General features: G+C 37.4%; 3 protein-coding genes and 2 long non-coding RNA genes across 5 annotated transcripts in view; 3 read left to right on the forward strand and 2 right to left on the reverse strand.

Annotated features, from left to right (window-relative positions):
- Nucleotides 1–10,142: 10,142 nt before the first annotated feature.
- LOC140933297 (prostasin-like) lies at nucleotides 10,143–18,041 on the forward strand. Its single transcript, XM_073382831.1, has 6 exons — nucleotides 10,143–10,650; nucleotides 13,458–13,595; nucleotides 14,097–14,359; nucleotides 16,035–16,182; nucleotides 16,835–17,054; nucleotides 17,301–18,041. The coding sequence occupies exons 1-6, from the start codon at nucleotides 10,584–10,586 to the stop codon at nucleotides 17,872–17,874; spliced, it is 1,410 nt and encodes a 469-aa protein (XP_073238932.1). The 5' UTR covers nucleotides 10,143–10,583; the 3' UTR covers nucleotides 17,875–18,041.
- A 4,868-nt stretch (nucleotides 18,042–22,909) lies between these two features.
- On the forward strand, nucleotides 22,910–27,030 carry LOC140933298 (uncharacterized). The gene is made up of 3 exons (XR_012165035.1): nucleotides 22,910–22,996; nucleotides 26,028–26,165; nucleotides 26,527–27,030. It is a non-coding gene; the product is annotated as an uncharacterized lncRNA (long non-coding RNA).
- Nucleotides 27,031–28,046: 1,016 nt separating this feature from the next.
- Nucleotides 28,047–30,215, forward strand: LOC140934529 (chymotrypsinogen A-like). Its single transcript, XM_073384137.1, has 4 exons — nucleotides 28,047–28,124; nucleotides 28,284–28,431; nucleotides 29,092–29,323; nucleotides 29,570–30,215. Exons 1-4 carry the CDS (start codon nucleotides 28,047–28,049, stop codon nucleotides 30,141–30,143), a joined length of 1,032 nt encoding a protein of 343 aa, XP_073240238.1. The 3' UTR covers nucleotides 30,144–30,215.
- Nucleotides 30,216–44,728: 14,513 nt separating this feature from the next.
- Nucleotides 44,729–48,151, reverse strand: LOC140933299 (homeobox protein MSX-1-like). The gene is made up of 2 exons (XM_073382832.1): nucleotides 47,101–48,151; nucleotides 44,729–46,886 (listed from the first exon to the last, which is right to left on the reverse strand). The coding sequence occupies exons 1-2, from the start codon at nucleotides 47,393–47,395 to the stop codon at nucleotides 46,423–46,425; spliced, it is 759 nt and encodes a 252-aa protein (XP_073238933.1). The 5' UTR covers nucleotides 47,396–48,151; the 3' UTR covers nucleotides 44,729–46,422.
- Nucleotides 48,152–55,160: 7,009 nt separating this feature from the next.
- LOC140933302 (uncharacterized) overlaps nucleotides 55,161–72,089 on the reverse strand; it is a 58,992-nt gene continuing 42,063 nt past the window's right edge. The window contains exons 2-3 of the long non-coding RNA XR_012165036.1: nucleotides 64,092–64,167; nucleotides 55,161–55,314 (exon numbers count right to left, since the gene is read on the reverse strand). This is a non-coding gene — a long non-coding RNA (uncharacterized lncRNA). The remainder of the gene's footprint in view (nucleotides 55,315–64,091; nucleotides 64,168–72,089) is intronic.

Raw genomic sequence — 72,089 nt, forward strand, 5'->3', positions numbered from 1 at the left:
TCGAGAACATCACCGAACATTATTTTAATGTATTTTAAAGTCTAAGACAAAGTATTGAAAAATTTCATAGTTTTGAGCAAAATGATGAGTTAACCCCCTTGGAAAATCTTCATTTTGGTGACTGTATAACAGGCATGCTTTTATAGTCTAGAAAGGCTTGTTTTCTATCGCGAACATTAAGAAACATTTTTTCATTCACACTTAACACGAAGTATGAAACATTTTCAAATTTCTTAACTCCTTTGGAAAATCCCCAATTTATTGACTATATAACATGCATGTCTTTATAGTCTAGGAAGGATTGTTTTCTGTCGAGGATATCACCAAACATTATTTCTTTGCATTTTAAAGTCTAAAACGAAGCATGAAAAAAATTCACATTTTTGGCGAACGTCGTGGGTTAACCCCTTTGGAAAATCTCCAATTTAGTGTCTATATAACATTCTTTTTGAATATTCTAGAAAGGATCGTTTCTCATCGACATCATCAACAAACATTATTTTATTGCATTTTAAAGTCTAAAACGAAGAAAAAAGGCTTTTTGGGGGTAAAAATCATGGGTTAACTCTTTTGGAAAATCTCCAATTTAGTGACTATATAACATGCATGTCTTTATAGTCTAGGAAGGATTGTTTTCTGTCGAGAACATCACCGAACATTATTTTAATGTATTTTAAAGTCTAAGACAAAGTATTGAAAAATTTCATAGTTTTGAGCAAAATGATGAGTTAACCCCTTTCGAAAATCTCTAAATTATTGACTCTATATCATGCATGCTTTTTACGTGTAGAAAGGATCATTTTCTCTCGAGAACAACGCCAAACATTATTTCAATGTGCTTTAAAGTTTTGGCCAAAATTATGGGTTAACCCCTTTGGAAAATCTCCCGGTTACTAACTATATAACATGCATGCTTTTTGAGTCTAGAAAGGATTGCTTTTTTTGGAGAACATCGCAAAACATTGTTTAAATGTGTTTCCAAGTCTAAAACAAAGCATGAAAAAATTTCATATGTTTGGCCAAAATCATGGAACATCTCCAAATTAATGACCATATACCATGGTTTTCAAGTCTAGAAAGGATGGTTTTCTCTCTTGAAGATTACGAATCATTATTTTAATGTGTTTAAGAGTCTTGAACGAACTATAAATAAACATTTTACATGTTTGGCTAAAATCATGGGTTAACCCCTTTAGAAAATCTCCAATTTACTGACTAGAGACCATGCATGCTTTCTGAGTCTAGAAAGGATCGTTTTCTCTCCAGAACATCACCATACATTATTTCAATGTGTTTTAAAGTCTAAAACGAAGCATGAAAAGATTTCATATTTTTGCCAACAAGCATGATTTGGAATGTCCATTAAGGGATGATATAACATGCATGTTTTTTTAGTCTAGAAACGATTGTTTTCTCTCGAGAACCTTACGAAATATTATTTCAATGTGTCTTAAAGGTTAAAACGAACTATAAAAAAAATTTCACAGGTTTCGCCAAAATCATGGCTTAACCCCTTTGGGAAATCTCCAATTTACTGACTAGATACCATGCATGCTTTTCGAGTCAAAAAAGGATCGTTTTCTCTCGAGAACATCACCAAACATTATTTCAATGTGTTTTAAAGTTTAAAACAAACTATAAAACAATTGTCATATTTTTGGCCAAATTTATGGGTTAACTCCTTTGGAAAATCTCCCGTTAAGTAACTATATAACATTTATTTTTCTTAAGTCTACAAAGGATTGTTTTCTCCGGAGAACATCACTTTCATATTTTTGGTGTCAATCATGGGTTGGAATATCCTTTATTAAGGAACGATATAACATTTATCCTTTATCGAGAACCTTACGAAATATTACTTCAATGTGTCTTAAAGGTTAAAACGAACTATAAAAAAAATGCACAGGTTTGGCCAAAATAATGGCTTACCCCTTTGGAAAATCTCCAGTTTAGTGACTAGATACCACGCATACTTTTCGAGTCAAGAAAGGATCGTTTTCTCTCGAGAACATCACCAAACATTATTTCAATGTGTTTTAAAGTTTAACACAAACTATAAAACAATTTTCATATTTTTGGCCAAAATTATGGGTTAACCCCTTTGGAAAATCTCCCGTTTAGTGACTATATAACATTCATTTTTTTAAGTGTACAAAGGATTGTTTTCTCCGGAAAGCATCGCCAAACATTATTTAAATGTGTTTTAAAGTCTAAAACAAAGCATTAAGGAATTTCATATTTTTAGACAAAATCATGAGGTAACCCATTTGGAAAATCTCCAATTTAATGACTATATACCATTCATGCTTTTCGAGGCAAGAGATGATCGTTTTCTCTCGAGAACATAAACAAAAATTATTTCAATGTGATTTAAAGTCTAAAACAAAGTAGAAAAAACTTTTCATATTTTGGCCAAAATTATGGGTTAACCCCTTTGGAAAATCTCCCGTTTAGTGACTATATAACACCACCAAACATTATTGGAATGTGTTTTAAAGTATAAGGCAAAGTATTGAAAAATTTCATATTTTTGTGCAAAATCATGGGTTAACCCCGTTCAAAAATCTTTAAATTTATGACTCATTACCACGCATGCTTTTCTAGTATAGAAAGGATCGGTTTCTCTCGAGAATATCACTTAACTTTATTTCAATGTGTTTTAAAGTCTAAAACAAAGTATGAAAAGATTTCATATTTTTGGCCAGAATCATGGGTTGGAATATCCTCAATTAAAGGACGATATAACATGCATGTTTTTTAAGTCTAGAAAAGATTTTTTTCTCTCGAGAACCTCACCAAACATTATTTTAATGTGTTTTAAAGTCTAAGACAAAGTATTGAAAAAGTTCATAGTTTTGAGCAAAATCAAAAGTTAACGCCTTTCGAAAATCTCTAAATTAATGACTCTACATGCTTTTCAAGTATAGAAAGGATCGGTGTCTCTCGAGACCATCACGAAACATTATTTCAATGTGTTTGAAAATTTAAAACGAAGTATAAAAAAAATTCACATTTTTGGCCAAAATTATGGGTTAAACCCTTTGGAAAATCTGCCGGTTAGTGACTATATAACATGTATGTTTTTTTGAGTCTAGACAGGGTTGTTTTTTTTCTGGAGAACATCGCAAAACATTATTCAAATGTGTTTTAAAGTCTAAATCAAACTATTAACAAATTTCAGATTTTTGGGCAAAATGATGGGTTAACTCTTTGGAAAATCTCCAATTTACTGACTAAATACCATGAATGCTTTTCAAGTCAAGAAAGGATCGTTTTTTCTCGAGAACATCACCAAACATTATTTAAATGTATTTTTAAGTCTAAATCAAAGTATTAACTAACTTCAAATTTTTGGCCAAAATCATTGGTTAACCCCTTTGGAAAATCTCCCGTTTAGTGACTATATAACATTCATTTTTTTAAGTGTACAAAGGATTGTTTTCTCCGGAAAACATCGCCAAACATTATTTAATGTGTTTTAAAGTCTAAAACAAAGCATTAAAAAATTTCATATTTTTAGACAAAATCATGAGGTAACCCATTTGGAAAATCTCCAGTTTAATGACTATATACCATTCATGCTTTTCGAGGCAAGAGAGGATCGTTTTCACTCGAGAAAATAACCAAAAATTATTTCAATGTGATTTAAAGTCTAAAACAAAGTAGAAAAAAATTTTCATATTTTGGCCAAAATTATGGGTTAACCCCTTTGGAAAATCTCACGTTTAGTGACTATATAACACCACCAAGTATTATTTCAATTTGTTTTAAAGTATAAGACAAAGTCTTGAAAAGATTCATATTTTTGAGCAAAATCATGGGTTAACCCCGCTCAAAAATCTTTAAATTAATGACCCTTTACCACGCATGCTTTTCTAGTATAGAAAGGATCGGTTTCTCTCGAGAATATCACTTAACTTTATTTCAACGTGTTTTAAAGTCTAAAACAAAGTACGAAAAGATTTCATATTTTTGGCCAGAATCATGGGTTGGAATATCTTCAATTAAAGGACGATATAACATGCATGTTTTTTTAGTCTAGAAAGGATTGTTTTCTCACGAGAGCCTCACCAAATTATTATTTCAAATGCGTTTGAAAGTTTAAAACGAAATATAAAAAAAATTTCACGTTTGGCCAAAATCATGGGTAACGCCTTTGGAAAATCTCCAATCTACTGACTAGATACCATGCATGCCTTTGGAAAATCTCCAATGTGCTGACTAGATACCATGCATGCTTTTCGAGTCAAGAAAGGATCCCTTACTCTCGAGAACATCACCAAACATTATTTAAATGTATTTTTAAGTCTAAATCAAAGTATTAACTAATTTGAAATTTTTGGCCAAAATCATTGGTTACACCCTTTGGAAAATCTCCAATTTAGTGATAGGAAGGAATGTTTTCTATCGTCAGATCACCAGGGAACATTGTTGGGTAGTGTTTTAATGTTTCAAACGAAGTATGCATAAATTTTATATTTTTTGCTAAAATTATTTCAAAGACTTTTAAAGTCTAAAACGAAGTAGGAAAAAATTTATGTTTTTGGCCAAAATCATGGGTTGATCCCTTCGGAAAATCTCCGGATTAGTGACTATATAAAATGCATGTTTTAAAGGATTATGTTTTATCGAAAACATCAACAATCACTATTTCAATGTGTTTTAAAGTCTAAAACAAAGTATGAAAAAATATCAAACTTTTGGCTTAAAACATAGTTTAACCTTTTAACTTTTAGTGACTATATAACAGGCATGTTTTTATAGAATAGAAATGATTATTTCTTATCGACAACATCCCAAAACGTTGAAAGATCACTATTTCAATGGTTTTTAAGTCTAAAGCGAAGTATTAAATATGTTATATTTCAGGCAAAAATCAAAGGTTTACCCCTTAGGAAAATCTCCAATTTACTGGCTACATAACACGCATGTTCTTTATAGCCTAGAAACGATTGTTTTCTGTCAAGAAGATAACCAGACATTATTTCTTTGCATTTTAAAGGGTAAAATGCAGTTTTCAAATTTTTCAACCAAATCATGAATTAACTCTTTTGGAAAATCCCTAATTTAGTGACTATATAACATGCATGTCTTTATAGTCTACAACAGATTGTTTCTTATCGACAAAATTATGAAACATTATTTCATTCGATTTTATTATCTAAAACGAAGTATGAAAAATTTCATATACTTGGCCAAATTCATCGTCAACCCCCTTGGAAAATCTTCATTTTGGTGACTGTATAACAGGCATGCTTTTATAGTCTAGAAAGGCTTGTTTTCTATCGCGAACATTAAGAAACATTTTTTCATTCACACTTAACACGAAGTATGAAACATTTTCAAATTTCTTAACTCCTTTGGAAAATCCCCAATTTATTGACTATATAACATGCATGTCTTTATAGTCTAGGAAGGATTGTTTTCTGTCGAGGATATCACCAAACATTATTTCTTTGCATTTTAAAGTCTAAAACGAAGCATGAAAAAAATTCACATTTTTGGCGAACGTCGTGGGTTAACCCCTTTGGAAAATCTCCAATTTAGTGTCTATATAACATTCTTTTTGAATATTCTAGAAAGGATCGTTTCTCATCGACATCATCAACAAACATTATTTTATTGCATTTTAAAGTCTAAAACGAAGAAAAAAGGTTTTTTGGGGGTAAAAATCATGGGTTAACTCTTTTGGAAAATCTCCAATTTAGTGACTATATAACATGCATGTCTTTATAGTCTAGGAAGGATTGTTTTCTGTCGAGGATATCACCAAACATTATTTCTTTGCATTTTAAAGTCTAAAACGAAGCATGAAAAAAATTCACATTTTTGGCGAATGTCGTGGGTTAACCCCTTTGGAAAATCTCCAATTTAGTGTCTATATAACATTCTTTTTGAATATTCTAGAAAGGATCGTTTCTCATCGACACCATCAACAAACATTATTTTATTGCATTTTAAAGTCTAAAACGAAGGTTTTTTGGGGGTAAAAATCATGGGTTAACTCTTGTGGAAAATTTCCAATTTAGTGACTATATAACATGCCTTTTTTATAGTCTAGAGAGGAGTTTTTTTCTTATCGACAACATCACCAAATATTATTTCATCGCATTTTAACGTCAAAAATGAAACATAAAAAATTTATTAAATTTTTGGCCAGTCTTGGGTCAACACCTTTTGAAAATCTCCAGTTTGGTGACTATATTACATACACTTTTTCATTGTCTAGAAAGGCTATTTTTTCTATCGAGAATATCACCAGTTATTATTTAAATAAATTTTAATTCAATAAATTTTTGGCTAAAAATTGGTTAACCCCTTTGGAAAATCTCCTATTTAGTGGCTAAATAACATGCATCTTTTTACAGTCTTGAAAAGCTTATTTTCCTTTGAAAACACCAACAAACATTACTTTATTGCATTTTAAAGTTCAAACGAATTATGACGAAAATCAAATTTTTGACCAAAATTATGGGTTAACCCCTTTGAAAAATCTACAGTTTTTGTGACTATATACCATGCATGGTTTTATAATCCAGAAACATCATCAAGGATTATTTCCTTGGATTTGTCCATTCTCCAAATGTTCTCGACGGTATCTTTCAGCGGAAGTTTGGTCATAGTTGAGAAAGTTTGGTGGGAGAAAACTAGAAATGGCTTACTGGTGACAGATTGTTTTGCAAAAGAAACAAAATTGTGTAGAGGGAACAGGGTCTTTGGCTAGATAGGCTTGTGTCTATTGAGAATATCTCCAAACCTTATTCTATGCAATTTCTTAGCCCAGAAGTATGAAAAAATTTCAAATTTTTAACCAAAATGATAAGGTTAACTTCTTTAGAAACAAGTTTTAAATCGACGACTCTAGAATAAAAATTTTTATAACCTGGAAAGGCTTATTTTCCATGTAGAACATAACGCACAGAGAAATGAAGTTGAATAAATTAGTTTAATATATTTCTTTAAGCCTTGTTGAGACGAACGGAGGTAATTAAATCGGAGAAACAAAAACTGCCTAGAATTTTCTATAGGTTGAGGAAGGCTAAAGATTTCTATATGACCGTTCCATGCATGTACAATTTTTGAAGCTTATCTAATAAATTCCTTACGATTTTCTGAAGTTTAGTTTTTTTCCATTTCCCTCCCCAAGTTAAGCTATTTTTCGTAGAGAATTAAGGAATCCTAAAATTTTCGGAACCGAAAATACGATGAAATTCTCACTTTCCTAAAACTTTCAATTGGAAGCTAAATTTTTCGGGAAATGATGTTGAAGCCCTTGTAATTTCGAAACGACTGAAGTTGTCCTAGGATGCTAGGATGCATTTAGGAGGAAATCGCCGTCAGGTGCCCCTGACGAAAGAAGGGCTATCAATCATAATTTATGTGAAGATATCTCGTTGTGCTATGCTAAGACGAATCAAGCGCTGCAAACGTGTACTATATCTCGTTCTTCACAGGACGAAAAAAACAAGAATCTGTAAACTAAAAACATTGTAGAATGGGGGAGGATTGGTTGTAAATATAAAAGCGACTGTTTTTTTTTTAATGTCTTATCTTAAATTTCTCTTTGTTTTAATTTAGTCCTCAAGGCACTACCAAGTTTCAGGAGGGTGAAAAATCCACTCGTGCATCAGAATAGGCATTTAAAAGACGCAGTAAACTAGCGCGACATAATAAAAAATTATTTTCGCGCCGCTTAAATAATAGTCTGCTACACGGCCGTTTTCAGTGGAGGGAGCGTTGCATGACGACACTAAAACGGCTGTGTAGCAGACTATTTAAGACACTTAAATAACTGTAGGCCGTAATACTTCTGATGACGCTAAATCGGTCGCCGTAACTTCATACCCGAATGTTTGTTTAGATGGTTGGAAAACAGACGGCAATCACAAGAAAGACAACAGGATGATTACGGAATTTGGACAATAAGACTGAAGCATACGCGATGTAATATTTCAAGAAGAACAAATTTGGATACATTGTTTAAATACCGGTTTCGCTTTTTGTGTTATTGCCGGCCGGATCAATTAAGCAACATTGAAACCGTTTTGGAATATTGGTACATCTAGAAAAGCAGGCTGGTCTTCATTTGATCACTACGATCCTTGCAATCGCTATAAAAGAAATACAATTTAGCGATCCTGGCACTTGATGATTTCTATTTGATCGCGATTGCTGCGATCGGCAAGAAAGTGAGTTAAGTCCGAAAGATCACTGTTTCTGAGAAAATTGCAAATGTGTTTTAAATTAAGGAAAGTTAAGATAACCCTTGCACAGTTTCGTCAGTAAACATTTCTGCAAAGAACTTTGATTTTGCAATGCTAATATAGTTCTACCCATAAATCCAGTAGGTCCCACCGTTCACTGTTTATACTTTTCAAGCGACAACGTTTTTTCAATCAGATACTATCGCTTCGATCGCTGAGGTATAACTTTTTCTTTCTCGAGAGTTACCAAAAAAGGGTGCCGTTCATAATCACTTACGGTTCCTTTTTGTAGAGGAAATTTATTTAGCTTATAGATAACACGCCTTGCGTGCTTTTGCGCACACTGAAAGCGTGTTGTGCTTTTTCGCACGGAGCTTTTGTTTGAAAACTTTAACACGCTCTTTTGTTCGACTTGCTCACGCTTAATTGTCTCAAGCGTGTCCTCTGAAACAAAAGAAATTGCTAATGAGGCAAGATTGCAAGCGTGCTAAAGCGTGTTAAAATAAATTCTTTTGTTTTACAGTGAAAGCGTGTCGTGCGCGTGCTTTCACCTTTAGCATTAAAATCCTGTGGAGGGTCACATATACCATGCATGGTTTTATAGTCCATAAACATCATCAAGGATTATTTCCTTGGATTTGTCCATTCTCCAAATGTTCTCGACGGTGTCTTTCAGCGGAAGTTTGGTGATAGTTGAGAAAGTTTGGTGGGAGAAAACTAGAAATGGCTTACTGGTGACAGATTGTTTTGCAAAAGAAACAAAATTGTGAAGAGCGAACAGGGTCTTTGGCTAGATAGGCTTGTGTCTATTGAGAATATCTCTAAACCTTATTCTATGCAATTTCTTAGCCCAGAAGTATGAAAAAAATTCAAATTTTTAACCAAAATGATAAGGTTAACTTCTTTGGAAACAATTTTTAAATCGACGACTCTAGAATAAAAATTTTTATAACCTGGAAAGGCTTATTTTCCATGTAGGACATCACCAAACATTATGCAAAAACAAAGCACGAATATAATAGGCATAATAATAAAAATAAATAAATAAATAAAAAATAAAAAATAAAATACAATAATCATGGGTAAAGTGAATCCAATTCCTCGACCAGATAAGATGGAAATTTTTATAGTCTTTAAAGGGATGTTTTTTAGTGGGAACATCACCAAAGATTATTTCTTTGCATTTTTAGGCCAAAAACAAAGGATGAAAAAATTCCAAATTTGTCTGGCCAAAATCATGGGTTAACGGCTCTAGAAAAAAATTCAGTTTGGTGACAATATAAGAGATACATTTTTGTCTGTAGGGGTTTGTTTGATATCGAGAAAGTCACCAAACATTATTTCCTGACATTATTTCATTATTTTCCTAGTTGAGAAAGCCTTACTGTTAGAACATTCCCTATTTTCGTGTCTGCTCCCTGTCTTACTCTCCGTTCTCACCCGCACCCCAGATCTTTCTAATTGTCTCTGGCGTATTTAACCTGGACAACAATACGGGCTTTTTTGCAGTCTTTTTGAAGCCTGCTTCAAGTGCCTTCAGGACGCTTATTAGTGAGTCTCCCTATATCATATCTATATAACGCAATGATTACGTTAAGGTCCAATGTCATCCTTGGCTGCAAATGTTTCTTCTTCTTAACACCATTATTATACATGACCATGCTCATAGACAAGGAAAATATGATGTTCACCAAGGATTATATTATGTTGGCAAACATCGATTTTATTTTCCCTACATTTTTTATATTTAGGAGCTCAAGCCTAGGAGTTGACAATGCAAGTATCTGTTGTAGTTTTTTTTCAGTTAAGTTTTGCTTTCCTTCTTTTCAAATTTATTAGCATACATATTATTATTACCTTTTTTACTTTTCATTATTACTGTTTTTATTACACACACATAGCCAAAAATAATGGAAAAATAAAAATTAACTAAGGGCCTGTTTACATGGAGGTGGGGGACCCCAGGTAGGTGAGGTAACCCGCTTAGGTGGGGTAACCCGCCCGTCCATACAATCTCTCATTTTAATGTGATCACGTTTACATGTTAGGTGGGGTAACCCGCCACATATTACCTCACCTACCTGGGGTCCCCCACCTTCATGTAAACAGGCCCTTAGATAAAAAAAAAATTTCTTACAACATATCCAAACAAACATCCAAACTATTATTTTGGAAAAGTGAAGAAAGTGTGATTAATTGTTCCCCTTTTGTCAAAGGATTTGATCAGGTGGAAACCGTGCATTATTTCTCTGCACGAGTACAATGAAAAGGCATCATTCACTGTCAAGCGCGCAAGACAGCTGCTAACACACCGAATACTAAAAGTAATCGTTAAAGCACTCTTTTCAGTTATCCCTGGATAAATCTTTAGAAGAGGTCATGGCAATCTCCCTTCTCTTTGGTTTTCTTATTTTTTACTTCGCAGCTATTTCTACTGCCACTGCAGGTAAATTTTTCTTTCATTCATTCTTTCTTCCTTATTTGATTTTTCATTCAGTACCAAAAACTTTGTCCTTGTACAACCATGTACAAGTGGAAAGTGTCCCCTTAGGGACGGTCATTATGAAACTTGAGAAAAATATCCAGCTTTAATATCAAAAACACACACACAAAATAAGTACTTATTCAGGTTAGAATGCTTTTAGAAAGACCGGTCAAATTGTAAACACATAAACTAGACTCTCCCTCTGCCGGAGAGTTGATCTTTGTTGGAAGTGTGACGCTCGAACAAGATCAGCAAGTTTTTTGATTTCCTGTTACGTTTCTCATAGCTTACAAGTATTCAGTTTTTAGCCTTCTGATTCCAAAGTTAGGTTATCTTAGGCCTTTGTATATCCAGGAACCCTGTTGGGGATTATGCCGCGAGCGAAGCGATCTTAAGGTCTTTGAGGGATAAAAAGAGCCAATTATGCGAAATGTGAACGGGATTTTTCTGAAAAAGCAAAACAAATAAAACTGAAAATACAGGTCAAACCTTTACCATTTTCTATTATTCATTGTTGGCAAATTATGGATTTTGTTTGCAGCTGTTTAAGTCGCGAAGGGCCCGTGTTTACTGTGCGATTTCTTACTGGGGTCAGATGACTAGTGTTATACTTTACGTTGCTTATGCATTATATCATTGCACGTTTTCGGTGAAAACGGTTGTAAAAATACAATTGCAAAGTAAAATCCCAAAAGAAAAGTATTTTACAGGGTATTTTTGAGAGAACAAATGTATTGTCTTTTCACTGATATGGCAAAACGATAAGAATCAAAATCATATTTAGCTTCTCTATTCACAACTCTCGCACAAAGCTTTCAGAAATCCTTCTTCGTTAACTAGGCCTCTTTTCAAGATCAACACACTCTTTGTTATGTTATTTCAGTTTTCTTAATACTTCCTTAAGAATGACAAAAACAGCAATGCAAAAATAATCAAACAAATAATAATAATAATAATAATAATAATAATAATAATAATAATAATAATAATAATAATAATAATAATAATAATAATAATAATAATAAAAAAACCATCGCCAATAAGTAGTTGTACCTTGCCTAAGTTCTTGACTTTGGATGTTGGGTGCATTTTCGTCTTCATTGTTTCAGTAAAGCTACGTGCAAACGGACGCAACAACTTCCAAAAATGGTGGGAGTTGCTGGCCAACAATGTTACGTCCGTTTGCACGGGGCTAAAAGTATGACCGGTTTCAAACTTTGCGCAACAGCACACAACAACATGCAACAGAGTGTGCAAACGGACGCAACATGTAACATCCAACTGTACGATTTGACTTTTCTTAATTTAACAATGATGTCAATAAAAACACAAAGCGGTTATTAGCAAACGAGTTTTATTTAACTCCCTCTTCTAGGCTATGCTTTTTACCAACCATAAACAAGGAAACAATCGTCCTAAGTGTGCAGGCTGCCGAGCTTAAGCTAGGAAACAAACTTTCTGGTTCAATAACACACTTAATTCTTGATAGAGCTTTGTGTCATGCTATTCTAGGGTAATGAACCTTCTCCATCCCAAATGAAATTGCTCACTCAATCTTATGACCACTACTACATCCCAACATAGCAAAATACTAGAGACAGCCTTGTCCTTTCCCGTGTGGTATTTCTACCCGAGTTGGAATCTACCCGGTTAGAACTGATAACTATAAATGGTATAGAATCATAAATTATTCATCAATGAATGAATTAATAAGAGTAAAACGAATGAAACTTGATTTAATCGGGGTCAAATAGTCAGGACTTGGAAAGCACTACATCACTACGCAAAATCTACAATGACAAAAACCGCCACCTAGTTAGTTCATTTGGATAAGGGCCGGTGTGCTGAGCAGGAGGCCGCTGGTTCAAACACCGGCCTGAACAATACTCAGGGCCTTTTAAAACTTGAAGAAAAAGTGCTGCCTTTGTAAAAACATCTGCAAACGGTTAGACTTTCTAGTCTTCTCGGATAAGGACGATAAATCGTAGGTCACGTTTCACAACCTTGAAACCAACCTGCAAGTGACCGACAATTCCAATTGTAAATACGGCTTTGCTTGGGTTTCCCCCTCCACCCCCGAACAAAGCTGAAGTCCATGCATTTTGAAAGATTTTTCCAAACCTTTTTGACCCGTAACACCCAACACTGTCCAGGAGGGGGAGGCGGATTGGAAGAAAAATGCATAGATCATATGTAAATGACCAAGCGTCCCAAACGTTTTAACCAGGATGGTAGTGAGACTTCGAGCCTGCTTTACACTAAGCATCGTGTTGATAAATCATTATTGAAGAACTACTTGTAGCACGCCCCAAAGGCCCTAAGCGAGAGTGCCTTCCACCGCATAAACGGGAAAGATGATCCAAACAACGCACCAGAATTGTCCATGATTAGCTTGCGCTTGGAATTGGTTTGGGGGACAAATTTTGACCCAGTTTACAGCACAACCAATAAAAGAAGCGATGGAGTCCCAAAACAGTAATCCAGTAAGACTGAAGTGGAAGAACAAGAGACATTTTGTTCTTCAGTGATGTGTCAACTCCAAAAAAGCAATTTTGGAACAAGGATAATTAGGTGCTAATCCAGTGAACAATTTTTAAGCCACTACCCCTTGTGCATTGTGAATAAACGAAATCTGTAGGTTTAGTTCGTTGATTCGGGGAATATTCTACAGGGAATCGATTTATATAATCACTCCAACAGAGGCTTTGCTAAAGACGTATAAATAAATAAATAAACAAACAAACAAATAAATAAATGTTTATTTGCAGCGTCAGGCACTTGTGACTTTGAAGGAGGTCTGTGCGGATATGAGCATGATCCGAACGCTGAGTTTCAATGGAGCAACAACACTGGGTCTACCTATAGCCCCTTCACTGGACCCTCGGGAGATCATTCAACAGGAACAGGTCAACTGTAAATCAACATGCCCACTTTTTGTAGTGTATATAAAAGCTCAAAATGAAACTGGCTTCAGAAATACAGGGAAAATGATGTGCCAATCCACGCGTTATGCCTGGAATTTCAGGGAAACATGTTTGTTCATACATAGGATTCTAACCATGTAATTAAGGTAATTCAAGACAGTCTTCGATTCTGGATTCAAGATTCATTGTCAGTAAAACTTGGATTCCGGATTCCCTTAAATATAGAACATATACATAACAAGCACAGCCTTTTTGCACCAAAGAAGACCTTCCCGAATGCGTGACGAATCCAGTAAATTTCATGGAGTTTACGTTTTGTGAATTTTTTTCTCTGCCATTTAACTCTCGAGTACTTATGTTAAATTAATAAACTACTAAATTTTATAAAATAAACCATATTCTTCGGGTTATTCGTTAATTTTAATTGATTTTAACCTTTTCAATATTAACAAAAGTTGGCTTTTTATCTTTTTTTGCAATCAGGATCGTATATGTACATCGAGACATCTTACCCGCGTTTAAACCGAGAAGCTGCGCGCTTAATTAGTCCCGAGATCTCCAATGCTGACGGAAACTGTCTCAGTTTCTACTTTCACATGCATGGCCACAATATCCGGCAGCTTTCAGTATATTCACAGACCCATAGCGGTTCTAGAACTCTTCTTTGGCGCAAGCAAGGGAGGCTGGGAAATGACTGGCATTTTGGTTCTGTTTCATTAAACATACCCAAAGATTCAACCATAAAGGTGATGTATCTATACCGAAAATGAAAGTCGAGCATTTTTAAAGCGTTGCTCAAGTAGTCTATTTCACTCGTGCACAGCATTTTGGGGGAAACGCACAATAAAGATTCACATGGTACGGAGTTCTCGATTTTTTCAAGCTGCGAAAAAAGGCGGACAAAATTTACAAATAGATTGCAGGTTAGCCTGTTCCAGACCCTGAGTTAGGGGACGGCGCAGAGAGAAAAGAGCCGAAAAGCAGCTAGGCGGGGTGGATTTTTTATTAGTTTTGTGCCACACTTGCATAGAATTGGCAAAGTCGAGTGAATATCGTGATATTTAAATGAACAGGCCAGAAAAGCAACTATGTATTAAGAAAAACAATAAGAAAGTACTGACAAATCAGTCAAATCATTGCATTAAGGTGGCTGAACAGTTTTGCAGGCGGTCAACGCAAGCACGTGTCTTAAATTAAACAAACAAACATGGCGGTGAAAAAGGCAATGTTACACAGAAGAAGATCTCTCAAAATCTACTCATTAAAATTTTGTGATCTTTGGCAGAATTTCTACTTTTATCGCATTTTAAATAATGAGAACTTTAAAATGAAAGTTGAGCAGACGAATTTTGTAACACATTTAATAATAACAGTACAATTATATTATTGATTATCTAAAAACCCGTCTGTTAAAATTTGGTCAAATAAGTTTCAAGTGACAGTAAGCTGTGTGCAAGTTTACAGGAAAATCTAATGAAAGAATTTTATGTAAGCTAAGCAAAAGTGAAACTTTAAGGTTGCATTCAATCGTTTATCTTGCCATGGAAACTACGAAAACGTCAAATTTTACCTGTCAATCATAAGCTTTCATCAGTAAATTTTTCACCTGCCAAGTTTCAGCTTGTAAGCTGAAACCTTTCTCTTGCCGTGATTTGGCAAATGACATATACTCAGAAACTGCCAAAACAGTGTTTAGCCACCTTAAAGGGGAGTATTCTCTGTACAAACGCATGCTCTGAGACTCTGTTACCACCAAGATTTCTATCTTGTGATTTATGATAAGCATTACCAGGAAAAGGAATAAGGTCTATGGGTAATGGTTTGAACCTAGAGGCCCATGTCATAAGTAGGTGAAAAGTGATCCTCCAGGTAAGAGTATTACTGAATAGGACAATCTGTGCGGTAGTCATCTTCAGATTCAGTCACTGTTAACAACACTCCTAATTCTCGAAAGAAGATTAAAAGGGTAGGACTGAAGCTGTCAGATCATCAATTGAAAGGTTTTGACATACTTCGATACCTGAGCATGGTATTTATAGCACAATTTATCTCTTTCACAATAAAGGTTGAGAGTATCTTGTGTTCATATGAATATCGAGAGTTCCTTGGCTTTGGTTAAGCCACAAAAATTTAATAATGGGCAACAAAAAAATATAAAAGGAATGGCATAATTATAATAATAATAATAATAATAAAAATAATAATAATAATAATAATAATAATAATAATAATGATGATCATGATAATGATCAAAATAAAGCGATCCTGATAACCTTTTAAGCATCGGGAACTAAGTTAAGAACAAATTAAAAATGAGAGAAACCTTTAATAATTCATAAGGTTGGACGCATAGTAAGTCGGTATAACCTATGACTGGCAACCTTGAAACTTCAACCAACTAATGTGTTGTTGAACAAACAGGTCGTGTTCGAGGGATTGGCTGGCACGAGCTATATGGGCGATATAGCCCTTGATGACGTAATGGTGTTCAAGGATAGCAATTGTGGGTTAAACCCAAGTTCAGCACAGCCAAGCTCACCACAACCAACACCCATCCCCACGCCCCCAAGTAAGTTGCGATGCTGACTTAAGTTCTTTTCAGTTTGCTCGATATAACGTAACAGTCACGTGAAGTTTCAATCGATAGGCACCCAATCCATTAACTTCAATTCGCTACGTTTCCTGGATAAAGTTAAACGTTTTGAAAAATTTCTAATTAATACCTTACACAAACCGCTACTCGCCTTACAATACATAACTCAGTCAACCTAGGAGACTTAAACGAAACCCAGCTAAAGTACTAGTCAAACCCCGCTTTACGAACACCCGCTTAATACGGACACCTGATTATTACAGACAGTTTCATTTGTCCTTGAGGAAAGAAAGCCCGTACATTTTCCCTACATTTAACCCGCTTAATATGGACACCTCGTTAATACGGACACTTTCCATGGCCCCTACAGTGTCCGTATTAATAAGGTTTGACTGTGGAAGAGCGCAAAACCGTCCTTTGCATGAGTAGAGATCTTAGAAAGAAGATTTGAACCTGATGCTACTCAGCGAAAGAACCTTAAAAGGGCCTTGTTTAAACGTCGCATTTCGCATGCGCCGAATCTAATGCAAATGAGCAACAACAATAGATTTTCCTGACAGCAATATGTTTGAAACGGATCTTAGTTCTGCTCATGTGATGACCTGATTACGTTTCTTTCTATATCAAGCTGTTCACTCTTGTGGATTCAAACCCCATACTCGAATTGTGGGCGGCACCGTGGCGATTCCAAACTCTTGGCCGTGGCAGGCAATGCTCATGTACCAGAAGAGCAAAGGGGAATGGAAGCAGTTTTGCGGAGGATCCCTCGTAACCCTTGAATGGGTGTTGACCGCTGCCCACTGCGTAGTTGATATCAGAGAAGAAGATTACGGTACTCACATGGTCAGGTAGTAAGATTTCAAAACGTTTCTTAACTGAGAATCCTTGAAAATAAAGTCTGACTTTCACGTATTGTTAAAATTTTGAATCGATCCACTGCCACTTAGTTATTGCTTTCAGATGTCAAAGAGAACTCTTGGGAGTATCTCCAACGCCACTTTCAAATACAATATCATAATAGAATTTTAACTTTTCATATAGTAACCGGACTTGAAGCAAATGTTGATTATAGGATCTATTTCTCTTTTTCACAGGATGGGTGCGCATTATAAAAATACCTCACTTTTGACTGGCTCTGAGCAAGACTTTGGAATAAAAAAGATCTATTTCCATCAAGAATACAACAGCTTGGCCCGTTACAATTTTGACATTGCCCTTATTCGCTTGGACCGACCTGCCATTATTCAAGACGGTGTAGGTCTGGTATGTCTTCCTGACGACAATATTAGCTTTCCCCCCGGATCTGAATGTTGGATAACCGGCTGGGGAACACTAAAACCAGGGGGACCATCACCAGACGAACTCCAGCAGGCCAAGGTCCCTTTGGTATCGAATCAAAATTGTACCAAGAATGGCTCGTATCCAGCGCACCAGATTACCCGCGAGATGCTATGCGCAGGGTTTCCAGAGGGAGGTATAGATGCTTGCCAGGGTGACTCAGGTGGACCACTAGTGTGCGAGGATAACGGCAAATGGTATCTTGTGGGAGATACTAGCTGGGGCAAGAGCTGTGCTGAGCCAAACTATTATGGGATTTACGCCAGAGTGGCGCTTCTTAAGGATTGGGTCTTCCATGTGATGGCCCATCCGGATAGTTATTCTCAGTGATATTTAGTATGGTGAAACACATGCAAAGACATACGTAGCTGAGAGCATCAGTACAGATCATTTAATTATAGTTAAGGACATCTCAGTAGCATACAATATTATGTGAGCAAGGTGACGCCTTTGACGTCAACTCCCTTTCAAACTGCAATAAAACTTACGAAGTTGGAGATTTAAGTGAAATACTTTATTTGTCCCGCGTTAGCTGATATTTCATCAGCAACGACTGATGGTTTCTTTGTAGTATACATACATATATCTGTTGATCCAAGTCAAACACGTTTACCTTTTTTGCCTTACCTTGCTAAGAGGTGATCTAAATACAGATAAATTAATCGTGTACCACGTATGTCAGTGTTTCTCGACATGCGGTAATCGCAAAAGGAGCAGTCCGATAGAAAAATTGGGAAACAATAAAAACCAGCCATGATGAAACTAACTGAATTACAAATCTCGTTTCTTCACGCTACATTTCGAACGTCACCAGAATCTTGAGGTGACAGGAGAATTGGTTTAGGTTACCCACCAAATGGAAATTTATATGGTTCGTGCCATTGCAAACATCATTTGAGGCGATGAAGTTTTTTCTTGTACTTTCAGTCTTTCCAGCTTATTTGAAAAATACTTTATAGCGAATCCTTCTCCTTAAAGGCCAACTGCAATTGACTACTTTTTTTTACGAGGTTTGCAACCGAGCGATTTATGTAAATAGCAAGTACTCCAACCAAGCCATTTAACTTATTTCTTTACTCCCTTGCTAAGAGGTGATCTAAACACAGCGATAAATTGATCGTGTGCCATGAATGTCAGTTTTTCTTGACATGCGGTAATCGCAAAAGGAGCGGTCCGATGGAAAAATTGGGAAACAATAAAAACCAGCCATGATGAAACTAACTGAATTACAAATCTCGTTTCTTCACGCTACATTTCGAACGTCACCAGAATCTTGAGGTGACAGGAGAATTGGTTTAGGTTACCCACCAAATGGAAATTTATATGGTTCATGCCATTGCAAACATCATTTGAGGCGATGAAGTTTTTTCTTGTACTTTCAGTCTTTCCAGCTTATTTGAAAATACTTTATAGCGAATCCTTCTCCTACAAGGCCAACTGCAATTGACTACTTTTTTTTACGAGGTTTGCAACCGAACGATTTGTGTAAATAGAAAGTAGTCCAACCAAGCCATATAACTTATTTCTTTATTCCCAATGTGCTGTTAGCGGAATTATACAATTATAGTTTACTAAAGCAAGTCCCCACTGCCAGAGAGTTGATGGTATGTTCAGTAAGTTTCACTTGGGGACTTTAATATGGAAAGAAGGTTAACTGAAGAGTTTTATCTTGAGGCTATTAGAATCAGTACGCTCCGGTTAGCGACTCGTGTAATATCTGCTTTCGTGTACACAACACAAAAGTTATAGAAAATATAGTAAAGGTAAACGTCGGTCGGGTCAGTTTCGGGTGAAGGTATTGACTCACTGAGAAAGTCCCTTCATACCAGAGAAAACTGTCTCCGTACTGATAATGAGTGTGTTCGATTGGTTTTAATCCAGAATAAGAATACAAAGAGATATTTCATCAAATCCTGTCCACTTGTACGTTGGCCTACTTACGTTGCATATATCTAGAATTTGTATGCCTGCCAGATTTTACTGCGCGGTTATATAAAGAGATAAACAGAGTTAATACCTTTTAATCATATTTCGGATTACAGTCAATCCAACGTGCTATCATAAAATATACTTTAGCTTGAATTTTATACGCGAACATGCCGGCAACACAAAGAAAGTAACGTTTCAAGTTAAAAACGCGTCAACTGGAACGTTTCTATATTGGAACGTAATGGACGCGATGGCTTGATTTACGACCGAAATTCATATGAGACACCATTTGTAGGGAGCGCTAAAAGCACAACTAAACAAAGATAGATAAACTTGGCTATGAAAGCATACGCTTTTATCATATAGATAAAAAACGCGTATCGACAGAAACACAATCGCGTCAAACAAGTCAGTATTTGTACCTGATAGAAAAAAAATTTGAGACGAGCAGTCTTCGAAGGTTTTCCCTGGTAATGTTGGTGAATCATGCTAATATCGCGTAATTATGCCTCTTAATTCAAGTAGCAGATCACAATGAAAAAAGAACGAAGAAGGCCAGAGAAATGAGTGATGATTGATGATTTCTATTTGATCGCGATTGCTGCGATCGGCAAGAAAGTGACTTAAGTCCGAAAGACCACTGTTTCTGAGAAAATTGCAAATGTGTTTTAAATTAAGGGAAGTTAAGATAACCCTTGCACAGCTTCGTCAGTAAACATTTCTGCAAAGAACTTTGATTTTGCAATGCTAATATAGTTCTACCCATAAATCCAGTAGGTCCCACCGTTCACTGTTTATACTTTTCAAGCGACAACGTTTTTTCAATCAGATACTATCGCTTCGATCGCTGAGGTATAACTTTTTCTTTCTCGATAGTTACCAAAAAAGGGTGCCGTTCATAATCACTTACGGTTCCTTTTTGTAGAGGAAATTTATTTAGCTTATAGATAACACACCTTGCGTGCTTTTGCGCACACTGAAAGCATGTTGTGCTTTTTCGCACGGAGCTTTTGTTTGAAAACTTTAACACGCTCTTTTGTTCGACTTGCTCACGCTTAATTGTCTCAAGCGTGTCCTCTGAAACAAAAGAAATTGCTAATGAGGCAAGATTGCAAGCGTGCTAAAGCGTGTTTAAATAAATTCTTTTGTTTTAAAGTGAAAGCGTGTCGTGCGCGTGCTTTCACCTTTAGCATTAAAATCCTGTGGAGGGTCACATATACCATGCATGGTTTTATAGTCCATAAACATCATCAAGGATTATTTCCTTGGATTTGTCCATTCTCCAAATGTTCTCGACGGTATCTTTCAGCGGAAGTTTGGTGATAGTTGAGAAAGTTTGGTGGGAGAAAACTACAACTGGCTTACTGGTGACAGATTGTTTTGCAAAAGAAACAAAATTGTGTAGAGCGAACAGGGTCTTTGGCTAGATAGGCTTGTGTCTATTGAGAATATCTCCAAACCTTATTCTATGCAATTTCTTAGCCCAGAAGTATGAAAAAATTTCAAATTTTTAACCAAAATGATAAGGTTAACTTCTTTAGAAACAAGTTTTAAATCGACGACTGTAGAATAAAAATTTCTACAACCTGGAAAGGCTTATTTTCCATGTAGAATATAATGCACAAAGAAATGAAGTTGAATAAATTAGTTTAATATATTTCTTTAAGCCTTGTTGAGACGAACGGAGGTAATTAAATCGGAGAAACAAAAACTGCCTAGAATTTTCTATAGGTTGAGGAAGGCTAAAGATTTCTAGATGACCGTTCCATGCATGTACAATTTTCGAAGCTTATCTAATAAATTCCTTACGATTTTCTGAAGTTTAATTTTTTCCATTTCACTCCCCAAGTTAAGCTATTTTTCGTAGAGAATTAAGGAATCCTAAAATTTTCGGAACCGAAAATACGATGAAATTCTCACTTTCCTAAAACTTTCAATTGGAAGCTAAAAAATTTTTAACCAAAATGATAAGGTTAACTTCTTTGGAAACAATTTTTAAATCGACGACTGTAGAATAAAAATTTTTATCACCTAGAAAGGCTTATTTTCCATGTAGAACATCACCAAACATTATGCAAAAACAAAGCACGAATATAATAGGCATAATAATAATAAAAAAAAAATAAATAAAAAATTAAAAAATAAAATACAATAATCATGTTTAAAGTGAATCCAATTCCTCGACCAGATAAGATGGAAATTTTTATAGTCTTTAAAGGGATGTTTTCTAGTGGGAACATCACCAAAGATTATTTCTTTGCATTTTTCCGCCAAAAACAAAGGATGAAAAAATTCCAAATTTGTCTGGCCAAAATCATGGGTTAACGGCTCTAGAAAAAAATTCAATTTGGTGACAATATAAGAGATACATTTTTGTCTGTAAGGGTTTGTTTGCTATCGAGAAAGTCACCAAACATTATTTCCTGAAATTATTTCATTATTTTCCTAGTTGAGAAAGCCTTACTGTTAGAACGTCACGTATTTTTGTGTCTGCTCCCTGTCTTACTCTCCGTTCTCACCCGCACCCCAGATCTTTCTAATTATCTCTGGCGTATTTAACCTGAACAACAAAACGGGCTTTTTTGCAGTCTTTTTGAAGCCTGCTTCAAGTGCCCTCAGGACGCTTATTAGTGAGTCTCCCTAATCATATCTATATAACGCAATGATTACGTTAAGGTTCAACGTCATCCATGGCTGCAAATGTTTCTTCTTCTTAACACCATTATTATACATGACCATGCTCATAGACAAGGAAAATATGATGTTCATCAAAGATAAAATTATGTTGGCAAACATCGATTTTATTTTCCCTACATTTTTTATATTTAGGAGCTCAAGCCTAGGAGTTGACAATGCAAGTATCTGTTGTAGTTTTTTTTCAGTTAAGTTTTGTTTTCCTTCTTTTCAAATTTATTAGCATACATATTATTATTACCTTTTTTACTTTTCATTATTACTGTTTTTATTACACACACATAGCCAAAAATAATGGAAAAATAAAAATTAACTAAGGGTCTGTTTACATGGAGGTGGGGGACCCCAGATAGGTGAGGTAACCCGCTTAGGTGGGGTAACCCGCCCGTCCATACAATCTCTCATTTTAATGTGATCACGTTTACATGTTAGGTGGGGTAACCCGCCACATGTTACCTCACCTACCTGGGGTCCCCCACCTTCATGTAAACAGGCCCTTAGATAAAAAAAAATTTCTTACAACACATCCAAACAAACACCCAAACTATTATTTTGGAAAAGTGAAGAAAGTGTGATTAATTGTTCCCCTTTTGTCAAAGGATTTGGTCAGGTGGAAACCGTGCATTATTTCTCTGCACGAGTACAATGAAAAGGCATCATTCACTGTCAAGCGCGCAAGACAGCTGCTAACACACCGAATACTAAAAGTAATCGTTAAAGCACTCTTTTCAGTTATCCCTGGATAAATCTTTAGAAGTGGTCATGGCAATCTCCCTTCTCTTTGGTTTTCTTATTTTTTACTTCGCAGCTATTTCTACTGCCACTGCAGGTAAATTTTTCTTTCATTCATTCTTTCTTCCTTATTTGATTTTTCATTCAGTACCAAAAACTTTGTGCTTGTACAACCATGTACAAGTGGAAAGTGTCCCCTTAGGGACGGTCATTATGAAACTTGAGAAAAATATCCAGCTTTAACATCAAAAACACACACACAAAATAAGTACTAATTCAAGTTAGAATGCTTTTAGAAAGACCGGTCAAATTGTAAACACATAAACTAGACTCTCCCTCTGCCGGAGAGTTGATCTTAGTTGGAAGTGTGACGCTCGAACAAGATCAGCAAGTTTTTTGATTTCCTGTTAAGTTTCTCATAGCTTACAAGTATTCAGTTTTTAGCCTTCTGATTCCAAAGTTAGGTTATCTTAGGCCTTTGTGTATCCAGGAACCCTGTTAGGGATTATGCCGCGAGCGAAGCGCTCTTAAGGTCTTTGAGGGATAAAAAGAGCCAATTATGTGACATGTGAACGGGATTTTTCTAAAAAAGCAAAACAAATAAAACTGAAAATACAGGTCAAACCTTTACTGTTTTCTATTATTCATTGTTGGCAAATTATGGATTTTGTTTGCAGCTGTTTAATTCGCGAAGGGCCCGTGTTTACTGTGCGATTTCTTACTGGGGTCAGATGACTAGTGTTATACTTTACGTTGCTTATGCATTATATCATTGCACGTTTTCGGTGAAAACGGTTGTAAAAATACAATTGCAAAGTAAAATCCCAAAAGAAAAGTATTTTACAGGGTATTTTTGAGAGAACAAATGTATTGTCTTTTCACTGATATGGCAAAACGATAAGAATCAAAATCATATTTAGCTTCTCTATTCACAACTCTCGCACAAAGCTTTCAGAAATTCCTTCTTCGTTAACTAGGCCTCTTTTCAAAATCGACACACTCTTTGTTATGTTATTTCAATTTTCTTAATACTTCCTTAAGAATGACAAAAACAGCAATGCAAAAAATAATCAAACAAATAATAATAAAAACAAAAACAAAAACAAAAACAAAACAAAACAAAAAAAAAAAAACTATCGCCAATAAGTAGTTGTACCTTGCCTAAGATCTTGACTTTGGATGTTGGGTGCATTTTCGTCTTCATTGTTTCAGTAAAGCTACGTGCAAACGGACGCAACAACTTCCAAAAATGTTGGGAGTTGCTGGCCAACAATGTTACGTCCGTTTGCACGGGGCTAAAAGTATGACCGGTTTCAAACTTTGCGCAACAGCACACAACAACATGCAACAGAGTGTGCAAACGGACGCAACATGTAACATCCAACTGTACGATTTGACTTTTCTTAATTTAACAATGATGTCAATAAAAATACAAAGCGGTTACTAGCAAACGAGTTTTATTTAACTCCCTCTTCTAGGCTATGCTTTTTACCAACCATAAACAAGGAAACAATCGTCCTAAGTGTACAGGCTGCCGAGCTTAAGCTAGGAAACAAACTTTCTGGTTCAATAACACACTTAATTCTTGATAGAGCTTTGTGTCATGCTATTCTAGGGTAATGAACCTTCTCCATCCCAAATGAAATTGCTCACTCATGCTTATGACCACTACTATATCCCAACATAGCAAAATACTACAGACAGCCTTGTCCTTTCCCGTGTGGTATTTCTACCCGAGTTGGAATCTACCCGGTTAGAACTGATAACTATAAATGGTATAGAGTCATAAATTATTCATCAATGAATGATTTAATAAGAGAAAAACGAATGAAACTTGATTTAATCGGGGTCAAATAGTCAGGACTTGGAAAGCACTACATCACTACGCAAAATCTACAATGACAAAAACCGCCACCTGGTTAGTTCATTTGGATAAGGGCCGGTGTGCTGAGCAGGAGGCCGTTGGTTCAATCTTCGGCCTGAACAATACTCAGGGCCTTTTAAAACTTGAAGAAAAAGTGCTGCCTTTGTAAAAACATCTGCAAACGGTTAGACTTTCTGGTCTTCTCGGATAAGGACGATAAAATGTAGGTCACGTTTCACAACCTTTGCACATTGTAAATTCTGTGGGACGTTAAAGAACCCACACAGTATTCGCTAAGATTGGGGGACTTAGTCCCCAGTGTGATGTGGAGCAGAAATTGGCGCCAAGCGCTGTTGCGGTGACCCTGTCAAGAATTGGCAAACGTAATTAAATCAAATCAAATTAAAACTGATGTGGATTATTAAAAGCTATAACTCCTGTCCTCTTAATCTACAATTCGGCCAAAAGGGTTTGCAACACCTTCCTCTTCCCTCCTCTTTTTGGTGGGGGATTTGCGAGTGACCGACAATTCCAATTGTAAATACAGCTTTGCTTGGGTTTCCCCCTCCACCCCCGAACAAAGCTGAAGTCCATGCAGTTTGAAAGATGTTTCAAACCTTTTTGACCCGTAACACCCAACACTGTCCAGGAGGGGGAGGCGGATTGGTAGAAAAATGCATAGATCATATGTAAATGACTAAGTGTCCCAAACGTTTTAACCAGGATGGTAGTGAGACATCGAGCCTGCTTTACACTAAGCGTCGTGTTGATAAATCATTATTGAACAACTTCTTGTAGCACGCCCCAAAGGCCCTAAGCGAGAGTGCCTTCCACCGCACAAACGGGAAAGATGATCCAAACAACGCACCAGAATTGTCCATGATTAGCTTGCGCTTGGAATTGGTTGGGGGGACAAATTTTGACCCAGTTTACAGCACAACCAATAAAAGAAGCGATGGAGTCCCAAAACAGTAATCCAGTAAGACTGAAGTGGAAGAACAAGAGACATTTTGTTCTTCAGTGATGTGTCAACTCCAAAAAAGCAATTTTGGAACAAGGATAATTAGGTGCTAATCCAGTGAACAATTTTTAAGCCACTACCCCTTGTGCATTGTGAATAAACGAAATCTGTAGGTTTAGTTCGTTGATTCGGGGAATATTCTACAGGGAATCGATTTATATAATCACTCCAACAGAGGCTTTGCTAAAGACGTATAAATAAATAAATAAACAAACAAACAAATAAATAAATGTTTATTTGCAGCGTCAGGCACTTGTGACTTTGAAGGAGGTCTGTGCGGATATGAGCATGATCCGAACGCTGAGTTTCAATGGAGCAACAACACTGGGTCTACCTATAGCCCCTTCACTGGACCCTCGGGAGATCATTCAACAGGAACAGGTCAACTGTAAATCAACATGCCCACTTTTTGTAGTGTATATAAAAGCTCAAAATGAAACTGGCTTCAGAAATACAGGGAAAATGATGTGCCAATCCACGCGTTATGCCTGGAATTTCAGGGAAACATGTTTGTTCATACATAGGATTCTAACCATGTAATTAAGGTAATTCAAGACAGTCTTCGATTCTGGATTCAAGATTCATTTTTCTCTGCCATTTAACTCTCGAGTACTTATGTTAAATTAATAAACTACTAAATTTTATAAAATAAAACATATTCTTCGGGTTATTCGTAAATTTTAATTAATTTTAACCTTTTCAATATTAACAAAAGTTGGCTTTTTATCTTTTTTGCAAACAGGATCGTATATGTACATCGAGACATCTTACCCGCGCTTAAACCGAGAAGCTGCGCGCTTAATTAGTCCCGAGATCTCCAATGCTGACGGAAACTGTCTCAGTTTCTACTTTCACATGCATGGCCATAATATCCGGCAGCTTTCAGTATATTCACAGACCCATAGCGGTTCTAGAACTCTTCTTTGGCGCAAGCAAGGGAGGCTGGGAAATGACTGGCATTTTGGTTCTGTTTCATTAAACATACCCAAAGATTCAACCATAAAGGTGATGTATCTATACCGAAAATGAAAATCGAGCATTTTTAAGGCGTTGCTCAAGTAGTCTTTTTCACTCGTGCACAGCATTTTGGGGGAAACGCACAATAAAGATTCACATGGTACGGAGTTCTCAATTTTTTCAAGCTGCGAAAAAAGGCGGACGAAATTTACAAATAGATTGCAGGTTAGCCTGTTCCAGACGCTGAGTTAAGGGAAGGCGCAGAGAGAACTAAGGCGAAAAGCAGCGAGGCGGGAGGGATTTTTTATTAGTTTCGTGCCACACTTGCGTGGAATTGGCTAAATCGAATGAATATCGTGATATTTAAATGAACAGGCCAGAAAAGCAACTATGTATTAAGAAAAACAATAAGAAAGTACTGACAAATCAGTCAAATCATTGCATTAAAGTGGCTGAACAGTTTTGCAGCCGGTCAGCGATAGCGCGTCTTAAATTGAACAAACAAACATGGCGGTGAAAAAGGCAATGTTACACAGAAGAAGATCTCTCAAAATCTACTCATTAAAATTTTGTGATCTTTGGTAGAATTTCTACTTTTATCGCATTTTAAATAATGAGAACTTTAAAATGAAAGTTGAGCAGACGAATTTTGTAACACATTTAATAATTACAGTACAATTATATTATTGATTATCTAAAAACCCGTCTGTTAAAAATTGGTCAAATAAGTTTCAAATGACAGTAAGCTGTGTGCAAGTTTACAGGAAAATGTAATGAGAATTTTATGTAAGCTGAGCAAAAGTGAAATTTTAAGGTTGCATTCAATCGTTTATCTTGCCATGGAAACTACGAAAACGTTAAATTTTACCTGTCAATCATAAGCTTTCATCAGTAAATTTTTCACCTGCCAAGTTTCAGCTTGTGAGCTGAAACCTTTCTCTTGCCGTGATTTGACAAATGACATACTCACAAACTGCCAAAACAGTGTTTAGCCACCTTAAGGGGAGTATTCTCTGTACAAACGCATGCTCTCAGACTCTGTTTCCACCAAGATTTATGATCAGCATTACCAGCAAAGGGAATAAGGTCTATGGGTAATGGTTTGAACCTAGAGGCCCATGTCATAAGTAGGTGAAAAGTGATCCTCCAGGTAAGAGTATTACTGAATAGGACAATCTGTACGGTAGTCATCTTCAGATTCAAAGAAACTTGATGACTACCGCATTAGTCGTCGAAACGTCAGTCACTGTTAACAACACTCCTAATTCTCGAAAGAAGATATCCCACCTACTTATGACACTTGTCATGGCTGATAAAAGGGTAGGACTGAAGCTGCCAGATCATCTGTTGAAAGGTTTTGACATACTTCGATACCTGAGCATGGTATTTATAGCACAATTTATCTCTTTCACAATAAAGGTTGAGAGTATCTTGTGTTTATTTGTTTTAATAGTTCATAAGGTTGGACGCATAGTAAGTCGGTATAACCTATGACTGGCAACCTTGAAACTTCAACCAACTAATGTGTTATTGAACACACAGGTGGTGTTCGAAGGATTGGCTGGCACGGGCTATAAGGGCGATATAGCCCTTGATGACGTAATGGTGTTCAAGGATAGCAATTGTGGGTTAAACCCAAGTTCAGCACAGCCAAGCTCACCACAACCAACACCCATCCCCACTCCCCCAAGTAAGTTGCATTGCTGACTAAAGTTCTTTTCAGTCTTTGCTTGATGTAACGTAACAGTCATGTGAAGTTTCAATCGATACGCACCCTATCCATTAACCTCAATTCTCTACGTTTCCTGCATAAAGTTAAACGTTTTGAAAATTTTCTAATTAAAGAAAAGGGAGCAAACATTTACATCTTACATGAACCGCTACACGCTTTACAATACATCACTCAGTCAACCTAGGAGACTTAAACGAAATCCTAATACAGTCAAACCCCGCTTTACGGACACCCGCTTAATACGGACACCTGATTATTACAGACAGTTTCATTTGTCCTTGCGGGAAGAAACCCCTTACATTTTCTCTAAATTCAACCGCTTAATATGGACACCCCAGTAATACGGACACTTCCCATGGCCCCTACAGTGTCCGTATTAATGAGGTTTGACTGTGGCACAAGAGCATAAAACCTTCCTTTGCATGAGTAGAGATCCTAAAAAGAAGATTTGAACCTGATGCTACTCAGCGAAAGAACCTTAAAAAGGCCTTGTTCAAACGTTGCATTTTACATGCGCCGAACCTAATGCAAATGAGCAAGAACAATGGATTTTCCTCAACAGTAATATATATGAACCTGGTCTTGGTTCTGCTCATGTGATGGCCTGATTACGTTTCTTTCTATATCTAGCTGTTCACTCTTGTGGATTCAAACCCCATACTCGAATTGTGGGCGGCACCGTGGCGATTCCAAACTCTTGGCCGTGGCAGGCAATGCTCATGAACCAGAAGAGCAAAGGGGAATGGAAGCAGTTTTGCGGAGGATCTCTGGTAACCCTAGAATGGGTGTTGACCGCTGCCCACTGCGTAGTTGATATCAGAGAAGAAGATTACGGTACTCACATGGTCAGGTAGTAAAATTTCAAAACGTTTCTCAACAGAGAATCCTTGAAAATAAAGTCTGACTTTCGCGCATTGTTAAAATTTTGATTCGATCCACTGCCACTTAGTTATTGCTTTCAGATGTCAAAGAGACCCCTTGGGAGTATCTCCAACGCCACTTTCAAATACAATATGATAATGAAATTTTAACTTTTCATATAGTAACCGGACTCGAAGCAAATGTTGATTATAGGATCTATTTCTCTTTTTCACAGGATGGGTGCGCATTATAAAAACACCTCACTTTTGATTGGCTCTGAGCAAGACTTTGGAATAAAAAAGATCTATTTCCATCAAGAATACAACAGCCTGGCCCGTTACAATTTTGACATTGCCCTTATTCGCTTGGACCGACCTGCCATTATTAAAGACGGTGTAGGTCTGGTATGTCTTCCCGACGACAATATCAGCTTTCCCCCCGGATCTGAATGTTGGATAACCGGCTGGGGAACACTAAAACCAGGGGGACCATCACCAGACGAACTTCAGCAGGCCAAGGTCCCCTTGGTATCGAATCAAAATTGTACCAAGAATGGCTCGTATGCAGCACACCAGATTACCCCCGAAATGCTATGCGCAGGGTTTCCAGAGGGAGGCATAGATGCTTGCCAGGGAGACTCAGGTGGACCACTAGTGTGCGAGGATAACGGCAAATGGTATCTTGTGGGAGATACTAGCTGGGGCAAGAGCTGTGCTGAGCCAAACTATTATGGGATTTACGCCAGAGTGGAGCTTCTTAAGGATTGGGTCTTCCATGTGATGGCCCATCCGGATAGTTATTCTCAGTGATATTTAGTATGGTGAAACACATGCAGACATACGTAGCTGAGAGCATTAGTACAGATCAATTAATTATAGTTAAGAGCATCTGAGTAGCATACAATATTATGTGAGCAAGTTGACGCCTTTGACGTCAACTCCCTTTCAAACTGCAATAAAACTTACGGAGTTGAGGATTTAAGTGAAATACTTTATTTGTCCTGCGTTAGCTGATATTTCATCAGCAACGACTGATGGTTTCTTTGTAGTATACATGTATATCTGTTGATCCAAGTCAAACACGTTTACCGTCTTTGCCTTACCTTGCTAAGAGGTGATCTAAACACAGATAAATTAATCGTGTACCACGTATATCAGTGTTTCTCGACATGCGGTAATCGCAAAAGGAGCAGTCCGATGGTAAAATTGGGAAACAATAAAAAGCAGCCACGATCAAACTAAATGAATTACAAATCTCGTTTCTTCACGCTACATTTCGAACGTCACCAGAATCTTGAGGTCGAACGTCACCAGAGTCTTGAGGTGGCAGGAGAATTGGCTTAGGTTACCTACGCAGTGGAAATTTATATGGTTCGTGCCATTGCAAACATCATTTGAGGCGATGATTTTTTTTCTGGTACTTTCAGTCTTTCCAGCTTATTTGAAAAATACTTTATAGCGAAACCTTCTCCTACAAGGCCAACTGCAATTGACTACTTTTTTTTTTAAAGAGGTTTGCAACCGAACAATTTGTGTAAATAGCAAGTAGTCCAACCAAGCCATTTAACTTATTTCTTTATTCCCAATGTACTGTTAGCGGAGTTATACAATTATAGTTTACTAAAGCAAGTCCCCACTGCCAGAAAGTTGATGGTATATTCAGTAAGTTTCACTTGGGAACTTTAATATGGAAAGAAAGTTAACTGAAGAGTTTTATCTTGAGGCTATTAGAATCAGTACGCTCCGGTTAGCGACTCGTGTAATATCTGCTTTTGTGTACACAACACAAAAATTATAGAAAATATAAAGGTAAACGTCGGTCGGGTCAGTTTCGGGTGAAGGTATTGACTCACTGAGAAGCTTCCTTCATACCAGAGAAAACTGTCTCCGTACTGATAATGGGTGTGTTCGATTGGTTTTAATCCAGAATAAGTATACAAAGAGACATTTTATCACATCCTGTCCACTTGTAGGTTGTCCTACTTACGTTGCATATATCTAGAATTTGTATGCCAGCCAGATTTTACTGCGCGGTTATATAAAGAGATAAACAGAGTTAATTCCTTTTAATCATATTTCGGATTACAGTCAATCCAACGTGCTATCATAAAATATACTTTAGCTTGAATTTTATACACGAACATGCCGGCAACACATAGAAAGTAACGTTTGCAGTTAAATACGCGTCAACTGGAACGTTTCTATATTAGAACGTAATGGACCTGATGGCTTGATTTACGACCGAAATTCATATGAGACACCATTTGTAGGGAGCGCTAAAAGCACAACTAAACAAAGATGGATAAACTTGGCTATGAAAGCATACGCTTTTATCATATAGATAAAAAACGCGTATCGACAGAAACACAATTGCGTCAAACAAGTCAGTATTTGTACCTGATAGAAAAAAAATTTGAGACGAGCAGTCTTCGCAGGTTTTCCTTGGCAGTGTTGGTGAATCATGCTAATGTCGCGTAATTATGCCTCTTAATTCAAGTAGCAGATCACAATGAAAAAAGAAAGAAGAAGGCCAGAGAAATGAGTGAATTCTACATTGTGAAAAGAACTGACAAAAATTGCATGCATAAATGAAGAAAAGTTGAAATTAGTGTAAAGAGCTTTACAGCACGTAAGTGGCATGGGGGTTATTTAGTCAGAGTTTACATACTTTAACCATGGGGGCGCAGATATTTTAAGGTTTCTTAAGTAACCAGTCTGGGAGCAAAGTTAAGTCAACTTTTTTTAACATAATACTGCTATAAAAATGATTCCTCTGCTGAGGTAAAAAGTCCACACGCTGAAACGTATGGCTAACAGCATGGCTTGCCATGTGGATGTAATAAAAACAATGATAATGAAACGTAACAAAAAGGTAATCATAATAAGTTAAAAGAGGATAATTTCGAAATGCAAAAATAGACCAACAAACAATAAGCACTACAACGGAAAGCATTGTTCAATATTTATAAAGTGCATGTGTGTACTATAAAAGGTTAGGGTTACATCCAGACGTCTGTGAGAAAGAAACAAATCAACGCATCTGACTCAAGGATTTCTCTTATTGCTTAAAAACATATGAAGATATTAACTCTTCCGCTGTTTAAAAGCAAGTTCTCTTAAACACCTGTTTTAATTTGCGAGGACCCAAGTAAGAGAACCGAATGGTAATATTAATAACCTCACACTGAGTTGCGGCGTGCTTAGCTTAGACAGCTGCGAATACCTTTGTCCACGAAAATTCCAATAGACCTCATAAACCTTGTAGTTTTATATCAAAAGCAAGGTAAATGAAATGCGCTTACGCAGGTACCGTTCGTTTTCTTGCAGAATACCCATGGTAAACCGACACATAGGCCATAAATCTATGACATATTTCCTATTGGAAAAAAAGGGGGAATTAAATTATGGGAGAGGCAACTCGAACCTTCGTTTTGTATTCCTTCTACCGATGCGTGGTTCTTCTGTTAATTGATATATTCTGAGTACTTCTTCAAGTCTACTGTTCCATTCTTGCTGAAAAAGCTAACGTGAAGAACCGAGATAAACAAGGGACTTTAAAAGAAAAAGGACAACCGGAAACAGCCTAATGATTTAAGAAACATCGAGCCTTTCTCTGGAGAAGACGAAGTTTGAGTCGGCTGGTGACGAAAACTGGAAACGTTTGCAGGTGAACGAGGAAATTTGTAGGTTTGGTGCTCTGTTGCCGGTTTGATGAGTTGACTTTCGATAGTCTGCAAAGCGACTTTTCTAATTTTAAACTTTTTTGTGTGTGAGCTACAGACTGACTTGTGAATGGTGTTTCTTAAAGACCGCGGACGCTGGTATGCATGTTTCTCGGTATCTGACCGAATACAATACAATCTAAATTGAGACAGAAAAACCCGGTGTTTTGTTCTTTTATTATTTACCGTCAGACAATAAAAAGCACCAGAATAGCTCAGCTTGTGATGATAAAGTCAACGCTGGAAACTTAAAATTAAATCACTTGAAGAAAGAACAGCTGATATCTGCAACTACGAAATATTTGTCTTGTGAAAGAATGCTTTACAACTTTTTAAAATCCCGAAAACTAACAAATATGTAATACTTCGAAGACAGAAAAGATACCAAGTAAAACACAGTCTTGTTCAGTTGCTACAATGATCCGTCTATTTGATAGCTATTCAAAATGTCCAACGCTATCGTTACAGAACCGCATGTAAAGACATTCACTCGTAATAATTACAATGATGAGAAAAGTAACAATGTAAAAAAGAAATTCAGTTATATGCTTTATATTCCCCTGCAAATATTCTAGCCAGCTCTTCAAGTTAACAGCAAACCCGGACCTTTTAATATATTCACCGATTTGGAGTATGCACCTTCTTTGTGAGGGCTTTAATAAAAAGAAGACAATGAACAAAAAAGTAAACGATGTACAAAAAGTACAAGATGATCGTCCAAAGCTCTGCGATAGCGTGATCAGAAAGGGAGAACTGCAAAGAAACCTTGATAAACATCTAAAGTTACTGATATTTGTTCCCATCCAATTCTTATTTTCAAGTTGTTTAACCGAAGCGTTTGATATTGACATTGACATTGACCGCATGCAGATCATTCAAACAATAATAACAGACTGAGTGGCTGATGATCCACGCTAGTAACATTGTTCTCAAACACAGTATAAGGTACAAGACAACATCCAGAATTACTCAAAAGATCAGGTAGTCTTTCTCAAGGGATATTTCAACGCTTAAGCAAGAGCGAATAGAGAATACGTCATGTATGTCGGCACTTTCGCCTTGAGTAACATGAACAAACAAATTTTTATTTTTAAAAAGGCGTGAACTTTTAGTGAGTACCTCGTTCATTCCTGATGACATTTCTTTAGTGATTGATCACCCTGAACAATAGCTACATGTTCCTCTTCCTGTTGGTCTTACTGTAGTGGGTATTGAAGACTCCTTTAAGCCGGGGGTAGTCATTTGACGGTGGACTAAGATAACCGTAGCGAAGTTATTAAAAGGCACTGGGCATTGTGTTTTCTACAGTTTCCAGGTATCAAATGTTATCAAAGCACTGACTGAAACGTGCTTTTTACCCAATTTTATCCGTCACGTCGTTGCACAGGTTTTTAAAATCACCGATTTTGTCGGAGTTGCCATTCTTCCTAATCTTCACTTTTTTAGCAGATGCTGTTTAACAGTCTTGCTTTTGTCTTTCTAGTCTGAAATAACAATGCCTTCAATACCGCGTGTATTATTCAAAGGATTTTATTTATGGATGTGAGCAAGGGCACATACACCTGAAGGTTTAAGTGTACGATCATTCCTCCATCGCTCCTCCCCCCCCCAAAAAAACGATTCTTACATTTTCCATAAATCACACCAGAACATATTTGTTTTGATAAGTTTACATTTCTCCTTTCGCTAAGTACTTAAAGAGCAAATTCTCGAAACGTCAGCAGTGTCTTTCCATTCCTTGCAGTGGCTTATAGATCTTGCAGGGTGGTCGCACACTTGTCACGACCAAAATGTCTTTACTTTAGTGGTCACGACCCTATGGCAACCTGAGAAGAATGTCCCGGTTTCCCATCGACTTTACAAAGTACTTAGAGTATAGATTGCAAACTTGCCTGACCGTAAAAACAAGGAACATTCTTTTTCCCCTGCCTCGCCATGGCAACCCTATTATCTGCACACTCTTTCTAGCTTGGTCAGTGCTCACATGCAAGCTCCAACAAGACAAAAGATCCATCTCTTCAGAAATTACGTGATTTACGAAAGCGGCATTTCACATAAAAGTACAAAAATATATATTAAGTAAACGTTAAGAGGTTTGCCTTCACCTGCATAATTTCCTTCGAGTCTAGTTGCACTTAAAGCCTGAATAAATAGGTTTAATTTGATAATCTCAAACGTTCAGTAAATGCCAGACACAAGATTTTTGAGGTGGTTTACCAATTCAATCGTTAGAGAGCTGAATAGCAGCTACTTGTAGGATGTCTTTAGGGGTAAAGGTGCAATCTTTTATCTAGTGATTTAAGGCCAACTGGCTCATGAATAATGTGATTTCACCAACTGAAGCGGCTAAATTCAGGATTGGGTTTAGCCTGTATGTTTTGTTAAATTCGTTTCGAAACAAATAATAATCGCAAGTTACGACCTCATAGTAATGGTGCTTCCTTGCAAATGAGATTTTACCACCACCACTACAAATTTCAATTCCAGCGCCGTTCAGGTCACTTCAAAGTAATTTTCGCTGTGAGTTAAATACATGAAAATTAAAAGGGCAAAATTTCCGCAGCAGGACATTATTCTCTTAACTGCGTTCGCCGATTGTAGTCTAAAGTATTCCTGACCAACACTACCGTAATCAGTGATCCCTCAAACACTTCGGTTATTGCCCCTTTCCATCTGATCACATTCAAAAAGCGGCCATCTTACCTTATTCTGGAAGCCTCGCCCGACAGGAAATGAATACTACTTTCACAGATGATAGAAAACGCGTCCCTTCTAAGCTCCACAAAATTGAATTGCCCCTTGACCGGAAAATTGTACAATAAAGATCGTTTCCGGATACACTGCGTCATGAATTAAAAATCGCTATCGCCTCAAGGTTTTTATATTTAGATAGATAATCCTTTTATTCTTTATATCCAACCTCAAGATTGGCAAAAATGCTAAATCTTATTTTGTTCGATGATAAGAAACACAAGCTACCACGCGATGTATTTTCCTGGAGGTTTTTTTCAACGATGGTACGCACCTATGCTCTTTTTTAAAACTTCCTAACTTCAACATACAGTGGAAACTCGATTTTTTAAACCACGTTGGGAAAAACAAATTGGCTCTAAATATCGGGGTGAAATTACTGTATTTGACTGGTGAAGGGAAGTTGAGTTTGGTTCGAATTGTAGAAAATCTGGAAAAACCGAGGTCGAGAAATCAGGATTCTACTGCACATATGCAAATGTCCTTTTGAGGGGTTGAAAAGTAACACTGTTGACTCAGCCTTCTGATTTCACAACCATAAAAGAGAATGAAGAGGATGCTTGCAATAAATGAGATAATCAAAAAAGGTCGCTGAGTCAGACGGTCCAGTACCCCATTCTAACTGTGAGTAGATATAAATCACATGCAAAGCAACTACAGGAAGACAATTCCGGCGACATAATTGTTAACTCCAAAACTTAAATTATAATAACTCAGAAAATTCACTCTCTCGTTCTTCAAACTAAAATGCGCGTCACAAGATATGGAACGTTATTTGGTGTCTTGTTCTTAGTCATTCAAAACACAATCAAAGCCTCTCAGGACTGTCAGGTAAATTAATTAAATATTTAAAATCATCAGTCGCATGCGAATGTCTATCTAATCTCGCTCTTCCTAAAAGGCAATGTGTTTATCAGACGCGATACCGGCGATTCTTTTTATAGAGACACACTTCTGTCGGCTGAATTTGTTTACAACAATCTCAAGCTGATAAGCTTTCACTTGATAACATCATATTGATACACAAACGGAATTATAGAGGTTTATTAGGAAATACCGATCCACGATCAGATAACAAAAAGTAGCATAAAGTCGCATCTTATCACCTTTAAAAGTCGACATATTGTCGCTTTTTACATTGGTCAGCGTATATCTCCTAAGACCGACAAAACAAAATAAAATTTCAATACTTTGAAAAAAGGTGATTGAAAAGGACATCAGTGAGGAAAGTAAGTTAGTGGGTTAATGTGTTTGGCTTATACCCACGATTTCGCATACATGTAGGAACTCAAAAGAGGGTAAGAATAGATGGCAAACTCGGGGTCTGGTTGGGTCAAAATGGTCTCTTTCTTTCGGATCAGGTGATTTCCATTCTGTTATATTAGCTTCTTCATTGGGCTGCAGATCGTTGTTGTTTGTCTAAGTAGTTGCAGTATTACCTAAGGAGTTATTATCTGTCGAATAACCCTTCTGACATAAACTACCATGTATTGGTAAACTGCTTGGTAATTATGAGCAGTCAAAGGGCGTGTCAGGAGAATACCAGCGCAGACGGTGCTGTCGGTAAGTTCCAAGAACTGGGTTGTCTCAGGCCATTTGCTATTTTGCTCTTGAATGGGAGACATATTACGAAAAAGACTTCCACTATTTTGGAAAATCATTTTAAAATTCAGTTAAGAGTCATGAAACGTAGTTCTAATTTTACAAGGAATCAAAGGGTGATCGCTCAAATAATACCTCAGTCCTCAGCCGTACTATGATTCTCGTGGTTTAGTTTATAAGGCGATAGAAAGTGACTCAGTCTTTCCTTTAGAGTTAAAGTGGTGAAATCGTACGTGGGAACCATCGACGTTCTATGTAATGAAGTTTTTTTTCTAATCACTTTAAAGCATTTAGAGTAAAACGCAATGAGACCAGATCGAATTCTCCCCTAAAAGACCTAAAATCACCACGTGGCACAAAACACAATCTCAGAAATGAACAGCAGTGTATTTGTTAATTCACTGTGACTGCATTTTTTATGGCTCAGTGCGAGACTATTATCAACTTAACTGAGAATACCATACCACACAACACATTGAATGAGGAAGCTACCTAGCTTCGTGTAAAGAAGGATAACAATACCAGCTTCAAGAGATAAAAGATCGTGTTAAAACCTACTGCTCTAACCTGCTCATTGTTCTTGTGAAAATATTCAACTCGCAACAGGGGATAAAAGCTAACGTTACGGAATTGCTAGTCAGATCAATCAGTAAGAAAAACGGTGTTGAAAGAAATGCGATCTTCGAAAAAAGAAGATACAAAAAGACATAAAGAGTAGTCACGCGGCCAGTCGTCATCGACAGAGAAATAATTCAATGTACGGGCTTTTTTGCGGGTAGAAATCACTTCAACAAGTTAGGCGGCGGTCTCAGATATCTTATAACAATCGATGATGTTATGTTAGGTATCATTTTCAAGGGGAAAAACGAAGTAGGTCGACTCTACACTAAATTCCAAGGAACGGAAAACGTTCAATGGCATAAAATAGCGCAAGGAACTCTAACGTACTGACCAGTGTCCTTGACATGAGTGAAAGTCACGTGCGTTTGAATCTTTCATTGACAAAGAAAAAAAAATAGAGAGAGATTTTGGTGATCGCCTTTACTGAAGAATATTACGATGCCTACGCACAAGAAATCCCTATTCAGTTTTATTTTGAGTGGAAAGGGCTGTTCTCAGTTTTACTATATTGACGCAGTGAATTTTCACGGCGGGTGGCGTCCGAAACCTACTGTTGTGTTTATAAATGCTTCGAAATGCTTGGGTAAGAGACTCGTGAGTAGGAATTTGCAATCGACAGACTCCAGCGTTCAGCTGTGTCTAGTGGGCACCATGTGCCATGTGGTATTCGGAATCTTCAGCCCGAAAATATTTTTCAAGCATAATTTGGCATCAGTTAATGAATTTCATGATTTTTAATTGTGACAAGCACCGTTCATCTTTGGCAAACAGAAGCATCATAGTTCCCGTGATACACGAGTCTGCTCGTTTAAGCGGATATGTTTTTTTAAGCGGACATGTTTTGTCGAAGATTGACAATGCGACATCAGTGTGTTTTCTAGGAAATAGAAAGCTGTGTTTTACAACGAGAGGAAAATAAATCAAAGCCGATGGCTTGCTCAGATAAGGACAACATCGATATTTCTTTTTCAGTAAAGAAAATAAAATAAGACACAATGACAAGTGACCTTCATCGACAAGGCGATGGTAATTCATAAATTTTTCCCAGAATGTGTTGGAAAATTTCACTGAAAATATAAGTCAAACTCATGATATGAGCCGTGAAAAATCCAAAGAATATTTTAGTTCACGGGGCTCAGGAGACTACAGGATAAGAAAATCTGTTGGACGAAAACAAACAATAAGGTACTGGAAGGCTACACAAGCTAAGGTGGCTGAGACATTTCCTCCTTTTGCGTGAAAACGTTAGAATGCTATAATAATCACCATGATTTACTTTTCTATTTCTTCATCGTGTAGAATTCAGCACGTAACATTTAATAAATTTGCAGACTAAGGAATGGACAAAGCCTAGTTTCGACATAACAGTAGACCCCTCAAGAAGACTCAACACAATCGGTTGAGAGAAATGATCCCCGAAACAAACTTAGGAAAGGAATCGTTTTGAAAACTATAACAAAAAAGTCTGAATGACTCAGGGACGATCGTGGGAACTTGAGAGTTGTTTAAAATATTAAGCGATGGTTAGAATATACTGCCGAAGCCTGGATTCACCTTTACTATGCTGGATATCGGCTAACAGATGTATGGACAAGATTGCCCATGAAAGAGATACCTCATCAAAGCCAATAACTTAGACAATACAAAACAGTATTGCAGCCATTTCAAAAAGACACAGAGAAATGAATAACAGTGCATTTATCAAGCACGTGTTACTGGTGGCTGGCTAGGAAAAAGACAGGTGGATTCACGCCTCCTACTTGTGGAGACAGGGCTACTTTCTTTGACGAAGAAGTGAAGTTAACCATTTCATTATCAAGAGTAGTGTAACTGACGTCCCGATTCACAAAAAGAGCAGAATTCACTTCATGAGAAATAAAGAAACCAACAATATCCTAAGAGTACTGCTGAAGAATGTTTAATTCAAATAGGCAACCAGTAGGGATTCATCCATAGACAGAAGAGCTGGAACAATGAACATTGTACGAAAATTCGTATCCGACAGTCTCTTGTCATGAGACATGGTACTTTAGCCAGTTGGACGATTGCGAAAGCAGTCTTCGCAAAGACATGACACAACTGTTATGTGCTCTGCCACCCTAAACAGCTGTTGAGATATCAATTAATGATCGTGGTATGTTGTTTCAAACCCGATGTGAAAAATTAAACGTTTTTATGAATTGTAAGCTGTGCAAGTAGTTTTAATCTCTACAAATCTATTTATACTTATTCAGGACTTCATTTCATGGTACCAGAAAATCATTTTTATAACCAGTTGCGAAGACGTCGACCATATCAATGAAACTAATTCATTCTGAATGCCCAAACGCCCGGTCTAAATTGAAAACATGAAATTGTTATACTTCAAGCAGGTGTGCGGTGCCTTTGAGTTTTCAAGCGAAGCTTTGTTTTTCAGTTGACAAAACAAAACCATTAACTTTTTACTTTCAAATCCAATTATGGAGGCAGAATACTAAAGTTTTACTTTTGAGTTTGTGAAAATTACTATCGACATCGTGTGACCATTCAAATGTAGGCCCATCAGTAGCACTTTCACATGGTACTAACTATTTAGACTGCAGTTATGAAAACCAATGGTGTTGCACGACCACTCGGAAAAGGAATCCTCCTCAGCGGTACTTAAATGGTACTACTATCTATTCAGTATTGGGACGTAGTTCTAATTTTGGAGTTTGTGGAGAGTATCAATTAAATTCTTCCAGGCTGCCATTCAAATGAAACGTCTTCAGCTGTATTTTCATATCATATGGGTAGTATTTGCCTTTTTTATTTAGCATTTTACGATAAAAAGATTTTCCTCGAATTTTGTATTGTTCTCCTCTTAGAAGTAAAAGGGTTAATGCCAAATTTCAGAACAAAACGTAAAAGAGAGAAAAATAACTGATTTTTGAGAAAAGAAAAGAGTCGACGGAGCACGCGTTTATGAAGAGTGGCTCAATAGCAGAAACACGTCGAATAGTTCTTTTGTCACATTTTTGAAAACAACCAGCTTTATTAGACAACAGAAAAGTAGCACTTTCAAATGACAAGTAAACTGTGATAGGAGTTAAATGCCAGAATGAGATATTAAAGGTAATACCCAATCAGATTTGTGGTGTTCCATAAAGTTCAATTAATAACCAGTAGGTTTATCTATTTTGAGTCTTTGTCTAAAACCTTTCTGGTGTTACTTAAGTAAGGAAAATATAGTCGTTTTGAGAAACTTCAACCTCTGCAAAGGAATATTCCGTATGGAATATGCCAGGCAAGACTTCCTAGAGTCTACGGGCAAAAAATAAATTAAGAAGGTTAAAAAAGAATCGCTGCAAAATCTACTACTTCACTAGGAGTGATGCATGTCCCTAGTTTACTTCACTAAGCAGTTTTAATGTCTTCAAACTGTGCAGATGCACTTTTCAAAAGATCATTATTTCACATAGAGTAGAAACTGGTAGTAAATCGAAGCTTTAACACACTGGTTGAACACCCTTCAATAAATAGAAACTGTCCACCTTACTAGGACAACATATATTACAAGAGTTTACAGAGGAGATATGATACATCTTTCACGGATGATGGATATTCTTTTTTGGTTTGGTCATAGGTTTCCCTTAGCTCAGAATGTATGTCTCTCCGGAAACGTCTATTTCAGCCTCCTTACTACGGGAAGTGTTTTCTTAAAAAGTTACCTTGGTAGTGTCAATCGTAAAATTTAGCCATTTTCTTCCGTCAAGGCAGAGAGTTGCCAAATTTTTCCATTTACACTGCCAAAGAAAACTTGTCAATTCTTTACAATATAAGTTGTCCTCCAAGAAATGCTTAGCGTTGTATGATGCCAAGCGTACCTACGCTTCATGTCCCAAGTTTTATTCCAAGTAAATGATTAACTTGCAAGTGGCGAACAAAAAAGAAGACGAACTAAGCGCAGCGCACTTGAAATAGGGCGTTAATTCCGAAGAATTTCAAGAGTTTGTTAGGCAGGTTGGAAAACGACGGAAAGCAGGAGCTCGCTGAAAAGTTTTTGCTTGCGTAGACCCACCTTTAAACCAGGCTTGCGCAATGTCACAATTCTAATGAGCAACACAGAAAAGGTACTCAGGAGATATGTTTTTGACATTTACATTGTCAAACTTAAAAATATAGATTCTTCCATTCAAAACGTCATGCTAACTAAAGGTAGAGCTTATTCACGTAAAAAGACTTCTTGAAAAGTCTTTAGGTAAGTCTATCTAAACTAATAGGAATCAAACATACAACAGTGACACTTCATGGAGTTAACATTTACAATAAGCAAGAATAGACGAAAGATATCAGACTGCTTTTTCAAACCTTACAACAGAATTATTTAAGTGAAGATTACAAGTGTCACAAATAGATTCGCGTTCTTTTTTCACCTGTATCTTCCCTTTAGCCTAAAGGTCACAGAAACATGGAAATAAAAGAATATAAAATTGTTTTCACAATGAGCCATTGGTGTCCGCTGGCAAGTTTGAGTTAACGCTTTCAATGCGTTTAGTTTTGTTCATAGTAGCACATTTAAAGCAGGTATTTATCGACACTTAAGACAAGCATCAGCACGCACCATAACAAACAGAAAACAAAAGAGTCAAACAAGCTAAGAAGAATAAGTAATTAGACTATTCAACTAGTGATAATTAAGTATTTCTGATCCTTTCGCAACTTACTTGTGCTAACAACGCAGAAACTTCGAGATAAGACAACATAAAGTCCATGATTCTTCTTGGCACGTGACGATTACCGAAACGATCCCGCTGAGTAAATGGCATTTTCGACAATAGATCTTTGTTTATGGATTTCAAAATAACTCATTCTTAGCTGATCCAGAAACACTAAACGATCAACCAAAAAACAAAGAATAAACGTGGCTTTTCCGAAACTTTGTTATAAGAACGTAGCAGTAAATGCCAAAAAAATTACGTTGTTCCAAGAATAAAGAAGAGTGCTTGAAAAAGTACATGTATGACAAATAGGTAAATCGGTATTATTGGGAACAGGAGATAAAGAGACTAAGAAATAACTTTCGACAACTAACACAGAATTTAATGCGGACAACAGTAGAATACCGTTCTCAAGAAGGAATATAAGGTCGATCATCTGCGAAATTTTAGACAAATGGCCCATAAAACAACAAATCAAAAGTCTATTGGGGCATGGAAATCACATTCCAAGTTTCACCACAAAACCCTGCAAAAAAAAAAAAAAAGAAAAAAAAAGAAAGAGAGAACCAGTTCTTTCCTCTCAGGGCTTCCAACCCTTTGAGGATTGCAGACAATTTATGTCTATTTTTAATCGTCTGTAGTCTTCACAAATCATCTGCATGACAATAATTTATACATAAAGAGTTGACCTTCGTTTAATTTCTTCATTAGAACGCCCACGAAACAATTAGTTCCTCTTCAGTGAAAGTCATATCTTTACAATGCCGAGGTGTAATATCATGATTGAGAGGAAGATATGGAATTCTAGTAGTGATTTCAAAAGTTACCGCGAGCTACTGGAGCATGCTATGCATCGTGTCTACCAAATGGTCCATTGTGCGAAGGAATATCAGACCCTTAAAAGACAGCCCCTAAAGGTTTATTATAGTTAACGAGTTTGCGGCAAAGCCGCTTAATCCAAGTGGAAATTTACACATCACAGTTGTTGTAATTCAATAACAGAACTTCAACGTCCTCGTATGCAAAACCCAAACTTGTCAGATTGATGGTGATTGAACATCGGCAGGAGGTACTCAAGAAGGAGGCTGGCTCTCGAGTCGAGATGTTTGTCATAAACAATTGGCTGATACCACTTTTATTGAGTGGAAACTAATTGCACTACACGGCAAAGTATCTGCTAAAAATATGGCAGTGTAAGTTTCTGTTTAACACAAACGTAGTTGTCACTATCATTGTTGTTTCTACTCCTTATTGTAGAGCTATACACTGAACCTTTTGTATCGCCACCTTTGAGCCCGCCTTCGAATTTTGAAGTGATTCTACAGACCTTTATAAGTGTGACTAAAACTACAAACAAAGCGCACCGACGAAAGCGTTTTTTAATTAGTTTGCCTTTTATAAAATTGCTTATTAATGAATCACTTTACAAACAGAGACACCGGGCGTTCTCAAGAGGCCCGCTGGGCACTAATTGGTATGTAATTTGGCGAGATAAGTAGTGTTTTCATATTCATTTGCTGAGTAAACACAAGATACGTTCTTCTCAAGTGCGCAAAAATGTTTGCCAACCGTTCGGATTTTCGTCTCGATTCGAACAAAAAACAAACTTGACAAAGTAGAAGGTGGCCGGGAAGAAAAATGTAAACACGTTAATCCGAATGTCCGAAACTCAGAAAAGATGTTAATTTTTTATTACCGAGATAGAAACTTACCACGAGCGATTTCCAGCTGACCGAAATGTAAATAAGAACTAGTCTGTAAACTGATTAAGGCTGTTTCTCCAATTATAAGCGCATAAAAGCGTTGATTCCATCGCTGCCATTAGTTCTTACACAATTTTGTGCAAATTTGTACGCTTGAAATAATAGCCATACAACATATACTATCCAATTTTATCGTGAATATGAATTTCTTCTAGATTTGAGGTTCAGTTTAAGAGGCTATAGGTCGCAAATTTTTGTATAAAAAATATGAGGTAAAGTGAAAGCTAGAACACGCAGTCGTAAAAGTGCAGTTAATTTAGCTAATATAAGTAAAATACAATCAGAAAAGAAGCCAGCAAAAGAAACTGAGAGAGCCTTAGAGGTTGTGGTAACAGAAAACCCAAAATGTAAAACAGATCTAGGAAAAGGGTTATTGTCCTCAATCCAAGAGGATTAGGGTAGAGATTATACTTCTCTAAATATCAATTGCCAAGTGCCGAAATACAATGGAGTGAAAAGCGTTTGTAAGGCGCAGAAACATCTTTCGTTAAAGAAGAATCACAGCTATATGCATGTCACTTAAACTACATCATCTCCTCTACGATAAGACCATTAAACTCGAATAAATGTTAAACATAAGTAAAGGAAGTACGCTGTACCTTTAGCAAAAACTTCCTCAAGAAGTGAGAAAACACAGTATACAAAGCGAAGGTGCTCACAGCACAGGCAAACTGGGTGTGCAGTCAGACTACCGGCAACCTTGAGTGAATTTTAAGCCCATTAGATACACAAAATTCAAAACATACACGGGCCAGATGCGAGAGGGGATGATAGTTTTAGCTGCCGTTTGTTAAGCCGCTTTGGTCAGAAACAAATAATAAAAATCTGGTTTTCTTATCGCCAAACGGCGTCGCAGCCTCACATCGTATTTCGTAATTTGGACCATATGGGCGAAAGCTGTTTAGGTATGTTCACCTATACCAAGACAAGCTGCTTCACGATAATTAAAAAGTTGTTACTACTTGTTCGCAGTTGGCAAATTAATAAAAAGACACGCGTACATGGAACAAAGCGAGTAGGCATCGGAACACAGTTTTTAAGTTAACATATTCTATTGCTCATTGTCCTTATTTACACAGACCGTGATAGCTCTTAAGATAAAAAAAATAATTTTAACTTGAAGCAGTAACACCTAGTGATACTCGTGAATAACACTGGTGGCTTGGATAAATAAAAATCACTAAGTTTTGAAGTGTTGCAATAAAGTCGAGCAAAATATGGCCACCAGTGTCTTGAAGACACAGGCATAAGTAGGGTGGCAAAACCTAACGTCAGTGCAGACGCAAAAAAGGAAAAAAACATCATTACAGCCCTGCCAGCAGAAAAATAAAGAAGCCCGTTTGTGTTCTTTTCACGAGTTTTAGCGGGTACAAGAATTTGACAACCAGTTGTTCTATAAGAGAAATACCGAGATAATTTCTATTCTTGCTTCCTCTGGCAAACTGCACAAAGTGAATGGTGATTAAGCGAATTCTAATCACCACTTATTATAATAAATACTACTAGCATTGTTTTTGTGACAAAGGAAGGAGCTGCAGTAGAAAGCCATATCTGTGGCTCACATAAATTCTCATGAAACTGTTTCAGAGAAATGTGCTTGACATCTTTATAATTGATCAGCACACAACTAAAATCAGTTGAATTCATTCAGATACAAATGTTTTTTCAATATGTATTCAAACAAGGCTCAGTACCCTCTTAGTAATTTATCTCCACCCCCGACAATAATGTGACGAAAATTAACAAATTTAAGAATTTTCTTTAGAAAAAAATCCAATAAAGGATCACTCTCGCTATTTTAACATCCATTCCCTTCAAACTCTTAGTCGCCTTTTTATATTTCACCAATGTTACTGAAATTGAAAATGTAGCACTTATGATAAAGTGCATGGTTTTATCAAATGGTGAGTGGTTAATTGTCATTAACTTGTTCTGCTGGTAGCGGACTGAGCTAATGGTACATGAAATTATGAAAAACTTGATGGGCGACATAAGGACTCCTTTGAGAATAGCTCATGGCTTGACCATAAGGTGAAGTAGGTAAGTTATAAGGCTGGAAAGCCAAGTGTGGTCCATAAGGCGACGGTTCACAACATACAGAGCCGGATCCGATAAGGCTCGAAGGAAATCTTTGTGGCATATATGGCTTGCTGGCCAGTTTTAGTTTTTCTAGCTCGGCTTCATGAAGTCTTTTTGCTTTTGCTCGACGATTCTGAAACCAGATTTTTACTTGCGTTTCCGTCAAGCTCAGTGAGGCCGAGAACTCCGCTCTTTCAGCTATTGAAAGATACTGCTTTTGTCGAAACTTCCTTTCCAAAGCAAGTAGCTGCGAAGTTGTAAACGGTGTTCTTGGTTTTCGATTCGTCTTGTGTTTCCGGAGTTGGCATTTTGTAGGGCTCAGTCGGGGACGAATGCCTGTGAAGGAAAAGGGATGTGGCTAAGAAAATGTTGAGCACGTAGCATAAGTAAATTCTGCTCAATATTACACTGGCCATTTCAAGGCCACCAATAAAGCTGATTTGCCTTTACTGACGTTACACAACAATTACACCAATTTGACAGTTGTAAACATTAGCACGCAACACGATGTTGAAAACCATAAACGTTTATACAACTATTCATAACTTACGAGGTGGAGGGTCATATCTTGTAGAATGCATCCACGGAAAGTCATCTGTCCACTCTAGTCGTTCATTTGTATCTTTGCTTTCTTTGACAAGTTTTAAGGATGGCTCAGTAATCTTCGCAGCTTCTCCTCCCCTAAATTCTTGTTTATCCAACAGTCTTTCAACAGAAAAGTTAATCGGTAACCCTGGTGCGCGTGCTGAATTTGCCTGGCTGTCGCCATTTTGGTCTGATTTTGATATAAGCGATTCCACGCTGAAAGATATACCCCGAGCAGTCGCACGTCTGTTTTGCTCCATTGATTGGGATAGCTCTTTGAGAATGAGCAAAGGATGTGTTAGTTGGGCTGAGTAAAGCGCATGTAGGCAACCGAGGAAAGCTAGGAATGTCTACTTGCTCTAGAGTCCTAAGCTTTAGTTCCAAATTAAAGAGAACCCGCTGTGAACAGCCATTTCACCCGTTTGACGTCCGCGTATATTGGACCCTGCCTAATAGGGCATAAGATAATTGTGTCATTATCAGGCAAATTTGTTGTTGATAAATGACAGCCAACCACAAGGCGCGCACGGTGTCATCTTAAAAAGATTTGATAACTGCTAAATTGTTCCCATTGGCTCGCATTAAAACCAATTTACGGCTTGGTAGTTCTATTGTTTTCGTCGGCGTGGTGGCTACGACAATTTTACAAACATGTTAGAATTGCCTTAGAGCCATTTACAAAATAATTTCGCTTGACGTGCCCACACTGTCGGTTTGAAGTTTTTATCCAAAAGTACCGCCTTTTTTACCTTGCAACCAAAACCACTTGTCTGATAATTGGGATTAATATGCAAGGTACTTAAATAAAAGTAATGGCTGGTTACGAGATGAAAATCGTCTCGCATCTGGTGACGAAAGTCACGAATAGGAGTGTTGTGGCGATTTCAAATTGCCTCAAGGGCCCTATCCTCCGTTTTCTTTCCCACACATCATGTTTGCTGTCACAGATCAGCAGTATCGCGAATCACATCGCGAGGGTTTTTGTTTGCGAAAACTCTTAGCTCTAAAGAGACAAGCATTTTTCATTGTTTGTTTTAATCCATAAAACAAATAAAAGACGTCAGCGGGGGGCTTTCGACCGATAGTATCAGATCTTAAAGGAAAACAAAATTTATGGAAATCAATTAGAGCTTTTTCAAATACAAATTACTACGTGTCGCTATTATCAGGTTGTTCGGGAAGTAATTTCCATCTGTGTATGTAACCGGTAATTGAGAGGTAATTGAAGCAACCGATGTGCCTTCAAAGATAATGATATGGTAATGAGGCTTCTGGCAAGCCATACGTGCAATTTTCTGGGACAAAGAATAAACTTTCAATGGCAAAAGAAGTTTTCTTAGTACGACGACAAGATTGAATCAATTATGACACCTTTGACAATCTTCTAAACACTGCCGAGGAGGGGCCATATTGATTTTAGTGATAAGACAAGAGCTTTGTTTGGATAATTTCCTTCCTACATGCCCGAGAGCTTGGGATGTTTATTCCCGGCCTCTGCTCACTGTTTGGCCAGGATGATGATTGCCTGATTTCCCAAATGCGGAGATAGGAAGTTTGTGATTACTTCGCCACACGCAGTGTACCAAGGCATCAAGAAGGAAGAAAAGCCTCTGCATTCTTTGTGCTAATGTCTCGATTGATAAACTTTAATTGTAACCATACTTCTTTAGTCTAAGAGATTACTAATTTGAATAACTTCGGATATCTATGATGTTCTGGTGAAATAGATATTAATCGCCATTGGGATGTAATTAGCGAGAGACGCCAGTAGTCTGAAGACCTAATAAATAACAGCCCTAAGACTTAATTATACTTGACAAAAAAGGATAATTTTGGAGCGTTTTGGCTTAGCCCCTAACAGACCATACTATAAATACAGTTATGTTGAAATTACCTTTTTTCCCTGGTGTAAGTGTTTGTTTGTATTGTAAGCCTTTTTTCGGAAGGCAATCTTAAACTAGACACAAATTACTCAACAGAACTTTGTTCGCTGGTGAATTCCATTTCGACGGTGACAGGTTGTGCGATAAGCAAATTTGAAAAGCATGGCTTTATCTTTTTAAAACTGTTCAAGTTGAAGTTATCTTTGTGAAGCGCCATCTTTTCTGATACCCTGATTAAGTTTCTCTGGAGCAAAACTCTAGTGCGATAAGTGACTGATTCCTTTTATCGCGGAACATCCATTTATGACACGGACGCCACATCTGTTGTCTATTTCTTGAGCTACACTTGCTTTCAAGTATAATAGCCTAACACCACGACTCTCCCTTTTTGGCATTGCGTAAAAGAAAACACAGCAGCGATCACATCCACAGACGTTTACTTTCAAAGACTTTTTGTAAATATATATAAAAAATTCCTATTATGTAGCTACCTCAAAGGTGACGCGATCGCTATCAGATAAGCAAATTTTAAAAGTTTTGAATCTTCTGAATGCCGGTAAGAAATAAAGAGGCTTACTCGAAGCTTCTTGGCACATTCATCTCACACGTTTGAGGAGCTACAAATAATCAGGAATTCCAAAATCAGGCGAAGCATAAAAAAAACCCAAGCTCGAAAAATGACGAAGCATAATCGAATGCTACTCGCAATATTTCGAATCATTTTCATACGAAACATACATGCAACTCTTTTAACCAAAAAAGGTAACTGTCATTCATATATTAATAAAGGGCCCATAAAAGTGTATCAGTCCAGAAGGAAACTTGTTATGCTTTTATAGCAGAGCACGTTTAAGCTAACGCTTGTTAAGGAAAACTGAACAAGAAAAATCGTCAGTAGATAAATGAGCAGAAAATAACAGAAATGCTAAGGAAATATCGTTTTAACCGCCTTACATTTTTTGACCCCACAATAACATCTGCCTGGAGAGAGATATATATTGAGTACTGCCTCGTAATTTTCTAACACCTTTTCTTCCTTACGAAAGCTGGGATGCATCGCCGTGTCATGTTATATAAGGACACTTAGTAAATAAATAGTAGAATATCCAATAAATATCATGCAAATAAGTAACAAACAGCCTGAAGACAACTGAAAAGCTTACCCAGTGAGTAAAACTGCTGTAGTAATGAAGTCAACGCAATATTTGTTTCCTTGCAAGACGAGACTTCTTTTCAGTTAAGCATCACTAAGTTATTCAAGGCTAATTTGACAATCCGAATGTTATGTGTAAAGTTAGAAGCACTTTTACTCGAAAGGACAGCTTTTTCTCGAAAGTAGTCCTTGGAATTCTCGTCCAGCATTCATTCGACATTCCTCTTCAGGTGAAAAAGGTGATTTTAAGCATTGCTATCAGCATTAATGACATACGTATTTAACATTAAGACACAGCACATTAGTGTTGAAGGTGACTTTGTATTAATACTAATAATGAAAATTGTTCCTTTTCTTTTTCGATTTTAATTTAAAGGTAGATACCTGCCCGATGGCTACGATGAACTCGAGGCCGATCAGGCATTTACTGACTCTGCAATGTTAACAAATTAATCGAAAAATACAGAATGTATACTTAGAAAATTTTATTTAAAACATAATTTAAGGTGCAGGGAAGCTATGCAATGAACGGGAAATGATTATGATACAAATGAATGGAAACAAAAGCTTTTGTCTCATAACAAAAATGAAACAGTGTCTTTGAGGGTCACGAACTAAGTTGGCCAATTGGAGTTAATTATTCGATACTAAAAAGTTACGTTTGAACGAACATTGCTGTAAGAAATGACCAACTTCTAATTCATGACATTCTTCAAAAAACATAATAGCACGATTCAGAGTATCTTAGGAGTAGTGAGAAACGTCACAAATTTACAGGCGAATAAAGAGATGATTAACATTTTGAACAGCATTAACCTTGGCGAAACAGTGTTTGGTATTTTCTAAGATAATACGATTAGTCAATTCACAAACACAGGCAGAAAAAACTTTTAAGCGAATTAAGATTGATAACATAAACTCCATATTTCTTAATCCGCTCATTATCCTCATTATGACAAGCATCAATAATGATTAACCAAATTGCGTTTAAACATTTCGTAAAGATGGAGAGAGCTGATAACTGCTAATCACTAATTTAGGAGTCCAAGTTTCACTGCTGATAGTGAACATAACTTCACGAATGAAACATGAAATTCTACAAGGGATGAAATTCTCGGTTCCCAAGCACAATAATTTATATAATACAAAATTCCGAAAATGAAAAATTGTACGACCTAATTTAACACAGGTTGTACAACTCAGAAAATACTGAATTAAATCGAAGGTTCCCTTCTAAAAACAAAATGCATCAAAGATGAGCTATAGGAAATCAATAAAATTAGTGCTTAATTAATATCCTGTTCACGCCAACACTTATTCATAGTTGAACGTTGTTTAGTTTAATCACTATTTAGGAACTACCTATCTTGAACTGTGTTTTTAACATGCCATCGATTCGAATTGCCTAAAAATGGTAAATGTAGTCAATAGAGCAGCTTTTAACATAATTGTCTGAATTATTACTAAAATACACCCCGATCATACTAACGGATAAATATGTTCCAACGTTTAGTTTAACGACCTTTTTAACCTGTACGTTGAACCTTTAATAATGGACATCATCTGGGCTACCGCGAATAGTAATTGAATGGTAATAGTCCTCTCTAGTAAAGATCTCATTGAAGATATAACGAACGTTAAAATATTTTTCTTAACCTAATTGTCAACTAAACGACATTTTAACATGTTTAGACGATGGTGTAGACGGAGTGCTATTTAAGAAAGTACAAAACAATTAAATTTATGGAGCGACGATATTTTAAACTTGAATGTTAAAATGCAGTTTTACATCAGATACTCACACATAATATTATTTTTTATTCTAATTAAACCATTATTAGATTTGTGAAAACAGATGTGTCCTCGCCTGATTAGATAGTTTCACGACAGCCGGTTGAATAACTGGAAAATTAAAATTGAGCGAAAATCTTTCGGAAGGGATAAATTGTGTCCCTCGAGTCAAGAAGAAGGGAAACATTTCTGATTAACAGCTTCCGAAAGCCCTTTTATGAGGGGTTGGAAGTATTATTTAGAAGGAAAATGCGGTTTCTGTTCTTTTGTCAGAAAACAATGTGGTCAACTTAATTTTGCCTAAGAAGCTAACTGATTGAAAACCTTTACTAACAATCCCAGTTCATCAGTGCTAAGGCCTTCCCATGCGACCTCAAATCTTACCACGCCATATGTTGTGACATACCGTCTTTTATATATTTTTTTCTCCTGTTACAAGAATGAAGGGAACCGAGGCCGAGTCAGGACCAAAATAATAACGAATTAACATGAGACTTACAAATTGCTCTCATGTTTTCTCCCTTAAGCTTTTTTCCACGCTATTTATTTTTAACACCATCGATCATGAATTGATTGTCTTGTCATACTAACGTATTGATATAAATATATACAAGAAATTGGTCACCTAATGTTACTTCGCCTGAGGGTTCAATTAACAGACATCAGTGAATAAACACAGATTTTGGCGGAGAATAACAATTCAATCTAACATAAAGAAAGCAAACGTATTGTTGGTGTATGTGCCATTCTTTTCGCCCGGAGAACCAACGGACTTGAATTGGTTACTTACGAGACGGAACATTATTAAAAGGCTCAGTGGAATGTTAAGCTTTGTTACCGCTTTTGATAAACAAGCACACGAGTAAATAATAAGATTCATTTCAAAGGAAAAGTGTAAACTCGACGTCCCTGCCTTGAGATTTGTCTTTAAACGAAAAAACCAATATGTTTATGACGGGATTTGTTTTGGAGTGAGCACGTGGCTCCTTCTTAAACATGGAAAGTAAAACATCAGTAAAACGGACAAAACCAAACAAGTGAGTACAAAGGACGTGTTATCTCACAAAGCCTTTGTTTTAATGGCATTATCTGAAAGCTGAGAACACTTCACTAAAGACCCAATGAACATTACAAAAGCGATTAACAACTGTTATGGTATACGATGGAGGTCTCCGCAGTGAACCCTTAAATTTTAACAGAATTAGACATTTCTCGCTCCGGGGAAAATGGAACTTGTTGTTAGTGATAACACAAGATTCTTTCCAAACATGACACGACGAAAGAAGACGTCAAAATTTATACCACCAAGGTTTTTGGTATTCTTTAGTATTCACTATTCAGTTCAATAATAATGCCACCGGTAACCAGTGCCCCATGACGGCATCCTTGACAACTTTGTTGAAAAACTAGACAGATTTACATACTAGCAACTTTCAAAGAGAATCAAACGAAGTACGTATAAGTCTCACCGATAGATACTGTCTGACTCCTCTTCCACACGTGTAACAATTACATTTCATCAATGGAAGTAAGTATGCAGACGTTTTCGTGACAATGAAAAAAAAAAAGCCTAAAAACGACTATACGTGCCGTCAACTGGTCTTTTGTCAAGACCACTTTAGCTAAAATCTTTAAGATTCGAGCCCCGCTGTGTTTGTTTAAGTGGTACACTTTAATCAAAAGCACCCTACAGAGAAATTATGCTTCGACGGATATAATTATAAGTGTCCGGAAATGCAAGAAACCGTGGCCTAAGAGTTAATTATAAACGTTATACACGTCTTAACCACTAAACAGGCCCTTGCGGCGTTAAAGAAAAAAACTATCAAAATCCCTTAGCCAAAAGATTTTGTACGTAGCGGGGCCTAGTTAGTGACTGTGGACGAAATGATGTTCATAACAGAAACTAGAGCAGTTAAAAATAAAGCCACAAAAGCTTTTTGTTTCTGTTGTATTACTTCCCAATTTCTCTAAAGATCACCTTCTCAAATTTGAGGCACGAATGCAAAAATGAACCAATTATCCAGCGGCATGCATGTGTCAAACAACTCAGCTAAACAAACTTATTGTCACACCTTTGTATTTCAAGGGGTTTTTTTTTATCTGCAACTGAATTTAAAATAGATCACAATTATTCTAAAAAGGCTCGTATGGCTCCCGCCATGATTGAAAGAACAGTAATGGCCCGGGGCCTTATTGTCTCGGAATTATTCAGATTCAATAAAGTTGAAGACAGAGCATTAATTTTTGTCCGCCATTTTTAGTTTGCAAGTTCCGTTTTAAGACTGGAACCGAGTTTAAGATAATTGAATTCGAAAATACCCGGTATTAATCGCCTACATGAATTCGATAATTCGTGGGATTAAAAAATAATGTCGGGAGCGGTTTCAAAAAGCTACAGTTTTGTTGAGAAGATTCGCTAGATTCGTGCAGACGAAAGGCCACTTCGTGTATGTGCGGTTTACAAAATACCCGGATTCGCGTGGACGGAGCCAAGGACTTAACAGTTACCGGAAAGTTTCGCTTATAAGGAACAAGAGTATTTTCTGCTTACAAGACCTGGCCTTACACAACTTCGTACGGGGGTTTAAACAGGGCTTATAAAAAGGAGGGGGGCGGGGGCGGGAGGAAGAGGTTGTAATCGGAATGCAAAAAGCGATTAAAAAAAAAGCTACATAGCAGTGCTGACGAAAATAATTTAAACACTTTATAAGCTTCAAACCGTCGTCAAAAAATCTAATTCATTTCAATACAAACCATCTGCCCGTTGTTTACAGGTAGATGGGCCGGGTCAATTAAGGTTTCAGGGAAACTGCCCACCTACCCCTCCCCTAAGCCATCATTTGGCCCTAAGTAAGAATTAAGTGTTAATGTTAGCTTAGGGGAGGGGTAGGTGGGCAATTTCCCAGAAACCTAAATTGATCCGATGGGCCTTTTACTGGGGGGAGGAGCTTATAAGTGGGGTGGGGGAAGGCTTACAATCGGAAGTTTGCGGTATTGTTTTTTGAATGCTTACAAAAACCAAGACATTTGGTAATAAAACTTTACCTTTGGTAATTAAACCGCTTTAAGATTAACATGCGCGTCGGTAAAGTTTAAGAAGTAGAGTCGATTTTGTACATATCTCGACATTACCTTTATCCTGAATTCATTGTTCCCGACGTGTAGAAGTTCCTTCGGAAATCCTTTCCTCATGGGCGTTGTTGCAGGGTTTATTTTGTTCAGATATACAAAAAATGTTTACAAAAGACAAAGTACCATCCACCCAAACTTCCAATAGGCCACTTCCCCAAACCGCTAACATCGTTTGTTTAATGCTGTGATCATCCTTGAGGTGAAGAAACGTCTCCATCTACAAAAGCATTATTCACATTATGTGAATGCCCGTGCACCTGCGTAGCAGACGCTTGCAAGAAATATGACTTCATGTGGGCTATCACTCCCAGGGCTCATTGACATGAAATACTGAGAAACTAAATTTATTTATTTTTTGCTTTAATTGTTTCTTTTAGCAGCTGTTCAAAGGAGACAACCCTCAAAAAATTGTCAAAAAATTAAACATCGTACAATTATCAATATCCTCCATTAAAGAAACTCAAGGAATACTTATATAATGGTACGTCCAATCTTCAATAGCATCGATACGCATGGCACATTTTAGTAAATACTACATGCTGAAATTTTCACTTGAGCACTTTTCCGAGCCTCGCAAGGCAGAGGAAAATGTGATCAAGCAAAAAAAAAAATCGTGTTTCCTTACAATTCATTGAATAGGACATTTACTACCCCACTTTATATTATCACTTCAAACTTAAGTTAGTCTATTCCCACTGTACCCATGGTGCCTCCACTGTTGATTATCTTAACCACACCTACGACAAGAGAAAGTTGGGATCCACTCTGTTCGGGGATCGATATCTCTAGAGACAGCACACTACCTAAATTGGTGGGTGTGACACCCTCAAGAAAGGGATGAAAAGACGGTTTCTCATGCCATGCTGGAACCATTGCCAGGCAACCGACCATCTTGCTAACTTAATCCACACAAAGTTCATACATGTAATCAACTCTTTTAGAAATGTGGTCCACAGTAGCTTCTGTTAGAGACCCAATGGCCAAACTGGAAACTCTCACAAGGTGCCCTTACTGATATTTCTCTTCAACCACACCTTCAAAAAGGGAAAGTCGGGATCCACTCTGTCATCGATATCTCGAGATACAGCACATAACCTAAATTGGTGAATGTGAGAGCCTATGTCTTGCGATTATCAGACAAATGCGGAAAGTCAAACCGAAATAAATAGAACCACTGTTAAGACCTGTTAAGCTCTGACCTTCCCTAATGAAATCACCAACTTATTTTGACTCGTTACCTCCACAAACGCCTCCCCTTAGCACAACAGCGCCGTTTATTCCTTGATCCTGCTGGCTTTCTTTGTGTCAGGGGAAGGAAAGACACTGCTCCACTGCAAGAATCCGGAAAAATTTCCCTTCCTTCCACAAGCCATACGTTCTCAAAGTTAGTCATCCGTATTGCTTATGACAAGCATGTGCATCCCGGATTCAATGCCACAATAACTGCACTTCACCAAACCTTCTGGATTACATCCATAGGTCAGCCCCAAATTATGCTACCGTACACAAATTGAGAGTTTAAGAGAAACCCCCCCCCCCCCTTACAGTAACTGGTGTAAACTTTGCTCGACCACCCTATGTACGGTCAGATAATGGTGAAACTAAAAGCTGCAATACATTTGGCTCTTTACTTGTGCAGTCAGAAGGCCATTTCATTTGGATGTTTTTCACATCTAACAGAGAGCAGTTTCCAATTAAGCCTTCCGCAGGTTCTCAAGCCGTAAGTCATTGCCAGTAGTCGTTATTTCTGACAATGCTCCACCTATTAAGTCTCAGCGGAAACCCTTTATAGCAAATTATTACAGTCTCCCTCGCTGTAAAGGAGGTCTTCGGGAGACAGGGAATCGAGTGCATGGAAATTCAATCGCAAACATGCATCCTGGTATTTGGGATTTTGGGGGCGTCTAATTTGATTGACCAAGATGATCATAAAGACACTCAGAAGAGCACCTCAATTCTCAGGAGAGTGGAACTCGAACCTCGTCATCGTTGAATTAGAAGCAAGCCTAAATGACTGACCGATTGAGCGACATCAGCGATGAAGAACCCCTAACCACTTCACATCGTATCTAAGGGAGGAGAATCACTTCCCCTACCGTTTGATTACGCCATCACAAGTGAAGACCTAACAGACCCTGGCCATAGTGATGGTTTTAACATGAGACAACGAGTAGAATGCAAGCACTCATCCTTCAGGGCTTTTCATCGCATAAAATAAACTAATCAGCAGTCTATCAAGAATGGCAGCGCTTTATGACTATCATCGCCGATCAATTTGAAAATAAGCTGTAATCGATCGAGATTCTTATAAAAGAGGAGGGGATGGTCCAGTTCGAAAAGAAATATCCGTATTAATACTGGATACAAAAATACAAAAAAAAAAAACAACTTTAAAACTTTACTCGCTAGAGCTGTCAGCAAATGTCTTAACCCAGGGAGAGCCGTCAAGCGGAAACAGCACCAATGGATAATAAGCAGTTAACGGGTCAAACATAAGTCTCAAAACCTCGAAGCTCGAAGAACCACAACTTCTGAAGCTTTGAGAAGAATTTTCGAGTGGGCTAGAAGTACTTCGTCCCCCCGCCCCCCACGAGGCTGTAGAGGAAACTTTGACTAACTTTAACTAAACGTTTTGTTTTTTGTTTATAGTTAACTTGTAGTCGTTGCGAAAGCTGTCCGCGGTCCTTGTAAATTCTTCCACTGAAATTTTCTCTCACTTTGAATCGGTCATCGGCAAATTTGAGGCTGAATATGCCGAATTTTCTCTAATTTCTATTTCGAAATCTATACTTGGCAAACGTTGCCCATCGCGCCAAGGTAAATAAAAAAATAAATAATAAAATAAAAAAAATCATGTACTTAAATAAATAAAATCTGTCCCAGAGCAGAGCGTTAAAAAATGTCCAAAGTCTCTATCTTCCTAGTATCTAACGGTAGAGCGTTCCAATCTTTGATTGATCACGGGAAGAAATTGTTCATATAGATGTTGCCCTTGGAACTTGGATTTACAAAAGATGCTTGAGATCTATTTTTGTAAGTATGGGTTGCTACATTCAAGTGTGATGGGATAGGTAACACAGCACTTCCATGCAGAGACTCATAAAAGAGCTCCAGACGCCCGCATTTACGTCTTGCCTGTAATGAAGGCCAGTTTAAGGAATCCAGTAACCGAGTTACAGTCCCGTTCTCTGTAATCGCTTTTAACAAAGCGAGCCGCCTGTCTTTGAATGTTTTCTACGGACAAGTATTTCAAATGAGGACGAACCAGAGCCTGGTATGCTCTCTCTTTAACTGCCTCTGGGCAATTAGAGATGTTTCTTCGCAAAAAGCCCAAAGAGCGGTTTGCCTTACTGATAATTTTAGCTATGTGATAGTTCAACTTCAAATGAGATTGTAATTCGACACTCAAGTAGGAGTGATGGTCCACCGACTCAAGTCCTATCTCCTTTAGGATATATTTGCCGATTACATCATTAGTGCGTTTACGGACTTAATATTAAAAGCCACCCGCCACTTGTCAGCCCAGAGGTCCAGGAATATCACTTTCAAGCTCGCGTGCATTATCTGTACAATCAACAATTCTGTATAACAAACAATCATTAGCGAATTAACGGATCTTTGAGAAAATGATGTTGTTAGCAATGTCGTTAATGTACAACAAAAACATGAGGGGGGCCAGGACTGTACCCTGGGGAACCCCAGATTTAACTTTCACAGGAGCTAAGGCCACGCCTTCTTGTAAGACAAATTGGGTACGTTTAGTAAGCCACCCTCTTATCCATCGACCCAACGTTCCCCCTATACCATACTGCTCGAGCTTTACTAAAAGACGCCGGTGAGGCACAGTGTCAAAAGCTTTACTAAAGTCAATAATCAGCACATCAACATTGTGACCATCACCTCTTTACTTAAAATTTGCCAAGAACAGTAATTAGCTGTGTCTCACATGATCGACCTTTTCTGAAACCATGTTGGCAGTTGACCAAGATGTTATGGGTCTCACAGTGCTGCATAATATGCCTGAAGATGATATGTTCAAATACTTTACAACAAACAGAAGTAAGTGATACAGGTCGATAATTTGCAGGATTGAGTCGATCACCTTTCTTCTGAATTGGTACTATATTTGCTGAACACCAGTCCTTAGGGACAGAACCAAGATTTAAGGATGTTGTGTAAATAACTTGCAATGAATATGGGTGCTATTTCGGCCGTGGCTAATGGGCGATATGAATTGTAACTTAGATACGTCTCAGCTTAATCAAAATGCTAACTTGTTCTGTAAAATTTCTGATGTTTATGGCCTGCAACAGCTCATTAATGATCGCATTCGTTGTACTGTGTTAATTACTTTAATTGATCTGATTTTCACTAATTGTCCTGAGAGGGTTGTTTGCTCTGATTTCTCATTCTGGGATAAGCGGTCACAGTCTTGTTAAAATTTTTCGCAAAAGTTTTGTCGATTCATCTTCAAGGGGCCGCAAAACAATTACCTATAGAAAATTAAAAAATTTCAGCCCTCCTAGATTTTGGCATGACATTTCACACTAAAGCTGGCAACATTTACATGCTTATAATCGATAGATCACCTGTTAGCCACACCACGTTTACTAAGTCGCTTGTTGTTTACATCGATCACAATCTATGTTGGAATGTTCATGTGGACAACTTATCTAAAAAGATTGCTTCTGGCATTGGTATGCTGACGCTTTCTAGAGCTTTTGTTCCATCTGATACTCTCCAAAATATGATCAGCCACACTTCGATTACTGTAACAAGATTTGTGGTTGCTGTAACAAAACACTTTCTATTAAACTTCAGAAACTCCGAAATCGAGCGGCACGGATTAAGGGCAAGCTATGACATCAATTCCGTCTCTCTTATTGATAAACTTGGCTGGAGAAAACTTGACACACAAAGAAAAATCAACAAAAGGCTACAATGGTATATCAATCGATCAATGGGTTAGCTTCTAATTATCTTCGCTCTTAAGTAACCTATCGTACCAGTGTCACCAATTACTCTTTGAGAGACACCGACGGCAAACTCACTATACCCCTTCCCCATACAAACTAGATGAAAAATAGTTTCAGCTATTCTGGAGCAATTTTTTGGAATAGCCTTCCTATTGAGTTGCGGAAGGAAACCTTTCTTGGGATCTTCAGGGCTGGCTGCAAACAGTTCTTCTAAAAGTCTATCTACACGGCACTTCTGTAAAGCAGGCTCTAGTCTGAGTAGCTTTTCTAAAAATATTGTTAATGTATTATTATATAATGGTAGTTTTAGATTTATATAAGAAATAGTGTTTTTAAGCCCTGATGAGTTGACCGTGTTTAAATAAATTTACTCATCCATTCACCAACAGTTTTTGCACCTATCATCAATTCCTCTAAATTATCCTCAAGGTAGCGCCCTAAATTTTTTAAGTCTGCAACTTAACAGCCCAAGTCCACGTTCGTTCTCGGAACATATAAGTATCACATATCTTCGGGCGTAGTGCACCAATCATTGTTTTCATCTTTCTCGTGGCCCTGTGCAGTTACATTACCTCTTCGCTTGACCACCCTATGATGCCTACTTCTCACCTGAGAATTGACACTGCTCAGGTATTAATCGCTGATACTTTATCATCACCATTCAAATTTAAAGTAAATACGAATTTCAATCTACTGATGTACTCTCTGACTAACGGTTCACCCCTTCATTGTCTTATCCATCTTCAATACGCCCGACTATTTATATCCTTCATTCTTTAGCCATCCAGTAAAACAACTCTACCTACTTTAACAACTTTCCCAAGTCTCAGTATTTCATTCCAATATCTGAGCCGACAAAATGAACAGCCTGATCAGCGAGTCTATTTGGTTTTGATCTTTCCTAAACAACTTAAGACCATCCATTAATAAACGTTGGTTGACCCTTTGATGTCTGTTCCCCATTCATAGCACCCTTTGGGGTTGCTCTTAGGACCAGTGACTCCAACAACAGTAGTGGAGATAAACTAACTCCTTAGAATATCCCCTTCCTACATATTCACGTCACCCAAACTCTCCGCAAGATGTTCACTGCACTTTTCAACATTGCATACTTCCTGTTACTTTCTATCATATCGTAGGCTTTACAGCAGTCAATCCAGTCCATTACAACGTGGGCCTTTCGTTTCTTGTAGTACTGAGGACTGCCCTATCTATAATCAATTGATCTTTTGTCCCTCTACGTTCCCTACGAGATCTCTTCTCGCTTCAAGATGTGGTGCGCATGTCTCCAGCGTTCTATGCGTCACTAAAATAAACGGCCACGCCCGTAAACTAGTTCATCCAATAAATATGCAAACATTCAAGGGATTTTAACATAGCCAGTGAGTATTTCTGGCGAGTTTCAGCGTAATTAGCTTTTGTCAGATTTCATTTTGACTCACAAAACGCCTCACTGTCTAGCGCATACCCCATGAACCTGCATACACGACCGAAGATTGTCGTGGAAACTAACCCTGTGCATGCACTAATGATCCTTCGAACAACTTTTATACCAAAAGGGCATGCCATAACATGTACAAGTACATGTTGATGTACGCCTAGGTGAGAAACGAAACCTTGGTTTTCTGCTTCCAAGGCAGAAGTGATCACCACTATAGCAAAGGCGAATCCATCGATGCTACTAGGTGAAATAGACAGATTATTTCCAAGTACATCACAAAGATCGCGAGCTCACTCACCACAGAAAGAACACGCAAGAGACTTCTTCTTGTCATGTTGAGTTTCTCCACAATGACTCAGTCTCTTAAGTATAAAAGATTTCTTTAAAGTAGTTCACTTTAAAACGGTGTTTTAGCAGATGGTCCGAAACTGGGCATTGATAATCCAATGTCATGTAATGGTTTATTGGTATACATGAAGCCACTTTCCTTCCAGAACAAGCTACATTATTTAGAATTGAGTATGTTACATAATTATACTTTAGAAAGGAATAAGAAGTATGAATAATCTAACAAAAAGTAACATTTCCTTTGGCCAGAAAGGGAGGGTTTTCAATGGCTGGCGCTTTTTCCGTCACGTAACGCGAAAAAGTAAAAAGTTTTATTCTGGCTACGTAATGCTTCATCTGAGGTGAATTTTGTGGGGACGATAATGATACTGTGTTCTTTGTCAATTAAAAAGCGAGGAGAATTTTCCCAGTGATGTGATTGTGTAAAAGGTTTGGATTGATTCTGAAAACCTTCATGTAACAATGCAAGGTACTCAAAAGAAATAATTTCCAACCAGGTCGCTTTAAATTAGACGTCAAATAGTCGGTTGTATGCCCTTGCACTAATGTTTAAAGATAAACCCTTACTGCTTCCCGAGAATCTCAATGTTTCCGAGGCGTCACCGAGGGAAACATTGAGATTCGAGATTCCAATCCTATATTTTACATCCCAATGCACGCAGTAAATTAAATAAGCAGTAAGGCGGTTTTTGATGCATACAAACGCAAGGCGCCCCCACAGCTATTCTCCATCTTTGTTCTGTAGGATGGGGTACAAAGCAAATATTTGGAAAGAATCAGGGAACTAGGGGAGCAATGAACATTTAAGACTTTTAAAAGAAGAGACGGGAAAAACCAGGCAAGCCATACCTTGTTCAATATACTGCATATGCGAAAAAGTAGGAATCAAATGGAAATCGATACTGACAGTGCAGGCTCATACTAATTTTAGACAGCCACTAACAAGTCCAGGATTGTCGCATTGTCAAATAATGACTTGACACAATGAAAAAGGCCCAGCCCTCAAATCAACAATGTTTATCACGAGAAGGTCACTCGGTTATTGCAAACGAAATAAATACATAAAGAAACAAATAAATAAATAAATAATAAATTGATAAATTCTTAACTAGCCTCTCTCCATATGGGGCTTTCAATAGATAATACAACAAACAATTCAAATGGAAAATTACATGGTTTAGAATCCCAGTTGGTAGAAGGCGAAACAGTGGTCTATTTTGCAAGCATGGCCGAGGATTTGAACGCGGGACTACCGAGGACAAATCCAGCTAGCGGTCAGGGCGGGAATTGAAGATAGGGCCTCCGGACTACAAGACCAGCGCTCTAATCGCCCGGTCGTGCTGCCTCTTCAAGGTACCTTCATAGAGTCCAGGGGTAAATGATCCCATGTCTCACTCAAGGTACTAGATATACTAATGAACCATAAAATGCTAGCGGTACCACCATAGGGGTAGCAAAGCTCAACAAACGTAAAGAAAGCTCCCCCAAAACGAGTTTGACTTTATACAGCCAAGGTACGTATTAATTTCAGTTGCCTCATTAAGAAGCCAAGGTTTTTTAGACGAAATAGAAGAAAACAAACCCATGAGTACGGTAAACCTCCACGTCTTGTAAAGGACCACTTGACGCATGGCATGGTCTCTTTGTTTGCTGTTTGTACTACTCCACTCTGAGTTTACAAATAGCTTTCAAAATCAATATAATATAAGTAAACGTCTACAAAAATTACAAAATGCATGCAATAAAATCTGTGCGAAAAAGTAGATGTGTCGGCATTTCTTCACAGAAGTTGTCCCCTATAGTTTGATTCTCGCATAGTTAATTAAAGTGAAGTGGAATGGTTGGGAAACCCTTTGTTATAAGTTTTTGTTAGCTTTTTTGGACCTGACCATGCACAACGTTCAATAGCATTCCTATCATCAAGGATTGCGCACGGTCAGGGAGCTTTCAACATAACCTAAGGTACCGTTGTTTTCAACTTTGATGTTTGCCCGGTTTCCTACCCAGTCTCCTCTGCTAACTATGATTCTCGTAAGCGACCACTAAATCCTCGCATGTTGGGTGGTTGCTTACGGGAGGTTCGACCGTTGTTCAATAATAGGACTGTACCAGCTTTTAATTATAATAGATATACCTTAAAAAGTAATGGGAAATAGCGATCAGGACCGTGGACGAAACAAGGGAAGATAATGTTTAATGCAAAACTAATTTACACCTTTTTCAGCTTACTTGTGAGTGCTCTAGGGATCGAGGCTTACATCAAAATTTCTCTTCGTGATAATAAGTTCCCTTGCTAGCGGCATTACTGAAACAGGAATCAAGAAAATAATTCTTAAAGCTATCTTCTTTCGAATTAGTACAGGGAGTGTCTTAATTTTGAAACGTTGCTAAAAGTGTTACAGACTCTTGTGTGAAATGGAGGACGAAGTAGTAATGATTAAGACATGCATGTAAAACACGGTACAATAACCCAAGCAATGAAACAGGAACTAAAGCAAATGCGACATTGCGTTGTTTAAAAAATTTATTATTCAACTTTATGAAGTATCTCTATCAGTAGCTTTCACGAGGCGTTCTGGCAGGCTAAGCGAGCACGTCTTTAGCTGGTAGCTCTTGATCTTTTGAACCCTTTCAAGGGACAGCATGCGTTACCTTCACCACAAGCGCAAGCAAGGGCACCACGTGCCTCTACTTGCGCATGGCTTGATTCATATAGCACTAGGCATATAAACGCAAGCACGACCAGGGAAAAAAGAAAGTTCCAAAAAAAAAATAAGTTCTAAAGCACATCCTGATAATTGCACGTGCGAAAATAATTGCACGTGCTTTGCACGTGTACAAACATTTTTACACATCGTTTACCTGAGCCCTAAAAATGTAAAAGTTAGTCAATATTAATCTAATTAAACTTTCAGTAAACCAATTCAATAACACTATCCGCGAATATGTTTCGCGTTTTAAGATTAGTGTCGGGTCTTGCCTTGGTTTTGTCACTCTCTGGGAAAGAGCTAACATAATGTGATGCATCATGCCAAAAATAAAAGCATTATTACAATATCTAGTGAAATGTGGTCTAGCCAGGCCACAAAACGTGAAAGACGAGACCGATTTTGGCACGAGTCACCTTCTTAAGATGAAAAGATGACGAAGGATAAAGCTCTAATGTTAATGATGTGGTTTGATTTTATCCCTGGTTGAAACTATATTTTTCACTGTTTTTGGGTATGGTAATGTATGATAAAGAATATCCAAAAAAGAAAATAGAATTTAAACCAGGGATAAAATGAAACTACAACATCAATATTGAAAAAAAAAAAGGATGGAAGAAAAAGTTTTGGCGGTTCAAAGGTCAACTGTTAAAGCCAAGAAACTACAAGAAAACCGCGTTTAGAGAGATCAATTTAAATGGTCAATAAGAGGTACAAGATTTCGATTTAGAAGGAAGCAGAAATACCTTTACCCTGACCAACAGTATTACTAGCATACGCTTGGGCACAAACAACAGGCAATACCAAGGCACTCTCGTCAAGGTCGAGTTTATTTTTGATTTGTAGTGTGCCTTTTGGTTAAGCAATGCAATGTGAAGGGCCATAAGAAGGCACTTAAAACAAGCTCTTTTGTGGGTAGATTAAATTTATACCAATGTTACGATTAAATTTCTCACGGTTCCTCCAACTAAGAAAGACCAATTCCATTTTATTAAGCTATCGTGACAAAAGAAAAGGGACAAAAAGGTCTAAATACTGGGGTCTAAATTTGTTCCAACAGTATTGGACTCAAACAAGGACGTTTAATATAGGAAGGTAGAAAAATAATCTTTCTTTAGTGCTTTGCCGATATAGTTTCTCATCCTGTTTGAGATAATTTGGTATTGAGTGTTTTTCTAAAGGCTTCCACTTCAGGCCGATGGCCCGATCTAAGACTATTATCACGAATTTTGATTTTTTGAAAATAGAACACACTATTTTACTCACAATTGACGTCATCAACGATTACAACGAATAGCTATTACCCTTATTTTGACAGACGCCAAAGAGGCTGACATCTAGATAACAAAGTCTTAATATACATCGTCTCTTACGTAAACTTAGTTATCAAAGAAAGAGATTTTTTGCTTTGAAAATCATCGTAATGCATTTAAAGCTACTTATCCCGATGACATGTTTTTGTTATAATTCTACAGACATGTAAACAAGTTATGCACAAATTATGATTTCAATAGTGTTCACTAGGTATCTGACGGAATGCTTGAAAAAAAGCGAGTCATGCCAAAAATGGTATATTGAACTCGCCTGTACCCGGGCTTAATTTCGATTGCGTGCAGTCGTTTGTTTTGATTGTTGTCAGCTTCAGTTCTTGAAAGCACGCAACTCATAATAAATCACGAACGCGCTGAAACTATTTCTCCCAATGATATTAAACACACAACTGTCTTTTCAAGGAAATTACGTACCCTGACTATTAGACAATTGAAATCTTGTATTGTTCAATAAAGCCTCTTTACGTCCTTAAAGAGAGAAACACTGCTTTGCTGAAAAACTATGAGTAAGCGTGATGATATTAGGCAACCTGCGAAGGACAAGCAAAAGATTATCACTTGAACAAAATGGGGTCAAGAACTACTTAACGGTGTACTACGAATTGGTACTATAATACCTCATAATGCAGAACAACTTTCCAAACAGCTATTGTAAAAAAAAATCACTGCGATAGATGAGTGGATGAGATTACAACACGTTTTCAGATGTAACTAGTAATATTACTGTAGTTTAATAAACCTAGGGAAAGAAACACGATGTCATTAAAAGGTTGATTTTGAACGCTTCTGTTATAACTGCGTGACAATTGATGGCCTGACAAAGCATACTCTGTTCTGAAAGCTTGAGTCTTAATGCTTGGGGGAGGATATCGTTCAAAAGGCGCTTTAAACAGGAAGGAGTTTCATCCAATTAATGGGGAGTTTTTACTAGTATGACGCTTTCATTTTTATCCTTTTAAGTCCCTGTATTCCGACACAAATTCTCCAGACAAATCTCCGTATTAGAAAATTAGTTGAGAGAATTTAATAAAGATTAAATTAACGCATTTTAACAAAAATGAGCATTTCATTAACGCTCAAAACATATTGACAATGTTAGAAGAAAATTGATGTTGGTCAAAATTGCGACTAAAAGGGTTGACTGTCCGAGAGTTAGCTGCTTGGTAGTGACAAACTGAAATGTTCACGTCTAGCATCTCTTACACAGCAATTTGTAAATATTTCATCTTCATTCTTGCCCCTTTCGCTTATAAACAAAACTTAATGTTACAAGAATGTATTGATGTTAGGAGAAAATTGATGTTGGTCACAATGACGACAAAAAGGGTTCACTGTCCGAGAGTTAGCTGCTTGGTACTGACAAACTGAAATGTTCACGTCTAGCATCTCCTACACAGTAATTTGTAAATAATTAATCACCATTCTTGCTCCTTTCGCTTATAAACAAAACTTTATGTTACAAATATGTAACAGAAAATCTTATAAAACTGATGTGTGAAATTATCGTCGTCTCTATGAACGTCCCCCTAATAAAGGTACTCGTAAGACCTGAACAAAAGCTCGGGCTACTTAATCAGCGACTCCCCTTAGATCCCGACTGAGTTGGTTAAGAGGTGCCACTGCGGCAAATAGTATGGCCACAGGTAAGGCACAAAGACACTCAAGAATCTATTCTCATTAAACAAACAAGAACAAGGACATCCATCGTTTGGTTTTTCTTCGCTAATCTTGCGGACACAATCTCTGAAGCAGTGTCAGTGTAAGGGGAAACTCATAGTGCAAATGTGATCAAGTTTTAACTTAAGAGCCTTCTTCCGCCTATACTTAACTGAGAAGAAGCCTACGCATATAGTTACATAAAGTTTATTTTCGATTTCATGTAGTACGTTATGATAACTACATCATTTCTTCCATCACGCCAAGATAATACTTCCTGAGATAATTGTCTCCATCTCCGCCCCACTCCCCCTTCCCATCTTGAATATTCGTCTGGCGTTTGCCAGAATGTGAGATCCCAGCGAAGTGCATTACTAGTCAAGTCTACCTAAGGGTACGGTGGGGTTATTGTCATTGTTGAAATTGACATTTTCTGCTCCTTTTAAGAAGCAGAATAGATGGATAGTAGCTTGTTTTTAATCTGTTATCATGTACAATCGACGTGCTCACTCTGATCCATTTAATGCGCTATATAATTATCAGTCGTACGCCTGCAATTTAAATCATTATTTATTCACATTATTTCTCCGTTTCTGACTAACACACTCCCTGCTAATTCTTCTAACCAGCGAGCGAGGTCGAAATTTGGAAGACGTCTGGGATATATGATAAAATGAATTCAATAGTTCAGGCTATCGTCAGAAAAAGGGACGGCAACCGAGAAGCCCTGGGAACGAACATGTGATAGCCTAGTTCTTTCGTAAGAGCTGGAGAAAATGAGGGAAAATGTACCTCGCTTTGCGAAGAAATGACAGACCTTCCGCCTAAAAACACAGCAAGAACAGCAAACATACAACTAAGCAGGTGACAACTGCTATTTGAAGAACACTTGCTCGACTTAACACCTCTTCAAAATGTGAATTTGCCGAGCAACAGTCAAATGAGAAATGGAACTTAGACATCGATCGAAGTAAGCAAAGCATTGCAAATGGTATTCATTATTAACCCTAAATCAATATAACGTTTATACACACACTGGCAGAGAGAAAATTCTGAGCTATCACCTTTGCTGGAGCCAAAGTAGTTTAAATATGCCACGTCCAGTTTAATAGTATTATAATTATCGTTATTATGATAATTAACATTGTTGTTGTTGATGTTGTTATTGTTTTTGACTGCTCCACAAATGCCACATTACTGAGAAACGATGACTATACCTGTAAAATACGGCGATTTTCTAGATTCGACATTCAAATGGCATGGATTTAGCTCACTATTTCGAGTTACTTCAGGAACGGTTTGATATACCACCACATTCCCTGTTATTTGACCAGCTTATCCCACACATCCCCTTTTTTTGCCAGATTAATTTCAAATCCTATGATTATTACCCTTTTATATAATAAAACCAAACAAAAAAACAACAACACAGAAAACAAACTTCTCATCAAATGCGGCAGAATAGTGGAGATAGTTATTAAAACGTAAAACAGCACCAAACAGAGACACGAACATGAACTAGAAACGGTGCTGTGACCAGTTAAGCGCCCCACAAAGCGCGTCACAGTGGAATCGGCATAAAACCGTACGGGCAAGAAGGCATTGTTGTAACAGCGACACTTAAAAAATTCTGTTAAGAGAAAAACGTCTTTTTTTGTCGTTTAAATCTCTTGGAAACCAGAGTTACAACCTACAGAAAATTCTAACCCATTTGGGAAGCAAGGGTGGGGCGGTGGTGAGAGCACTCACCTCCCTCCAATGTGTCCTGGGTTCAACTCCCGGCTTCGAAGCCATATGTGGGTTGAGTTTGTTGTTGGTTCTCTCCTTTGCTTCCGAGAGGTTGTTCGCCGGGTTCTCCGGTCTTCCCCTCTCCTCATAAACCAACGCTTTCAAATTAAAATTCTATCTGGAAAGTACGGCCATAATAAAACGAGTTCTCAAGAACTCCAAAGTGTAAAAAAATAGAATAAAATAAATAAATAGAAAATAAAATTATCTGATGTACAACTTATAATTTATCACACAATTTGTTAATGAAACCTAGAGAAATTGTTTAACCTCTTTTGACATTTAATGGTTGAGGTCACACTAGAGAAAGTTTACTATAGTAAACTCAAGTTTACCATAGTAAACGGCGCCGTAAGTGTGACCGGCATTTTTCAGTTTACTATAGTAAACTCTACCCTGGTTAATTTCCATGACTACCGCGGAAAGAACAAAGATGACCCATCACCGATAACCATCTGGTTACCAAAAAAAATAGGTGGGTATATCTCTAGTCTATCTAAACTTTGTTTGTTTTGTTGACAGTTTGTCATGATTTTTGAGGAAAGTAGTTTCAAAAAGGGTCGCATAACAGAATAGCTTTAGAACATCGGTGATTGTTTTTTCCACAGTGCTTTAAGGTTTCTGTTTCTGTACATTTCTTCAAACAATTCTTGGGGTCGAGGGTAGACCCACGCTTGCCTTCGCAATGCCGCCCTTTCTCTAAGAGTACGTCTTCGACGGGTAATCAATGAACCTGTCACTAAAACATCTTCACTAACTTCGTATTCGAAACCAAGGTAGGTAATAAGGGAGCGCATTCTTCTTGCTCGTCTGAGCAGCAGAATTAAAAGCAAAATGCTCACAACAGAAAACAATACTCTCTCACATTGAACCACGCTCAGGAAGTTACAGTTCAGTAATTTCAATTTAGTCAGCTCTCATAGCATGTCATCATTTGTTTTACTTTCCACTCTCACGTTACCGATCACGCGAGAAAAAACGCCTGGAAAAATTCAAATGCCTTTTTAAGTGGACCTGTCAGGTTTACTACGGTAAAGAAGACGTTACGAGACTTACCATAGTAAAGCCCTTTTTACCATAGTAAAGTCTCTAGTGTGACCTCAACCAATGTTTGTCTAATCTTCACTACAGCAGGTATATGATTGCAGCCGCCAGTAACGCGCAGACACTGTCGGTTGGACTTGCTAAAAGCTAATTTGAATTCTTTAATAATGGGCAGCACCGTCTAAATCACTACGCCCCAGTTTTCCACTAGATGGGTCGATGGTGCTATCCAAGCGATAATTCACTTTCCTGTTTAAAACGCAATTGGTTTCGCTAATACCTAACTTAAGTCTGATACCGCCTTCCACGGGGTAAATCAGCGGAAAACTGTTAAGGAAAACAATTACTTTATCCAATAGTGATCTAACCGGTGCATAGTGCTTTCCAGCTTTCGGACAACCGGGGCCAGAGAATTAGACGAAACAACTCCCACGCTAAGTGCCCATGAAACTGCACAGCTTCTGTGGCTCAGTCCTAGTGAGGGGCTTAAGGGCCAAACAAGATTTGTTTTCCGCTAAGATAAGAGGAGTATTTTTGTAGAAATAGTATTTATAAATTCAAGTAACATAGGACGTTAGATTTCTTTCAAAGACGCTTAGGAAATGAAATCAGAGTGCTTTATCATATATTAAGTACCTACTTCAGGTGTCCTTCTATTAGACTATCCATGACAAAATAAACCGCTGGATTACGTTCCTTAGTAATCTTTCTTATTTTTATTGTACACGAATAATTTATGAATTTTCAACCAATCACAACACAGTATATTGATAAAAACGAAGAGAATCTGAACTCTGTCGTGCAGCGAATCTACACCGCTACATTTGTGCTCGTCCTGGCCCCTTCCAATTTCCGCTGTTAAACGGTTCTTTGACCGTCGGCAATTTTCTCTTTTCTGACCATTTCCTGAACCGTGGAGGGGCTCCATGGCCGTCAGCTGACTTTTTCACAGATTACTAAGACCTTAGTTAACACAAAAAAACGACATAATACTGATGAAAAGTCAAATGATCTGTAAGCACGTTCATGTACCATGATTTCACTGACACGAGATTACCATCATTGGGCACACCCCGTGTCGTCATGACTAAACAATGTCATTCGGAATTCCCCATAATAGTTTCCTTTCTACAGCCCACCTTCTCAGGCAAGTCCTCTCCATCAAGCAGAAACCAATTTTACCTCTCAAAGTCCATGGTTTGGACTGGGATGTTGAGAGAGAAAATCACTCGCAATTACACTAGTATATTTTATAAAAATAATAATAATGGTAATAATAATAGTAATAGTAATATTGATATTAATAATGATAATGACAATACAGGCGGGTCCTCTCCATCAAGAAGAAACCCTCTTTGCCTCCCAAAGACCTTGGTTTGGACTTGGATGTTAGAGAGAAAATCAATCGCAATTACACTAGTATGTCTTATATAATAATAATAACAATGACATGACCATCTAGTGTGACCATATTATTGAGGCCAGAAGACCTCAACATACATAACCTCCAGAAAATAACTCTCCTTTCTACAGCCCACCTTCTCAGGCGGGACTTCTTCATTAAGCAGTAGAAACCCTCTTTGCCGCCCAAAGTCCATGGTTTGGACTCGGATGTTGAGAGAGACAATCACTCGCAATTACACTCGTATATCTTATATATAATAATAATAATAGTAATATTGATATTAATAACGATAATA

This window comes from Porites lutea, chromosome 4, assembly GCF_958299795.1.
Source record: "Porites lutea chromosome 4, jaPorLute2.1, whole genome shotgun sequence".
In the NCBI taxonomy this organism is placed as follows: Eukaryota; Metazoa; Cnidaria; class Anthozoa; order Scleractinia; family Poritidae; genus Porites; species Porites lutea.

Bases quoted from the DNA above. Each gene is read 5' to 3' on its own strand.
- LOC140933297 (XM_073382831.1), top strand. From the start codon at position 10,584: ATGGCAATCTCCCTTCTCTTTGGTTTTCTTATTTTTTACTTCGCAGCT. The intron at 10,651-13,457 runs GTAAATTTTTCT...GTTTATTTGCAG, and splicing joins TATTTCTACTGCCACTGCAG to CGTCAGGCACTTGTGACTTT. The intron at 17,055-17,300 runs GTAGTAAGATTT...TCTTTTTCACAG, and splicing joins TACGGTACTCACATGGTCAG to GATGGGTGCGCATTATAAAA.
- LOC140934529 (XM_073384137.1), top strand. From the start codon at position 28,047: ATGGCTGATAAAAGGGTAGGACTGAAGCTGCCAGATCATCTGTTGAAA. The intron at 28,432-29,091 runs GTAAGTTGCATT...GATTACGTTTCT, and splicing joins ACCCATCCCCACTCCCCCAA to TTCTATATCTAGCTGTTCAC. The intron at 29,324-29,569 runs GTAGTAAAATTT...TCTTTTTCACAG, and splicing joins TACGGTACTCACATGGTCAG to GATGGGTGCGCATTATAAAA.
- LOC140933299 (XM_073382832.1), bottom strand. From the start codon at position 47,395: ATGGAGCAAAACAGACGTGCGACTGCTCGGGGTATATCTTTCAGCGTG. The intron at 46,887-47,100 runs GTAAGTTATGAA...TTTCCTTCACAG, and splicing joins AAGATATGACCCTCCACCTC to GCATTCGTCCCCGACTGAGC.